Here is a 72,089-nt window from a genome sequence, read left to right as displayed (position 1 = left end):
ATCCAACATGCAGGCGCTAAGCATGGTTGGCGTTCACATTAACCCTACAGTTATTCCGACAATCTCATCATGTCCCTGTGTTATCTCATTTCATCCACAGATCTCCTCAATCAGCCAGCAAGGTAAGAAATGCTTCACATCTCAGCACTTCTTACTTCTCTTCTCTTTGGGGGTTCATCGGAGCGGTTTTCCCCTCCTGTATGATATCCTACAAACCGGGGCCTAATCTCCAAACATCAGTTGATTCATTGTTGTAATCTGTCAATCATAATTTTCTATACCACGTGTCCGGTATTAAACATGTATTTCATACATCACGTCTCTCATGATTGAAATGAAGCTTAGCGCAAGTTCAAGAAGGAAGACCATACCCCCTGGTGTTACACGTCACTGCAAGCTCTTCTCCCATTAAGTAATCAGGGGCGGTACTCCCCAGCTAGCAATCATTGCACCTGCTAAACCCTTTAAATCTGCTCTTCCCTCTCTGTCAGTTGTCATTTCAGGTGTCAACGCACAACCCGCCTCCACCCCTTCGCCTCCTGTCTCCTAATTCAGGGCCAAGCTAATCCTTCTTCCTCCAGACCAGACCGAATCATTATCACCACCACCAGTGTCTAGACCCCGGGGGGTTCATCGGAGCGGTTTTCCCCTCCTGAATGATATCCTACAAACCGGGGCCTAATCTCCAAACATCAGTTGATTCATTGTTGTAATCTGTCAATCATAATTTTCTATACCACGTGTCCGGTATTAAACATGTATTTCATACATCACGTCTCTCATGATTGAACTGGATACAGCGTGGAAGGCGGGGCCTCATTCATTCCTATGAGAGTTGCTCATTGGCGCATTGATGACAAAATGGCCCAACTTTTGAGAGAGTGAAACGTCACAGATTACCCAGCATGCCTGAGAAGTACCCGTATGTGCGCTCATAGAGCATGCGCAATTTTAACCACGCCCCCCAAAAGGCTCGTTCACATCAAGCACGTCAATCTGTGTACACGTAACAGCACCGCACGTTCTGGATTGTTATGATGGATTTGACATTAACGAATAACGAGGCGGCAGTTAGCAGTGTAGTAGTGTAACGTCCGAGCCATTAGTAATTATGCTAACATAATGTAGGCTCACAGGCTGATAAACTAGGATAATTACTAGGATAAACTAGGATAATTACTAATGGCTCGGACGTTACACTAGCTAGCCGCTAGCTGCTAACTGCCGCCTCGTTATTCGTTAATATCAAATCCATCGTAACAATCCAGAACGCGCGGTGCTGTTACGTTAATTAATACAACTGTTAGTTTGATTAGAGCTTTGACACATTATCTTTATTTATAAATGTATAAGTATGAAGACTTCCTCGGGCGATATCATATGGTAGGCCTATAGCTAATTCATCTGGGTCAAAACGTGTTGTGCCCACATGCAAAGGTTGTAAACTCTTGCTTATCCCTGTGTGGTATTATAGTAATAGCAAACAGCAACGTTCAACTCCTTTTTAATGGTATATTGCAAGTGCAATAAGAAGCTACAGGGACGTTAATATACGTCGGTAATATTAACTTTATTTAATACAAGATTTACATCATACAGCCCATGTAAGGCAAGGCAAGTTTATTTATATAGCACCTTTCAACACAAGGCAATTCAAAATGCTTTACAAAAAACGAAAGACATTAAGAAAATGGCATTTAAAATCAGTCATTAAAAAGAAAAGATAATAAAATAAACATTCAAAGAAAAAATACATGGATAAAAGTTACAGTGCAGTTTAAGATGTGAATAGTTCAATTAAAAGCAGCGGCAAAAAGAAAAGTCTTTAGTCTGGATTTAAAAGTAGTGAGAGTTGCAGCGGACCTGCAGTTTTCTGGGAGTTTGTTCCAGATATTTGGAGCATAATAACTGAATGCTGCTTTTCCATGTTAAGTTCTGACTGGGGACAGAAAACTGACCAGTCCCTGAAGACCTGAGAGATCTGGATGGTTCATAATTTAGCAGTAGGTCAGAAATGTATTTTGGGCCTAAACCATTCAATGCTTTATAAACCATTAGCAGTATTTTGAAATATATTCTTTGACACACAGGAAGCCAGAGTAAAGACTTCAGAACAGGAGTGATGTGATCCACTTTCTTAGTGTTAGTGAGGACTCGAGCAGCAGCGTTCTGAATTAGCTGCAGCTTTCTAATAGATTTTTTAGTGAGACCTGTAAAGACACCATTACAGTAGTCCAGTTTACTGAAGATAAAAGCAAGTTTTTCCAAATCCTGCTGTGACATTAGTCTTTTAATCCTGGATATATTCTTTAGGTGGTAGTAGGCTTATTTAGTAACTGTTTTAATGTGACTGTTGAAACTCAGGTCAGAGTCCATGACTACACCTAGATTTCTGGCTTTATCTGTTGTTTTGAACATTGCGGACTGAAGCTCAGCGCTAACTTTTATACGTTCTGCCTTGGCTCCAAAAACCATTACCTCAGTTTTATCTTTGTTTAATTGGAGAAAGTTCTGACACATCCAGTCATTGATTTGTTCAATGCACTTACTCAGTGTTTGAATTGGAGCATAGTCTCCTGGTGAAACTGTTATGTAAATGTGTGTGTCATCCGCATAGCTATGGTAACTTATTTTGTTGTTTTTCATTATCTGAGCCAGTGGTAGCATGTAGATGTTAAAGAGAAGAGGCCCCAAGATGGAGCCTTGAGGTACCCCACATGTCATATTTGCATTTGTAGTATAATATTTTACAAATGATGAATTACAGCAAACATGTGCAATATATCCATTATTACAGCTCCGTGGGCTGGCAGTAACGGTACGTCCACACAGCAGCTTTAAACAAATCTTCCAACGCTTCCAACGCTTCTCTGCCCATTGACTTTGAATGGGGATGACGTCACTTTGCCTCGCTTTTCGCCGAACTGCATTGTGGGGGAGCGAAGCGAAGATTTCCAGGATTTCCAGGATTTTCAGGATTCAAAAGTTGAACAATGTTCAACTTTTGAAGCTGAGCTGGAAGCGTCAGCCAATCAAATCCCGTTTATGCAAATCTGACAGTAGAAGCGCTAGCCAATCAAACCGCGTGTAAGCAGGGAGAACCAGTCCGCAGTTCATTTCCTCATATTCCAAACGAGAAATGACGGTAGCAAATCACCCGGTTCTTTACGACCGGAACTATTAACGGGATACAAACCGGAGGAACCAGGCATGGAGAGAGGTAGCAGAGACAGTGGGTGAAACTGGTAGGTTTTCACCTGTTTGGGGAGTTTATATATATATATATATATATTGCTCGCATAAAATCCCCGGGGTTTTTTGCTTTGTATGTCGGGGGCGGGAGATTCATGTGATTGGTTGTTGGTCGCGTTGCTCGCAAAAAATCCCCAAGCTTTCAGACACGCCCAGCTCCAAGATTTTCAAGATTTTTGAAAAGCTGCTGTGTGGACGTACCGTAAGGCGATATGGGTCCGTTCTTATTGTGCATCCATGGGTAAAGGTAAAACTGAAGTGTAGTACTGAACACGTAACATGAACGTGCCGGGCGGCGCGGTCCCGTGGGTTAGATGCGCGTTCATAATGCAGAAGGAAATAACTCTCAGAATAACGTTATTAGAACATTTTTACAACTTGAGGAACGAATGTTTTTAATAAGGGCTATACAAGTGTTCATACTGGGTAGTTTATTTAGTTTAAAAAAAAGTATCCAACGATTTACAGACCACTCTTTCCCAATGTAAGTCAATGGGAAAAAGTGTTTCCGGGCCTGGCAACCAAACGGAAGTGTAGTACCGCCGTATGGCCACCACGAATATTTTCATCTGAGTCAGGCGCACTTCCTGGGGGCTTGGCCCACATGCATTACGTCATCAATGTGATCTCTGTAATCAAAGATCTTGTATTCACCAAGATGTTACAATATCCATAAAGAAAAAGGAAATCTGTTTACAGTTGTTTCATATGGATGTTGAGAGGTATCCATATATCTCTTAATTTTGCTCTCAAAGTGCACCAGATTGATGCATTTAACTTCAATATTTAAAATTAAAAAATCTTCTCGGGGGAGCATGCCCCCGGATCCCAGAGGGTGTCAGGTCCACTCCCCACTTATAAAAATAGCACTTTACCACTGCACCCCCTCTAATCTCAGATGCACCCTGAGTCATTTTGTTTAAGTACAGTGAGCCTTTCTAAAATATACAGTAAAGAGACAAACCCACCAGCATTATAGGATATACTATGACTTTGAGCCAAATACTTGTTGTTGGGCTAAATAATAAATTGACTTGAAATAGTTGCTGATTTAGAGTACTGGCTCCTTTTTTATTCCAATTCAAGCACTGTATATAGACATCTAAGTTTGTTATGCCCCACCACTTTTGAACATATAAAAACGCCACTGGCCATGGAGTACACTATTGATCTGCTGTTAATTGATCAATCATGCCATACCAACATTTTAATGAAAAATACATGCATTCATTGTTTGATAACATGTTACAAACATTGATTTTTTTTTGTTCAGAATTTGTTTAATTAGCTTTAAAACTTTGTATTTGTTTTTGGATTAATTTATTTTAATTCGGTTTATTTATTACTAAATCTAGTTATTTATTTGACCATTTATGCATTATTTACACTTTGCCCTTCTGGCCCTATTTCCCCAATGTTTTTTCGTTTCTGTATCCCGTTTCTTTCATCTCCTAATGTGTTTTTAACTAACAAACTATCTAACGTATTATCATATACTTACCTTTTTATTTTATTATACCTTATTCATTTTATAATAATAAACTATATACCTCTCCCATGTCAGTGCCCTCAGCAGCAGTTAACTGTAAAGTGTAAAAAGACAATTTGCCATTTTATAGGGGGCTATGTACAGTATTTCTATGCAGCGAGCAGTAAAATGCTTCATCCTATCAAATAAATGGTCGATCAAATGACCCATTGTAAAACGGTGAAGGTTGGGTATTGTCATTGTGTTACAAGGTCAAGGAGCACTACAAAAAAAAAGAAGTTCACTCCTGTCGGTTGGGGGGGGCGCTCATCTCACAATGTCGCTTGGGGCCCCAAGTTGGCCAGGGACGGCCCTGCCTAAACGTCTCATTAACAGACTTCTGCCACAATATACTATGTTCAGCGACTCCAAATATCAGCCTGTAGTATAAGGCTATGGTTTTTATATTCAATTAATCCAGTTAAAGGGGCCCTATTATATTTCTGGGGGGTTTTCACTTTCCATATAGGTTTTTTTCCCAAACTTCCCTCCAGAGGGAGTTTTTCTCCAACACACTCCCCGTACATGCCTGAATTGAAGTCCTTTGTTTACCTTTGTAACATATGGCATCACTACATAACACTCACGCTTCTATTGGCTAATGCTCCAACACATTATACATAACAGGGACATCTCTTAGTGGTTCACCAATCACAACAGAGCTGGGCTCTGGTTTGAGACAGAGGGTGAAAGGAGTGCTGCAGCACAGGCAGAATAAGACAATTAAAACAGTTTTTAAACACTAAAGCATGGAAACATGTCACAGTAGAGACAACTGGGATCATCTTGTTTAACTGTTTGAGTTTTCTTTGATTTTGGAGCTGAATGCTGGTCATTGGAGAAATGAGAAGTGGCTTTAACCCTGCAGGAGAAGTTTGAAAGGTTTATAGATGTTGGGTTTGATGTATGATAAGGAAACACCAAAAAGTGAATAAAAGGTAAAAATGTCAATATATTTGGGACAAAATGTAAGTGTAAAATGGATATTAAAAAACGTTATAGAGTATATAGGGGAAATAAACTATATACATGTTCAGATGTGTGCAGTTAAGCTCAAATGGTTTTGTAAAATCTACAACAGGAAACTGCTGAAACCCTCACAGACTGGAGAGGGAAACCACAGTTGTCAGCCTGTTCTCTTTTCCTGTACTCTCATACGTCAATTTCTGCTCTGCCTTTGCTTTCTTCAGAATTATGTTTAATAAAAGTCTTCCCCTATGAGAGTAGTCCTTGACTGTACTCTTGCATATCAGAAATGGTGAAAGTTTAATAATCACTGTTCAAATAATGTTGAATTGATTTGCAGTGCTGATAACGCCCCACAACCTAAAAGTATAATGGATGAAAGACATGCTGTTTATTTGAAATGAAATGATTCTCAAATACTGTAAATGTATCCCCTGGGAACGTAGGATGTAATGCCTTTGCAAATACGATTCTGAGATATATGGATATGATGAATAAATGACCGATATAGTCTTTTAGATATTTTGACATGGTGTTGTAAGGAAAACAGATTCCCTAATATTTAATAGGTTCAACCCCCTAGCATACATTTGGATAGGTATTTTAGTTTTAATGTATTTATGACTGTTTCAGTTTGTTAACTCAACTTATTTCGCAGCATTAAAATTCAGCTTCAGAAGAAGTTGCTGGAGGTAGACAGAGATTTTGATGGAACTTTAACTCGTCAAAGACAGAAAACAAATTCAATCATGAGAGACGTGATGTATGAAATACATGTTTAATACCGGACACGTGGTATAGAAAATTATGATTGACAGATTACAACAATGAATCAACTGATGTTTGGAGATTAGGCCCCGGTTTGTAGGATATCATTCAGGAGGGGAAAACCGCTCCGATGAACCCCCCGGGGTCTAGACACTGGTGGTGGTGATAATGGTTCTGTCTGGTCTGGAGGAAGAAGGATTAGCTTGGCCCTGAATTAGGAGACAGGAGGCGAAGGGGTGGAGGCGGGTTGTGCGTTGACACCTGAAATGACAACTGACAGAGAGGGAAGAGCAGATTTAAAGGGTTTAGCAGGTGCAATGATTGCTAGCTGGGGAGTACCGCCCCTGATTACTTAATGGGAGAAGAGCTTGCAGTGACGTGTAACACCAGGGGGTATGGTCTTCCTTCTTGAACTTGCGCTAAGCTTCATTTCAATCATGAGAGACGTGATGTATGAAATACATGTTTAATACCGGACACGTGGTATAGAAAATTATGATTGACAGATTACAACAATGAATCAACTGATGTTTGGAGATTAGGCCCCGGTTTGTAGGATATCATTCAGGAGGGGAAAACCGCTCCGATGAACCCCCAAGAGAAGAGAAGTAAGAAGTGCTGAGATGTGAAGCATTTCTTACCTTGCTGGCTGATTGAGGAGATCTGTGGATGAAATGAGATAACACAGGGACATGATGAGATTGTCGGAATAACTGTAGGGTTAATGTGAACGCCAACCATGCTTAGCGCCTGCATGTTGGATTAGACGATGCTGACCCACTGGCCGCAACCTGCACGCGCAGGGTTAAACATGACGCTGACCCACCGGCCGCAACCTGCACGCGCAGGGTTAAACATGACGCTGACCCATAGGCCGCAACCTGCACACGCAGGGTTAAACAAATGCTGACCCATAGGCCGCAACCTGTACACACAGGGTTAAACATGACACTGACCTACTCGCCCTGCACGTGCAGGGTTTAAACATAATGCGGACCCACTGGCCGCAACCTGCGCGGCAGGATTCAATACGAGCGAACCTGAAGGTCACGACGATATGAAGTGTTTAAACATGAACACGGTGACACGTACATGTGCTGACTTGCTAAGACCACCACCAGTTGTATGTATAAATACCGTTTAGTGTTCGGACCTTGGATGGCCAGCACGCACGGATGTCCGGGCGAATGTGGGATATGAAGGCGGAGGAGGACCACCGTCCGAGTTGGCAGGGAGGAGGGAGATATGCCTTGAATGGCTGCACCTGTCTGAACGAAAGCCCTGATATGCTATTAGACGCCACCACCAGTTATATGCATATTTACCATAGGTAAACTGAAGAGATCTTGATTGGCGGCACGAGCCGATGTCCGGTGAAGAGGGAGATGTAGACGATATAATGCCCGAGAGCTGTTAGCTTGAGTACGGTGATGCATGAATATCGTAACCTGGTTTACCACGAGCCAAGTGAGCATGAACCCGAGAATATGAATGAAGTGCCGGATGCACGCAGAAAAGACGTACACTTAGTTAAATACTGAGACATGACCCATGATATAGTATATCTTAATTAGCGTTAAGTGTGCCGGGATGAGTCATAGATGCTGATGAGCTGATTGAGTGATTAAGACTGTCTTCTATCATCTGAAGTGAGGATGATGGAGGGACGCTAGTGTTAGATCCAGCAAGTGTGATAATAAATGTGTAGAAATAGTGGAAATCTGAATGATCTCATGCAGATATCCCCCCCAAAACGGAGGATGTGCAGTGCACGTCCTTAAGTCGGGGAAAACACGGTCGTCGTGAGGCCGGCGGATGCCACGTCCAGGAAACGGGAGATGATGCGTGCCGAAGAATCCGCATGCAAAGTACGGTTGCCCGGTGAGGAAGAGCAACTGTCGTTGAAGACGTTTATGTGGATGCACGCAGTTGGTTAGAGGAACGATAATACCATGAGCTTGATGTGATGGCTAGGAACTCCGGTGTGAGACTGGGCCTGTAGTTCCTCATGATTAGGAACGCTGTGCTCCTGGAGGAGTCTCTTCTGTTTCTTCTTGTTTCTTCTTCTCTTTTCCCAGTTGAGCGGAGTTGTGGTTTAGTAATGTTGTATTTGAACGCTAGATGCGTGAAGGCAACGCATTAGGAGATCTCCCTGAGCAGTGGGTGATTTGAACTGGGAGAGACGCTATTAATATTATTACCTGAATAGCCGGTGCACGCGTAGTTTCTCCTACTTGACTTAAGGCTGAAAGAGTTCCGCTGAACGATGATGGGAACGTTAAAGCGCGTCGTAATATCTGCTTTGAAGAGCCAGCCTTGGCCTGCACGCTATTAGATTACATTATCTCCGTGCGTAGAAAGGGGGGAACATTGACCTTGTCATCGAGATTGCCCTGAGCATTTACCGAATCGTATTAAATAATCTGTCGACAGGCTGTAAACAGAAAAGCTGAAATTGAAACTAATAAATATTCAGTTACCTCTAATCATTAACCCAGTTTGTATAATGTAGTTACTCTGTGTGTTGCTGCTAGCATACATAACATCTGACGTGGGAACGTTACTCGTGAATGGAGCTACGGAGCTGCTAGAAAGACAGTGGAACCCGGTGCATTCCTCCGTCTGGATGTGGAGCACTTTTGCTAAATGTTTAGACAAAGTGCTCGTGTTACGCCCTTACATGATAAACTCTTATTGCACTTTGGCAACGAGCATTCTCCACATCGAAGAGGGTGAAGTTTAACCACGCCTCGGAGCGCGTTCTCTCCGCCACCTTCGCAGTGTACTCCGCTGCATGTAGCAGCTGTGTGTGTAAACTGCCCCGCCCCATCGCGATGGGGGAGAGAGATCTCATCTGATCGAAAATACATCATAGGCGCATTTGTTTGTCCTTGCATATTAGAACGAGTTGTGACACTAGACTGCGATATAATGTTTTTGTAGCAATAAACATGACGTATATTTATAAATGTCTCCGGTACTGATAAGAAGACCAATAACGTTGGAGCTTACGCACGTAAACACACTGCTGACGTCACAATGAATCGACGACTGAATTAGTTGCAACTAATTTGGTAATCGATTTGATCGATTAGTCGATTTAGTTGTTGCACCCTTAGTCGCTGCAACTCTGACTACTTTTAAATCCAGGCTGAAGACTTTCTTTTGTCGCTGCTTTAATTGAACTATTCATATCTTAGACTGCACTGTAACTTTGATCCATGTACTTTTTCTTTTAATGTTTATTTTATTAGCTTCCTTTTAAGTGACTGATTTTAAATGCCATTTCTTAATGTCTTTCATTTTTTAAAGCAATTTGAATTGCCTTGTATTGAAAAGTGCTATATAAATAAACTTGCCTGGCTGCCCAGGAGATGTTGTTGTCGCAGATCTAGCCGTTGGTGCACCAAGAAACGGAATATTCTTAGTGGAGAAGAAAAAGAGAAAACCGATCGTTTAGTCAATAATCATTAAATTAATATTGGGAGTGAATTCCTAATTTATTTAGTATCTGGTCGTGTCATAAACAGGATAATGTGCAGCGACTTGTCCATTGAGGAAAAGAAGCCCTACGAACGCCATTCATTTCAGGAAACGCTGTGTTGAAGCTTGAACCTGCGTTTAGTTACTGAGCATTGTAATGAGTAATTACCCGACTGCATTAGTAATGCAAGTAATACGTTACTGAAACTCCATACTGTAGCACGTTACCCCCCAACACTGCCTGGAGCTCACCTTAACCCTGACTATAGGTAGGCTCCCAGACCGTAGTCGAGGAAACGGGGGGGGGGTGACTCTCTGTTGTCTCCCAGGGCAGAAGCAACACGCTTCTGGTTCAATAACTCATTTTATCGGAAAGACTGGAGAGAGGCGAGCTCTTCTTGGGAGGTCGTTGCATTATTTAGCTCTCCTGTTTCGCAAGATAGATTTCGCAAGATCGCAGACCTTCCTTTTCCTGCTGCCTCGTTTATTTCTAAAAAACATGTATCCCGCTCGCTCATACCATGCCCACGCACACATGCACACGCCACACCCCTCTCTTACGGGTAGCAATCTCACTCTGCATGACCCAAATGTCGTAACAATATACGAAACATCTCGTGAATTTGTTGCAACTGCCTTTGCCAACGTTACCCTGACGCCTGTTGAAGTGAGCGCAGGAGGAATAGTTTCAATGGGATAGCTTAAGCCCTGCCTGCCTGCCTGCAGGAGGGGTTGTAGTTGAAGCCAGAATGGGTAAAACTCCGCATGTGATGAGGACCCGTTCCGCATGAAGCCGGAAGCGCTGCATTAGGCGGCCCTGATGCCAGTGATGCCTTCTCAAGAGACTGAAGCGTACGTCAGTTGTTTGCGTGAAGTAGCCATTCCCATTAGGCCGGAGGAACTTCCATGGAGCCAGATTTCCTTGTCTTTTCCTCCCGCGTCCGGGCTTGCGGGACGACCGGCTGGGGAACGCAGCCTGTAGCTTAATCCGCGATACTGCGGAGCTGATGAATAAATGCCTGGAGCTGGAACGAAGCCCTCAGCTGGGCCAAAGCCCTGCTGCTGCTTGGCTTAACCATGAATACCGTGACGCATACACTTGTGCGTTGACACCTGAAATGACAACTGACAGAGAGGGAAGAGCAGATTTAAAGGGTTTAGCAGGTGCAATGATTGCTAGCTGGGGAGTACCGCCCCTGATTACTTAATGGGAGAAGAGCTTGCAGTGACGTGTAACACCAGGGGGTATGGTCTTCCTTCTTGAACTTGCGCTAAGCTTCATGTCCGGGCAGACTCGGGGACCGTACTGCTAAACACACGTCGTATTAGCATTTGTATAGCCAAAGCCTTCTTGTTCCTTATTGGTTGACCTAGTTGAAGGATGATTAGCACAATCCACGATTCTTTGTCGCAGACCCTCTTCCGCATATATCTACGTACATGTTACGCTTACACACACGTGTCGATTGTCATGGTCAGATTCCCTGCACTACATTGACCGACACTTGACATTGTTCGTTTTTATATGGAGCTTTAATTTTCATCCACTTCCCCATAGTATCTTTGTACCTCAATAACTTCAGAGAATGTGAAGAATTGTTTACCTGGAACAACTAAAGGTGGCCTTTTAGTTTGACCTTGACGCTCTCAATGTGAGGTGTGTTTTTTTAACCTCGACACACACATACACAGAGAGAGACCTGTATACAGACCTGTGACCAGCTTTAGCAGCAGAGCCACTACTCTCCTCTCATGAAGGTAAACACACATTCAAATAGAAACACTATTCTGACCTTGTTCACACCCTAACTCAACACTTCATTATTATACTGTATTATAGTATTTAAGTATTATACAAAATATGTATTATTCCCTTTTATTTTCTAAAACGGAGCATTCTCAAGGCAAGTTCTACTTCAACAAGTTGCACATTCTGCGAGAGACGAGATACTGTTGATAGTGTCGCATCTGCTCGTCTAAATCAGGAAACCCTGAACTTCCTGTGAACACAAGCACATACAGCTGAAACGCGGAAGTCAAAGACGAAAGTCCTGGTTTCACAGAAACAAATGATCGCAAAGAGGAGTTCTGCTGTGCAAAGTAAAAGGTAAAAGTAACAAATATCTTGATATAATGTTTACTATTAAATCTGTAAGTAGAAGCTGTGTGTCAAGAAGTGTCAGTTGTATAACCACCATACAATGTTGCGAATGTGCTGCGACGTTAAAGCATGGCTTATAGCTGTAATTTATATTTGTTAATGTAAATGATTTGAAAAGTAATCTTCGTTCTTATCAAAGTAAGCTAAATATAATTGAATCCAATAAGGGATGGTGCAACCTTATTATAAATTATTTCAGGATATTTTTAAGTTGACATACTGTGCTTCTCATTCAACCACAGCCAACATGGTTAGTCTGATACAACGGGAATCCCCATAAATCTACATTTGACTTATTTAGAACAAATGTTTTGAGTCATGGTAGAGTTGTCGACAAATGTAACATACCATGGCAACACATTATACATCCAATAACAGTAAAAGTCTGAGCCTCAGTTGTGTAATTAATTATGCTTTTTATGCTTGCTTGTACAGAAAGGATTAGATTCATAAGTAAAAAATAAACAACAAACATTGTTAACAAATAACCACAGTGGTTACATAAAAAGTCAGCAAACAACAATTCTTTAATAAACTATTGATGCAATGTATGCAAATGTAATTTTTCTGTAGAATTGTAATGTTATAATATTTCAACTGAATTTAATGAGTCTTCATGTTTTATAGCATTGTTACTTCCTGTGAGCAAAGACGATGCAACTTCAATGAACTCCTAGGAACAGGGTTTAATGAAAACTAAACAATGACTCAACTACCTGAAAAGTATAGTATAGATATATAGTATAGAAATATATTCACAAAAGCCAAAAACTATTTTTATGTATGACATTTCTCAAATGATGTGACCCTATCGAGCCTGTAATCTAGATTTGTTCCTCAGAATTACCCATGGATCTCAACGAGGAGGAGTCGGCCCCTCTGGTGATCAGAGAGCGGGGGGGCAGTCAGAGGTCCAGCTCTAGCACCAGTCCAAGTTTACAAGTGCACCTCTACTTCTTCCCAGCCACAAAGAACGCAACCATAATACATATTACAGCCGGACACATTTCTGCTGAAAATGTTTGCATCCAAGCAGGCAAAAAATGTGGTAAGATTTCACTGGATAACCATGACTTAGGGCTTCTCGTACCAAAGTGTATAGATTAAACTGTGATATTCTATGTTACAATATATAACTTCATGCTACATGACATGACATCTCTTTCTCCAGGAATCTTACCAGTTCACCAAAGTCTTTTTGCTTTGGCATCCTCCGATCTCTCATTTTGGTATCCTCCATCGCACATGTTCAACACAGAAGAAAACCTACAAGTCCACTTTAGAGTCAGGTAGGTGTCTCATTTACCTTATACATTTAACACTAGTATGTTTAAATCATTTATGGGATGGTATTTATTTCAGATTTTTTGGAAAGTCCAGGAATGAATAACGTTGTTGTTAAACTTACATAGTATATCAATGGGTACATTTTAAGAACTAGTCATAATGTCATGCTATGTGAAATTTGGATTTATTCCTGGTGAGCAGGTTTTCCTTTGAAAACTGGTTTGGACAAGGACCAAGAACATCATACCGCTTCAGTCTGACCAGAGACACAATCAGTCCAGTGCTTCACTACAGTGTCATTGACTATCTCTTTACTCAGGTAAAGTATACAACATGTATTAACTCGCTCGAAAGTCCTTTCATGGTATATTTAACTAATATTAAATAAAAAGATATACCATTAATTAATTAATCAATGAGGTTGTAGGCTATGCTAAATCTTTATCACCCACATTTTTTGAAAATGCAGTTGCATGAAATGGATATATCATGAAGACTGTGCTGTCCATTTATTTTGGGATAAAGTTGCGAAGTGACTTTATTGCTAGTGAAGCAGGAGTGTGCCCACCTCTGAGTGCCCAGGAGGAATGCCTCGGCCTGGCCGTGCTGGACTTGTGGAGAATGGCTAAGGAGCGTCATCAGAGTGTCAGAGAGCTCTGCAAAACTGTCAGGTACTTAGATTAGGATAATATTTCATTTTCCTTAAACCCGGCCTCACAGTTAAAACTTTGATAGATCCCATTTTTCTCTTTCAGAAATAATGATTATATTGATTTGTGACATATTTGTTTTAGTTCAGAGTCAATACAAGTGTTATTCTCTTCCTCTCTCAGCTACAAATCCTGCCTTCCTAAGTTACATCAACATGACATCCAGCGACGGAACCGGCTTGATCGTTTTAGAATCCGAAACACCCTCAAGCGTTTCCTGAAGAAGCTTGGTAACTGCTCCATAGATGAGAGCAGCTTGAAGCTCAAGTACCTGATCGAACTGGCCGGCATCGAGCCGTCTCTGGGAAGCGAAACCTTCCAAGTGAATTCTTCTCCCTCGCATTCGACGTCAGCTTTCTGTCTTGTGCGTGTCACTGGGGAAACTGGGATTGAAACCAGTAGAAGTTGTCACACCGAGGGTGTCCTGGTAGGAATACATTAGACTTAAGTTAGGTTTTAAATGAGGCATGGTAGTTATTCTTTTATCCCTCCCAGAAGATGACAGTGCTTCCCAGTTTCAGCACAAATCTGCTTGGCCTTGCTTCATCTTGCTCTGCATAATTAGCCCTTTTTTCATTGATTTTTAGGAATGGCAAACGTTCTGTGATTTCAAAGATATCATAGACATCAATATAAAGAGGGTTTGCCATGAGCAGGTCCCCCAAGACAGCAGGATGGTGACAATAACTCGTAAAGATGACAGATGCTTGGTAAAGGACGTATTTGATTTCCCCAATCATTATGTTTGTTTGAGATTTTGCTATTTGGATTTTATGCAAAGAATGATGTCTATTTATTATTGATTTGCACAACAGGAAGCCAACTTCCAGAGTCTCAAGGAAGCCCTTTCATTTGTGTCTCTTGTCGATGGCTACTTCAGACTGACCACAGACTCCAGCCACTACTTCTGCCAAGACATTGCTCCTCCAAGTATTCTGAAGGGGATCAAGAACCATTGCCATGGCCCAATCACGTGAGTCATTTTGATAATGCTAAATCCAAAGCCATCTTTCACACGCAGCTGTTTTACATATTTTCTTCATATCAGATCCGAGTTTGCAGTCAACAAGTTGAAAAAGTCGGGGTTTAAAGGAAGTGCGTTTCTTCTACGGCAGAGTCCAAAAGACTATGACAACTTCTTCCTTACCGTCTGTGTGCAGGTAAAGATTTTGTGCTGAAGCAACACAATACACAAAATACATTTGATTTAGATATTCATGTCCGTGCAGTGTGCACTTTTGTATGCTTATATGACCAATACAAAGATGCTCTGATGTCCTTTAACTCGATTGGCAGCCTGTTTAAGCTATTTGAAATCACAGGATTCAGTCTGTTGCATGGAAGTTTATCTCTATGCAGATTATGCAATTATTTCTGAATAAAAACAATTATATGTGGGTACTTTTCCACACTTAAATGTGTGCAAAAGTAATATTCATGTCATTTTGCCCTCACAACATTTGCACTTTTGCTGGAAGTCTACACAAGGATTTCGTTATAACAACCTCTTTAGTGTTGATAACATTGTGTGTATATTTACATTTCTGCAGACTCCACTTGGACCTGATTATAAAGACTGCCTCATTATTAAGAATGAGCACTACACTCTTCCTGGTGTCCAGAAACTGTTTTCCAGCTTGAGGGAGCTCACCAGCTATTACCAACACAACAAGCTGCTTCTGGCTGAAGTACCGGTCAAGTTGGGCCGCTGCAGTCCACCCCGACCCAAAGGTGTGTTTTCCAACTCATTGATAGTATATAACAAGACAAACAATCAATACGTATGGTTAAATATGTAGCTTTGTTAAAAGTATTACTCTTTATTTAATACCATTTTTATAATTCAGATCTATGACCAAAAAAGAAACTCAGCTCACATGCACTGCTAATACATAGCTAGGAGCATAGTGTTATTTTGAAACATGCCAGAATACTATTGCAATTGGCTTATAACTTACTAGGGTGAACAGTATTCAATATATCTCAATAACTCATGTAATAGTCATGTATCAACTTAACAACTAATTGTATTTGCTGAAATTAGATGTGTTTCTTTATGTCTGTAACCTCAATAAACATAACCATGATGTTTTCTGCTCTTTTTACAGAACTTACAAATCTGATAATCATACGCAACAACAGCTCTGTAGAAGCTCAAGGGTCTCCAACGCCTGAAAGAAACAAATTCAGTCATATCCAGTTCCACATGATCAAATGTGAAGACCTTAAATGGGTGAGTGTGTATATAGGACTCCAACTTAAAGATGCCTGTTTCTAAAGTATATCTGAATATCAAGACGAGTGTCTTCTCTTCTAATATGTGGCTCCAATTATCCTTCAATCTTTAAAACTATGATGCAAATACCACTACTGTCTAATAAGAAATGTACTTTGTGTTGATTATGATGGAGGAAACTTTGATGTTTTTTTTCTGTTAGGGTGAATGCCTCGGACAGGGATCCTTCACTCGAATTTTCAAAGGCTATAAAACCGACATTCGTGATGGAGAGAAACACGTGACAGATGTTTTCCTGAAAGAGCTCGACGTTGTTCATAAAAATTGCTGGGAGGTGGGTTTCTTCAGATTAAAAAACACTGAAATGTTTTTTAAATTATTCATAGATATAGCACATTAGTTTGGATATCATACACATTATTTGTTTTCCTTCTCTCAGTCATTCTTTGAAGCTGCCAGCTTGATGAGCCAGATTTCACACAAACATCTCCTCCTGGTATATGGTGTTAGTGTTCAAGGAGTCAAAAGTAAGTCTAAACTCAAGACCGACTTGCAATTTGCTCACACAAGCTGTGATGCCAAGTCTCCAGGAGCTCGATGACACACTCACAGGCTCACAAGCCGAAAAGAACACAAGCATCGCTGTTGCAGCTGGAAACCACACTGCAAGGTTATCCAGACGATTGCTTCATTGCTACAGATTTACTGTCAGCTTCATGAAACTAATGTGTATTATGTTTTCTATATGTGTAAACGTAGAGTAATTTACAAGTCCCTTGATGTGCAAACAACACAATTCAGCCTTCATTTTGATCTAACTTCCATATCTGTAAAATTAAGAGATTGTATCTTGCACGGTTTGTTGTTGACTATCCACAGACAGACAGGCACACAGAAATATAAAAAGCTGCCTTCGTACTAAAAACCTCTTTGGTGGAAGGTTCAAAGTAGGTTCCTTCAGGTGCAAATTTTGCTATGACGACACAGCCTCTGGAAAAAAATGTCCTCACATCAGATCCTCATCTGACCCGACTCAGTCTGTTATCTGTGGGGGAGCATTTCTGACCCTGTGTCTGGTTTGAAGTACAGCTGTAGAAACAAACCTCCTTGTGCCTCACAGACATCATGGTGCAGGAGTTTGTCAAGTACGGGGCCCTGGACCTTTACTTGAAGAGAGGGGGATCTGTGTCAGTGAGCTGGAAACTTGACGTAGCCAAGCAGCTCGCATCAGCCCTCAACTTTCTGGTAAGATAAACGTTTTAATGTAGAGCATTACTACTAGACCCAGGATTGGCAAGTTAAACTTTGTCAAAGTTGAACGATGCAGCTCACTATAATAAGTCAACATATACTGCCTAACAGGAAGAAAAGAATATTGTTCATGGAAATATCTGCGGAAAGAATCTGCTGCTGGCCAGAGAAGGTGACCCATCACAGGGCAGCTCTCCGTTCATAAAGCTGAGTGACCCGGGCATCAGTGTGGCCATGCTGGGGAAGAATGGTAAATCTTCAGGGAAGTAGAGACACCTGATGAATGATACTATAGTTATAGAACCATTTAGTAACTATATAAAAGTGAATGGACTTACTAAGTGTTTGCTGTATACACACACATACATTAATCTCAAGGTATTAAATAAAAACAAAATGACATCCAAATATGTTTAACACATTTAAAAGGTTGAAACCTAGTCCATGTGCATTATTTATTTGTGAGTGTGTGTGTGTGTGTGTGTGTGTGTGTGTGTTTGTTTAGTGATCCTAGACAGGATCCCTTGGGTGGCCCCTGAAGTGCTGGAGGCCCCAGACAACCTGACTCTGGAGTGTGATAAGTGGAGCTTTGGTGCCACTGTGTGGGAAATCTTCAACAATGGGAACACACCACTGCAGGGCTGTGACCTGGATAAGGTACTACTTTTATTTTGTACTTTATATAAACTAACTGGTAGCAGTAACAGGTTGTTGTATTACTCTGCTTAAGCTGCTTATGAGTTCAAGTGACTTAAAGAGCCGGTTCAAGAAAATAACTGGTATTGAAGGTGACGAAACCTGTGAATCAGATCTTAAATGCAACCATGCATTTTACCATCTAGCCTATGGGGATAGTACAGTGAATGATACGAGCCACTGATGTTTTCTGCAGAAGCGACAGTTTTACGGGAGCTTCCAGCAGCTGCCTCCCTCCCAGTGGACGGAGCTGGCTGATCTGGTCAGTCAGTGCATGGACTACCAGGCCGCGTTCAGACCCTCCTGTCGCAGCATCATCCGTCAACTCAACAGTCTGATCACTTCAGGTAATCATGTGTATCAATACTTTGCTCATAATGAATACAACCAATATAAACCACATATCTTATCAAAGGGTTTAGTGTGTTTCAATTCAATAACAAAATGTATCTGTGATCATTCACAAAATGTGTACTGGTTTTGGAATCAGGTGAATTGAATACATCAGGAAACAAAAAGTCAGTACTTGTGTTTTGTGTTTCATGGCAGACTATGTGATACTGCACGCCACTGAGCCCGTGGCACAGAGCCCTGTGTGGAGAGCCCTCAGCTCCGATCAAGGCGAACAGACTTTGTTTGAGGAGAGACACCTACGATACATCTCCCCTCTGGGGAAAGTAAGTCTGCAGTGCCACAATAGGACTACAATATTTAGAATTTTGGACAATCAGTGCACTTTAATGATCATGATCTTGTGTTTTGAGAAAATCGAAATGAATCTTGTCAAGATACTGTGCTAGTATTGTCTGTATGCCCGGGATGTTAAGACAACTTAAAATACACAGCCTTTTTTATATTTTTAATCAACCCTTGTCGTTTTAGACTTCCTCAGTGGTGCACAAGACCTTGTGTTTGATGGACTAACAGGTGTAAACAGGCTGTTGTGAGGGCATGGTGGTGAGGTAATTTAAAAGTTTTTGGGATGTGACTGACTGAACGAGTCAAAACCTTTCCAGGGAAACTTTGGCAGTGTTGAACTTTGCCGTTATGACCCGCTGGGGGATAACACTGGTGAGATGGTCGCTGTAAAGAAGCTGCAGCCCAACAAGCTGTCGACCCTTGAGGACTTCAAGAAGGAGGTCAAAACCCTCAGTGTTTTGGACTATGAGTACATCGTCAAATACAAAGGAGTCTGTTACAGCACAGGTAATAAAACAATTATTGCAAACATAGCACACGATGTTCTAAAATGTGGTCATCAACTTCAGTAAAATAACACATTTGTAAGACTGCTTATTTAAATGTATAATTGATTAATCATATATTCTATTTGGAAAGAGTTCGTTTTTTGTAATCACTGTTTAATAGATGTCTTTGCTCCCTTAAGTGAGAAGTACACACAAGGAAATACCATTGTGGCTTTAACTAAATGTCCTAAAAACAGTTATTTGCCAGACTTGGTGTCATTTTTTGTTATACTATACTATAATTATTATATGCATCTTCTGCATAATCCAGGATTTACATTTTAAATCACAGTGTTAGATCATGGTGCCGAGGGACTTATACAGATACAAGAGATACAATTAGAAGTGTTCTTTTTCAGGGTTTGTAATTGATTGGGTTGAATAAATTCAATGTTTGTTTGTTCACAGGTCGCCTCAGTATGAGTTTGGTGATGGAGTACCTGCCCTACGGCAGCCTTATTAACTACTTGGATAGTAACCGACTTTGCGTCAACACATGGCGTTTGCTGCTTTTTGCTTCTCAGATCTGTAAGGTAAGAGTCAGATGTATGAACTCAACTCATGCAAACAGTTAGAATTACAACATTTTAGAAGGTTCTGTTTGAATTGATAGTGATTGAATTATTGCCTGACAAAATCTTGCCACTTTTACATGGATCTTTTGAATACTAAGACCTGAGGTCTTTTCAAAAACAAGTATACGCTTTAATATTACAAAAATAGGTATCTTTTTTTTCTCCACAAATCAACTACATTTTCACAAGCTATAAGCTAGTACCAAATGATGATTGCACAGCATAAAACAAATTAGACATGGACAAAATATATTTCATTTTTTTCTGTTTTGTCATTTTCTCATTTCCAGGGGATGGAGCACCTGCAGACCTTGCGCTATGTGCACAGAGACCTCGCAGCCAGAAATATCCTAGTGGCCAGTGAGTCGCTGGTGAAAATAGCTGATTTTGGGCTGACCAAGGTTGTTCCTTTTGACAAGGAATATTACAGAGTATCGCAACCCGGAGATAGCCCCATTTTCTGGTAGCTATCCTTATTATTAAACATTCAAATGCTCTTTTATCTGAAGTGTAATTGCATTAATATGTAACTATTTGCAGTTTGTGGACCCAAAATGTCCCTAGCATTGAATGATAAATGATATACCAATGAAAAATGTTGTGAAGGGTTGTGTCGAGGCCTAATGTTCATTCAAATCAGATACGGAGATAGCTGTTTCCAGGCTTTGCACTAAGCTAACATATCAGCTGCCAACTGTAGCCTTATATTCAACCATACACTGCTCTTCTAATGCAGGTACGCCCCAGAGGCCATCAATGAGTCCAGATTCTCCCACAAGTCAGATGTCTGGAGTTTTGGAGTCGTTCTTCACGAGCTCTTCAGCTACTGCGACATCAACTCCAACCCAAAAAGAGTAAGAAGCTTACTTGTCTTTATGTATTCAAAATGTTTCAATATTTTCCCCTTTTTAAAACAATCTTTCCTTAATTTGACTGTTTTAGCTATGTATGCGGGAGATTGGAAACAATGTGCAGAGTCAGTCCATTTCAATGTATCTGGCAAATATTCTAAAGAATAACTGGAGGATGCCAGCTCCTCCAAACTGCCCAGCCAAGGTATGTTCACTCGTGGTTCAATAGTTGAAATGCAGTAGTCCTTGTGTAGGACTAGTATTAAAAAGGTATTTTATTTGTCACTTTTTCTACCTAGCTCTAACAAATATATTGCAATGTTAAGGTAATTACAATGTAAATCATCTTTGGGGTAATGATGTGGCCTCTGTTTTATACAATGCAAGTGTTGCTCAAAATGAAAAAAAACATTATGCAAATGTTTATCTTAATTCTGGAAGAAAATTACAAGAGTCTTTGCTGTGGATAAAATGTGTTGTAAACATTTTTGCCCCATCTTGTTGGACTAGTCACTACAACTCTCATACAAAACCATTTAAATAACAGTTATTCGCTTTGTTGAAGATTATATTTTTGTCATTTATGACACCAGGTGTACAGTTTGATGAGGCAGTGCTGGGCGTACGACTTCGAGGAGCGACCTTGTTTCTCTGGCCTGGGAAACCAAATTGAAGCCATCATGCAGGACGAGAGAGAGAACCCTAAAGGCTGACAATCCCTTAAATCTCTTTTAGATTAGCTTGAAAATGCATTGTCACAAAGCTAAAACTGCTATAGACATTTGGTAATATAGAATATGAGGCATCGCTGTAGATTAAACTACCCAGCAGTATATAAAGGAGTTAAAAATAGCACAATCTTACATATTCAGATAGACATTAATGCAGCAGTAACATTAATATAGAAACATCATATACAAGAGACAGAGACCATCTGACTGCACAAGGACTCATTGTACTTTTGATACCTTCTATGTACATTTAGCTGATAATACGGTCATACTTTAACACAAGTAAGGTTTTGAATGCAGTACCAATACCCAGTTTGGCAATAGTATTTTTACTTTAGTAAAGTATTAGAATACATATTCCACAAAAGGTGTATTCTCACGGCCATTTTCACATAAGATCACGTTCATTGAAGAGTTTTTAGTTGTCCATGTTTTCTTGTTAAACAGTATGATGATAAACAAACGATACAAAAAATGTTGAATGTTCATAACGCATTGTTGGCAGAAAAAATCTTTCTTTTATAAAGATATATTTAGAAAAAATATTGTGGCCATTTTATATTTTTCTTAATTCATTTATACTGTGGTAATTGTTGTACTTTTCAGTGGCTTAATTTCATGTACTACTCATGTAGTCTTTTTAAATCCCTCACGTGTTTGAAATAAAGCAATTTTGTGGAAACAGCTTTTGTAATTGTTTATTGATTGACATTTTGTAAAATTAGCTTTTTTAATATAACTGTATTTATATGAATAATTGAATACATTAAAATAGGTTAGACTGTGTCTTCAAAAGAGCAGAGCAATGATAATAAGAAGTCATACTTTCGTACACAAGTGGATACTTTAGATTAACCTGACACTCACACAAATCAGTATAATATAATGTTTACACAAGTCAAGGAATCATATTCTCAAGGTCCACATTTTAAATTCAGATCAGATAGTTTATGCCACATGAAATACATTCTAGCTGATAAGAATCTGTGTATCAGTAAGAGGTCTCTATAATAACAAGGATCATATAGATCTACGCTCTGTACTCTACTTGCTGAAGGCAAGCGCAGTCCAAGAGTCCTAAAGCCCATATGAGAAGCAGGACTTAGTCCTGCTTTGGCCAGACACATCCCCATGTAAACATCGTCAATGGGAAGAATGGTAATAGACCGAAACATCTTGTATATAACCATAGCTGTATAACCAGACAGGAGGAAGCCCCCACCACCACAGTAAGAGGGATATGAGTTTGACTCCTGCACCTGCACTGGGATATAGTATTTGCTCGAAGATGCTCTTATGGGCCCTATACGTTATAGATCAGATGACCAGCAAAGAGGTGTTTGCTTCCATCGTTGTCCTTTAGGCCTTGGAGATACTCGACCATGTTGTTTGTGTGGGCAAAGACGTCATCGTCACCATTCAGAAGGAAGTGAGCGTTTGGAGAGTTTCGTTCCATCCATTCCAGGAAGAGGATCTGCTTCAAGGTGAGGTTGAAAAATGAATCATGAAAGTCCCATTGGATTATGTCATTGTACTCACGTTGCTCCATTTCGAGAATTGTGTTAAATCTCTCTTTCTCAAAACCAGTATCCGTGGTCCCTGAGACGAAGACCCTTCGGATCCACACACCATTGTGTAGCCTCTCAAAAAATCCCCAAGCTTTCAAACACGCCCAGCTCCAAGCTTTTCAAGATTTTTGAAAAGCTGCTGTGTGGACGTACCGGCAGGCGACGCAGCAGGTTATGGAAAATGGAGGAAACTGAAACTACAGCTAAGAAGAAAAGAAGATGCACATACAACAAAGACTGGGAAGACACTTACCCGTGGGTGAAGCCAGTGCAGGGCGACTCTCAGAGGGAGTTTTTTGCAAGAGTAATTTTTCAATTTCACATGGCGGTGAATACGACGTCAAAAGACACCGAGAATGCGATTCTCACAAGAAACGTGTCGCTCAAAAAGAGACATCCCACTCTATGGAGACATTCCTACTCAAACCAAAAAATGATGGCCACTCAGACAAGGTAACAGCAGCAGAAATAACCAGTGTTACAATAGTTACTGTGGTAACAAGCTAGCGCCGACCATTTTTCCAGACTCTGAGATAGTAAAGAAAATGTCATGTGGTCGTACAAAAGCAGCATCCATAATAACAGATGTGCTTGCCCCTGCCTCTGTGGAGAGTTGTTTGACAGAGTTAAAGACACCAGTGGTTCTAGGTCAGTGCTTCTCAAACTTTTTTCAGTAATGTACCCCCTTTGAAACATTTTCTCAGCCAAGTACACCCTGACCGACCCCGAACATTTTTGATCGAAAAACCCTATACAAATAATTCCAATATAGTGATGTTCCCTCAGTGTGTGATTTATTTACTCCTTCATGCATGCATTACAACAAACTAAGGATATTTTCATTTTATGCATGAAAAATAATAACGAAAAAAAATGTAAACAGATTTTTTCAAGGAGTTTTTCAATTGAAGTTTAACAAACCAATGAACAAAATGATGCAAAACTATACAATACACACATTTGACATGTTTAGATGAGGTGGTTCTAGGAATATTTTATATAAAATTGTGTTTTCTATTTAACTTATTGTACTAATATTATGTTTGTAATCATGCATGGTATTTTTTAAATTAACTTTTTTTTTTTTTTTTTATAAATCTCACGTACCCCCTGCAGTACCCCAACGTACCCCTAGGGGTCCGCATACCCCCATTTGAGAATCACTGTTCTAGGTGACAAAATAGCCCACACACTGCGGGGGGGCCCACCTGTTGTTGCTGTGATGGACAAAACTGAAAGCTATTATTTTATGTTATGTATTATTATGTTTTTGTTCCCTCCTGGCCAGTTTTGATTTGTACTTATGGTTTTATTTTATCTATTAATTTATGTTGTGCCTACTTTCACCTTCACTCACATCTACGCTGTCATTGGAGGCAGTCGCAATTTCTACAGGCTTGCACTTACCTGTTAGCATCTGGCATCTGTTAGCATCTAGCAGCATCTAGCTCTCCTGCTTACAAACGTTTAGCCATCCCTGCTTATACAAGTAGTAGTTTTAGTTGTCTGCGAACTGTGGAAGCCTACTCCCACCTGTCGAGTGCGGCTGTACTGAGGTGTTTTTCCTCCGGAGACGTCGCGAAGAGACGGAGCGGCTCCACCTGTTGCTGCATGCGATCTGCGATTTACGGAGGCCTGCTCGTCGCGAAGAGACGGAGCGGCTCCACCTGTTTGCTGCCTGCGATCTGCAATCTACGGAGGCCTGCTCCCACCTGTAGAATACGGCTGTACTGGAGAGGTTTTTACCCCGGAGTCGTCGCGGAGAGACGGAGTGGATCCACGCTTCGGGCTTGGCCTGCTTCCACCGGGCGTGTGCTGCTCTACGGAGGAGGATTTTACCACCGCTGGGGCCTGCTTTCCACCTGTCCTGGTTCTGCTGTTGCAGAGGCCTGCTTTCACCCCGGGGATACCACGGAGGGACCGGAGCGCTTCCACGCTGCTGTTTTCGCCTGTCCTTTGCTGCTGTGCTGATTTTGCTCCAGGAACATCGCGGATACTGTGTGCTGGTCTAGGAAAATGGCCCATATCGGGATTCTGCTGTGCCTGTTAACTGTTTTGGACTATGAGAAGATCTCTAGTCATTCTGAGAAGACTACTGGATTCAGGTCTGTTCTTCCACCCGCAGTGGGCATCCCCTGCAAAGGTTCGGATGTGTTGCTCAAACAATTACCGGTTGCCTTGTCACAGTCAATCTGCTCGACAAAATATGTTTGTCTTTTTTATTTTCCTGCGATGATGGTTCTTCAGGACTGCTTCTTAAGCTCTAATCACACTCTCGCAGACTTTTCCGGTGTTTCTAAATTAGATGACAATGTATTTGTGTCGTTTAAGAGGAAAAGATGCCTGTTTTTTTTGTTATTATTACTGTCAGGAAATGTACAACCTAACCCTGGTCCGCCCAGTAGTAGTAGTCAGATCGCTACTCCTGCTGATTTTAAAGCTAGGTCTGGGTTGGGTTTCATCCACTTGAATGTGCGCAGTCTGTTAGGTAAACTAGATTTTGTCCGTATCTGGGCAAAATCGACTGACGCTGACGTCATTGTCTTATCAGAAACATGGCTAAACAAATCTATTTTGGCCTCTGACATTGCCTTAAATGGTTTTAATGTGTATCGTACCGACCAGCCTAATAAAGGTGGTGTCGTTGCCATTTATGTTAAGAATACGTTCAGTGTAACCACATTAGTTTCCAAATCGATCAGTAAGCAATTTGAATTTTTAGCCATAAATATAGAAGTGGCAAAGGGTCAACAGGTCATGGTAGTGAGTTGTTACAGACCCCCCTCAGCTGTCAAAGACTCCTTGTCTTCACTAGCAAATCTTTTATCACAACTAGACTACAAGGAAATAGTGCTACTTGGAGATTTTAACTGGGACTGGTTAACTGCAGTGTCAGAGGATTTTAAAAACCTTTGTATCTCTTTGAATGTTACTCAGATTGTTGACAGTCCTACTCGCCCAAATATTAAGTCCCCTAATAAATCCTCCCTAATTGATCTAATTGTAACTAATGTTCCCCATAAATATTCATCTGTGGGAGTATTTGCAAATGATCTGAGCGATCACTGTGTTGTAGCCACAATTAGGGACACTAAGGTCCAAAAGGTTAAACCTTGCATTATCATTAAGAGAGACAAAAAACATTTTGTTGAGCAGGGTTTTGTGCATGATCTGTTTGATTTTGATTGGGGTAAAATCGATCTGTGTGCTGATGTGGAAACCGCATGGTCTTATTTTTATCTTGGTTTTATGGAGATCATTGATAGACATGCACCGCTGCGTACATTTAGAGTAAAGGGACGAGACAATCCTTGGTTTTCTGCTGAGCTGTCTAGTCTCCTTCATGAGAGAAACAAGGCCTGGGCAAAGGCTAGGCAATCAGGCTCAGAGGTAGAGTGGCTGCGTTTTAGGCAGCTAAGGAATAGCTTCACTTCAAATGTCAAAAGTCGAAGTACTATTTGTCAGTTACCACAGAAAACCTAAATAATCCTAGGAAATTTTGGAAAGCAATAAAATCGATATCCACCGGTGAGATCCGTAATGAGCTACCTCCGTGCCTTACCACAGCATCTGGCACTATATCGGACAGGGCCACTATGTTAAATTGCTTTAATGAGCATTTTGTGTCCTGCGGTTCTATGTTTGATTCTGTTTCTAACTCTGCTTCTGTGAACACCCCAATCCGTGACTCTGAATAATGTGGTCTGGAAAACCCTTTCAGTTTTACTCCTTTTACTGTCAATGTTGTTCATGAAGCCTTATCTAAGCTAGATCCTAAGAAACCGGCTGGCCCGGACAACGTAGAACCTTTCTTTTTAAAGATAGCTGCAGATTTTATTGCTCTTCCTCTTACTACTCTTTTTAACCTCTCCCTCAGCACAAATGCAATTCCAAAAGTATGGAAGTCAGCTTATGTCTTGCCTTTGCTAAAAGGAGGGGAGGCAACTATTTTAAATAACTATAGGCCAATCTCTAAATTGTCAGTTCTGGCGAAGGTGCTCGAACGCCTAGTGAGTGAACAGGTAAAGGAGTTTTTATGTAAAAATGATATCCTGTCTAAACATCAGTCAGGCTTCAGAAAACAACATAGCACCATCACTGCCACAATGAAAGTGGTGAATGACATTACGAGTATTTTAGACAATAAGCAGAGTTGTGCAGCTCTATTTATTGACCTTTCCAAAGCGTTTGATACCGTCGATCATCGCATCTTAAAGCAGAGGCTACTCAGTATCGGCATATCCAGCCATGCAGTGGGGTGGTTTGTGAACTACCTCTCTGAAAGGTCCCAATGTGTTCACTTTGATGGGCTGTCTTCTGAGTGGTTAAACATTGCTAATGGTGTTCCTCAAGGTTCTGTTTTAGGTCCACTTTTATTCTCCATATATATCAACAGTTTAGGTGAAAATGTGGATGAAGCTACTTTACATTTTTATGCTGATGATACCGTGATGTACTGTGCAGGTCCCTCCATTAAGGAGGCTGGTGTTAAATTACAGGCTGTTTTTAACATTATTCAGACTCAGCTTGCTGAACTTAAGCTTATTTTAAATGTTGATAAAACTAAGGTAATGCTATTTTCAAAAGCTAAAAAGACACCAGAGCCTGTTTTGGATATTGTTACTATGCAAGGACAAGTACTTGAAGTGGTTACCAGTTATAAATACCTAGGTATCTGGCTTGATGATTGTCTTACTTTTAAACTTCATGTCAATAACCTGCTTAAAAAGCTGAGGGTTAGACTAGGCTTCTTTTTTAGAAACAAGTCCTGTTTCTCTTTTGAAGCCAGGAAAAGGCTAGTCACTGTGACCTTTTTACCTGTGCTGGACTATGGTGATTTGATCTATATGAATGCACCTGCCCATTGCCTGGAAAAGTTAGATGCCGCCTATCACAGTGCCCTGAGATTTGTTACTAACTGTAAAGCACTTACTCATCACTGTACCCTGTATGCCAAGGCAGGTCTGCCTTCACTAACTGTACGGAGGCTCAGTCATTGTACATGTTCATTTACAAAGCCATGTTGGGTAAACTACCTTTTTATATCTGCTCTCTGATCTCTCGACAAATTGAAAGTACATATTGCCTGAGATCTCATGATGTTGTTTTATTAAATGTGCCAAGTGCTAGGACTGTCTTAGGGAAGAAAGCTTTTAGTTGTGCAGCTCCACTAAATTGGAACAGTCTGCAAACATGTTTAAAACTGAGCACTTTGGTTCCCCTGCATCATTTTAAAACTCGGCTGGGTGACATGCTGTTTGATACTCATGGTACCTGTCTCTGTAAATAGAGTTTGTAAACTGTACATTATGTTGTTTGTCATCCTTATTGTTGTTCTGTTGTTTTTATGTTACATGTGTAACTAATGTCCTGCAGGTCACCCTTGAAAAAGAGATCTTTTGATCTCAAGGGGCTTTCACCTGGTTAAATAAAGGCTACAAACAAACTTTTACAGGTAATACACTAGTTGAATAAGGAAGATGCATTTCTAAACACTTGAAGTGAATAATGCCTGCTGCCTTGGTTAGCCTTAGTTTACTTTTCTTTATTAAGATACTAAATTGTTACTGCATTTTAACCTCACTTTCTGTCATTGGTTATTGGATGCTGTTGCATAAATCAAATGAAACAGTATAGAAATAGAGATTTTTTTCCCGGGGGGGGGGGGTGGTGGTGCTGTTGAGAGGGTGTCCCACATTGTCCCACACACACATACTCCTTGTCCCACATTTGGTTTGTTGGGACCTGGTCACCCTACGTGGAAGAGCAGCCAACACTGCAGCGGTCGGTAAATGCCGCAGAAACACATTAATAAACAATGAACCACGGCACTCACACTGGAGAAAAGCATAAGGTTGGAGAAGTCGTTATTTAATTTAATCTGGCTTCGTGTGATTAAAAGCAACACGATCATCGACCCGACGCAGTTGTTGTTGTTGTGAGCGCCGTAACGCCGTTGGGGAGCAAATCAGCGATGTAAACGGTGTCGTCATGACGCAGCAGCGGCAGCACCCAGTCGGGCTCTGGGCGGTGTGAACAGAGCGGGAGCAGAAAAGGGAAACCGGAGCTGAACCAGAAAAGCTCACGCTCGGAGCTAGAAAGGGAAAAGCGCTGGTGTGAAAGCCGCAATAGTGGTTCATTTTATAAACCAATATGATCTTCTTAAATGTCGCTACCTGGAATATACGTGGTGTTCAGTCTAAGGACTTTCGAGAGGAAAATTAAATATTTATTAGACACTAATTATGACTTCCTCTTTACGCAGGAATTTAGACTGAATACCACCAGTGATGTAGATTATGTGTGTAAACGGTGGCATAAAGGCAAAAGTATTATATCCATCGGAGAGAATAGAGCTGACGGAGTTGGCATTTTCTTCAAAGAAAAATACATCACTATTATTAGAAGGGACATAATCCCAGGAAGGCTGCTTATGGTGGATTGTTTTTATAAAAATGAAAAATATCGACTTATTAATATTTATACTGCCCGAGGCAAAAAATAAGTTACAATTATTCAGAAAACTTAGAGAGCTATTAACAGTGGGTTATAAAATTATATTAGATGGTGATTTTAATACAGTAACAGAAGACATAGATAATTGTAGTACAGCTGTTTTTAAACTGAGGGCGGAAGGAAAACTGTTGAAAGAAATCTGCAGCGATGCAAAACAACTAAAACCCGTATAGACAGGATTTATGTGTTGAATCACTTCTCTGTAACCAACTATAAAACAATCTTTAATAACTTTTCGGATCATCTTTTGGTCCAAACGTCATTATCCTCCGGAGCCCCTTCCACTAGAGGCTTCTGGAAACTGAACACACAGTGCCTAAAAAATACTTGTGTCTCAACGGAACTAAAACTGGAAATACAAAAAATAATACAATTGAGATGTTTAACAAACTCTGACATCAAATTATGTTAAACATTAAAAATTAGGTTAAACGTTTTTTCAAATTTAAATGTAGAGAATTAAATAAAGCAAAACATATTAAATATGAATCATTAATCAAACAATATATTCATTTAAAGCAGATTAAAGTTAAAACTAAAACGGTAGAAGACAATATATCTAAATTAAAAAGGAATCATTATATAATATTCATACAACATCTGAAATAGATCAAAGAGGCAACTTGGCTCAAGCCATTAAAACCAACCAAAAGCAAATTCAAAGTAAATTCATCAAATGTATAAAAAAAATAATCAAGAAGGTTGTATTGTGTATAATAAAAAACAGAAACGAGAAGTGATAAGAGATTTATGTTCTGAAGCATATAAAAAAAAAAATAGACATTGAAACGGACTGTGTTAAAACTCTGTTGGGAACAATCCCTCCGTACAACATCCAAGAATTTGATTTCCTTCTCGGTGAGATTAGAAAAGATGAGGTTATCCAGGCGGTGAAAGAGCTGAATGTCGGTAAGATCCCCGGTCCTGATGGCCTGCCCACTGAGTTTTATCAACTATTATCTGATGATGTTTTAAACTTACTGACCTCTATGTTTAATGAAGGTCTCAGCAGTGGTTGTATGGGGGACTCATTTTATGAAGGTGTCTTGACTCTACTATATAAAAAAACCGATGAAACTGATATAGATAATTACAGACAATTAACTACAATGAATACTGATTATAAGATACTAGCAAAAATAATAATGAATAGATTAACAGATATACTAGATAAAATAATAGATAAGGAGCAAACATGTGCTATAAATGGTCGCCTTATGTGGGACAACTTATCAATTTTAAGAGAAATCATAAATAAGCCAAAAGAAGAAAACGTTTTTTTTATTATTGGACTTGATTAAAAAAAAGCCTTCGACTATTTATCCAGAGATTACTTATTGTCGGTGATGAAGGCCTACGGATTTCCTGAAGCCTTCATAAACATGATTAAGTGTCTGTATTTTAAATCTTGTGTCTGTGTAAATGTAAACGGTGTGTTGACAAATGCATTTAATGTTGAGAGAGGGGTTAAGCAGGGGTGCCCTCTAAGCGCAGCTCTGTACGTGCTAGCCATAAGTCCATTAATTAAAATAATAAACAATGACAGGTTAATATCAGGAACACCAGTTGGCCATGCGCCCAAAATAACTGCCATCGCCTATGCAGACGATGTCACTGTTAAAATAAAAAACCAACAAGAAATGGATGTTCTAACAAACCACCTAAACCTATATGAATTGGCATCAGGAGCTAAATTAAACCACAACAAAACTGAAGGTGTTTGGATCGGCACCGACGATGCCAAATGCGACATAAACATTCAAGTGAAAAAATTAATTGAAATACTTGGAATAACTATTTGTAGCGACAACTGTGCTGAACTCAATTGGGAGAACAAACTAAGTGAAGTCAAAGAACAAGTTAAACACTGGGAGAATAAAAATACAAATTATAAATCAAGAATAAACATAATAAAATCATTCATACTTAGCAGTTATTTAAAAGTAGGGAATATGGAGGTCTGGGAGCCATAGACCTGGGCATTAAACTAAAAATTACCTTTGTAAAAAACATCTCGGCTGCAATCAATAGGAAAGCATCTTGGGTTGAGGATGGAGAAATGAGATGGAAAAAAAGAAGAGGCAGAGCTAGAAATGGACCATATTACAAATTACTTTATGGTGACTTCACAACTGAAGTTCAACATTTAGGGATTGATTGGATCGGACTACCGAATAGAGTAATTTTTTAAATGATAAACGATTTCAAATATGGAGGTGTTATAACATACAAAAACCTAACACCTGACGAAGGTAATAAAGTCTTGAAATTAGTAAAAAAGTAAACAGTTATCGGAGAGCATGAGAGACGTGAGGTGGCTGATATCAGTTAACAGACTTGCGGTCAGAGCTGTGGTCTCATGGAGCTGCCATGTTCAAACTAAAACATGTCCGATGGTTAACTGTGAGGAGGACGAGACTTTAAAGCACCTCCTCATGGACTGCTACAGAGCCCAGGAGGTGTGGTCGCTCCTACGGGGCATCGGTTTAGAGTTCAATGTAGAATATATCTCATCATGTATTGTCTTCTGGATGAGGGGATGGACAATAAACACAGGGAACTTTTTCAGCTGGTAATTTGTATCACATGTATGAAAATCTGGAAAACAAGGTGCAAAATGATACTAAATCAGACGATCATAAACAGTGGCACCATTGTGAAACAAATACTTACTGAACTAAGGAGAAGAAAAACCCTGGACAAATCCCAGACTCAGCCATGGGGCATTTTGAGTCTGTGACCGAACTGAGTCTCATTGGAATATAAACGTGCTCTCTTTATGTTATTTATATATTTATTCATTGTGTGTTATATGTATTATTAATGTAACTTTTGTATATCATGTACTGCCCAAATAATATAAAATAAAGTTTTCTAAAAAAAAAAAGAAGAGAGGGGGTTGGAAGTTGGAACCCAACAGAAGCCATGAATGGTGACATACCTGTGGCGGATTTGTACCTAAACAAAACACAAGTCTAACACCAAGCGTTTAAATCAGCATGCACTCTTAGCGATATTTTATACTTCATGCTATCTGCACAAACTATATCTTATGAAAAGCTGAGAGTCCACAGATTATATTGGTAAAAATGTCATCCCTGTGCGATCAAAACTCACTGTTCTGTATGATAAATAAAAGAACATTGTAGCCTACCTTGAAAATCAATAGCGGGTACATTTTACCCGTTGGCGGTTCTGAGTGCCTGAAACACATCAGGGGCGTTAGTTAACCCAAAAGGCATAACTAAATATTCAAAATGTCCCAGGGGCGTCTTAAACGCAGTCTTCCACTCGTCTCCCTCCTTTATCCTTACTAGGTGGTAGGCATTTCGGAGGTCCAACTTTGAGAAGATGGCGACTTGATGGAGGAAACCAAAAGCTGAGTCTATGAGCGGGAGAGGATACTTATTCTTCACCGTGATGTCATTCAAGCCCCTGAAATCAATACAGGGGCGTAGAGTCTTATCCTTCTTGTCAACAAAAAAATACCCCGCCCCCAATGGAGAGCAAGAAGGGCGAATGAGACCAGAAGCAACTGAGTCAGTGATGAGACGTGAGGTCAACAGGTATGGGGGGGGGGGGGGGGGGGGGGGGGGGGGAACAGGTTTGGAAGTAACTGTGGTGGGTATGGCAGAGTGTAAACAGTGAGAGTGGCATAAATGGTCTCGTGATGATTACCTGAGTGTAACAGTGACACTGGGGCAGTACGGTGAGTTACACGGGCTAGAAGCCTACCATCAAGAGAAACATTTTTCTTGGGCCCGGGAAGGGGTTCTGAGGGGAGATTAGACTGGAAAACAACATCAGAGTCAATACAATTTTCATCAGCCCCTGAATCAACTAAGACTTGGAGAGTAAGGCAAGGCAAGGCAAGGCAAGTTTATTTATATAGCACTTTTCAACACAAGGCAATTCAAAGTGCTTTACAAAAAATGAAAGAGATTAAGAAAATGGCATTTAAAATCAGTCATTAAAAAGAAAAGCTAATAAAATAAACATTAAAAGAAAAAATACATGGATAAAAGTTACAGTGCTGTCAATTAAACATTAAAAGAAAAAAGTACATGGATAAAAGTTACAGTGCAGTCTAAGATATGAATAGTTCAATTAAAAGCAGCGACAAAAAGAAAAGTCTTCAGCCTGGATTTAAAAGTAGTCAGAGTTGTAGCGGACCTGCAGGTTTCTGGGAGTTTGTTCCAGATATTTGGAGCATAATAACTGAACGCTGCTTTACCATGTTTAGTTCTGACTCTGGGGACAGAAAGCTGACCAGTCCCTGAAGACCTGAGAGATCTGGATTGTTCATAATTTAGCAGGAGGTCAGAAATGTATTTTGGGCCTAAACCATTCAGTGCTTTATAAACCAGCAGCAGTATTTTGAAATCTATTCTTTGACACACAGGAAGCCAGTGTAAAGACTTCAGAACTGGAGTGATGTGATCCACTTTCTTAGTGTTAGTGAGGACTCGAGCAGCAGCGTTCTGAATTAGCTGCAGCTTCCTAATAGATTTTTTAGTGAGACCTGTGAAGACACCATTGCAGTAGTCGAGTCTACTGAAGATAAAAGCATGGACAAGTTTTTCCAAATCCTGCTGTGACATTAGTCTTTTAATCCTAGATATGTTCTTTAGGTGATAGTAGGCTGATTTAGTAACAGTTTTAATGTGACTGTTGAAACTCAGGTCAGAGTCCATGACTACACCTAGATTTCTGGCTTTATCTGTTGTTTTGAACATTGCACACTGAAGCTCAGCGCTAACTTGTATACGTTCTGCCTTGGCTCCAAAAACCATTACCTCAGTTTTATCTTTGTTTAATTGGAGAAAGTTCTGACACATCCAGTCATTGACTTGTTCAATGCACTTACTCAGTGTTTGAATTGGAGCATAGTCTCCTGGTGAAATTGTTACGTAAATTTGTGTGTCATCTGCATAGCTATGGTAACTTATTTTGTTGTTCTTCATTATCTGAGCCAGTGGTAGCATGTAGATGTTAAAGAGAAGAGGCCCCAAGATGGAGCCTTGAGGAACCCCACATGTCATATTTGTCAACTCAGATGTGTATTTACCTATAGAAACAAAGTTGTTTCTGTCCTTTAAGTAGGATTCAAACCAATTTAGAACTGTTTCCGAAAGTCCCACCCAGTTTTCCAGTCGGTCTAGTAATATGCTGTGGTCAACAGTGTCAAACGCAGCACTGAGATCTAATAATACTAACACTGAAGTTCTGCCACTGTCTGTGTTTAAGTGGATGTCATTAAAGACCTTTACAAGAGCAGTCTCAGTGCTGTGGTTTGGACGAAAGCCTGACTGGAACACATCAAAACAGTTATTTAAATGCAAGAAATTACTCAACTGTTGAAAAACAACTTTTTCAATGATTTTACCTAGAAATGGCAGGTTTGATATGGGCCTGTAATTGTTCATTACTGAAGCATCTAGATTATTCTTTTTAAGAGCGGTTTAATGACTGCAGTTTTCAGGGCCTGTGGAAAAATACCTGAGTGAAGAGATTTGTTTACTATATGAAGTAGATCTGAGGCCATGCAAGGCAAAACATCTTTGAAAAATCCTGTTGGAATAATATCAAGGCAGCAGGAGGAGGATTTCAGAAGTTGAATAATGTCCTCTAGGTTTTTATCATTAATCTGATGGAATTGTGTCATGATGTCTGAATTGATGTTAAGTGGAGATCGGGACAACACATTTGCTGTTCCTGATGCAGAGGCACTGACTGCTTGTCTGATTTTCTGAATTTTGTCAGTGAAAAAGGAGGCAAAATCATTGCACGCCCTGGTGGATAGAAATTCAGAGGCTACTGACACTGGGGGGTTAGTTAGTCTGTCGACGGTAGCAAACAAGGCATGTGCGTTGTTTTTGTTTTTGGTAATGATGTCAGAGAAGAACGATTGTCGTGCGTTTTTCAATTCCAAATTATAAAGGCCAAGTCTCTCTTTATAGATTTCAAAGTGAACCTGGAGATTTGTTTTTCGCCACCTGCGTTCAGCTTTTCGACATTCTCTTTTTTCTGTTTTCACGCTCATGGCCTTTCTCCATGGAGATATTTTCTTGCCAGACACTTCCTTTACCTTAGTTGGAGCAATGGCATCTATAACATTTTTAATTTTTGAATTAAAATGATCTACTAGCTCATTTACTGAGATGTTGGCAGGGGCAAGTGTGGAAGAGAAATTCTGAGTAAACATTTCCCTAGTATTTTCAGTTAAATATCGCTTTGTGGTTACCTCTTTTTGAACATTTTTGTGAACAGAAATAGAGCTCTCAAAGAAAACACAGGAATGGTCAGAGAGTGCAACATCAGTCACCACAACCTTAGAGATATTCAAACCCTTTGAGATAATTAAGTCCAGAGTGTGCCCCTTATTGTGCGTGGGCTCCGTCACATGCTGAGTCAGTCCATAGCTATCAAGAACACAAAACAGTTCTTTAGCCCCTCTGTCCTGGGGGTTGTCAACATGGATGTTAAAATCACCAACAATGACTAGACGGTCAAAGTCAATACACACTATAGACAGCAGTTCAGTAAAGTCATCAAAAAAGCTTGCACAGTATTTGGGTGGTCTATAGATATTTAGGAACAGAGCTCGAGAGGAGCATTTCAGCCGAAGGGCCACATATTCAAAAGAATCAAAGTTTCCATACGATGTCTTCCTGCATTGAAGGGAATCATTGAACAGAATAGCAACTCCACCCCCTTTCTTATGCATTCTTTCCTGACTCATAAAACTAAAGTTGGGAGGGGTTGATTCGATAAGAACAGCTGCACTGTTATTTTGTTCAATCCAAGTTTCTGTTAAAAACATAAAATCGAGATTGTGCTCAGTGATAAAATCATTGATTAAAAATGTTTTTCCTGCCAAAGACCTGACATTTAATAAAGCTAGTTTAAGTTTGTTAAACACACTATCAGTCATGTTTTTTGTAACAAGCTGTGGCTGACATGGAATCACTGCTAAATTAGATACACTCACACGAACGTTTGAGCGCTTCCTGTTTCTATGATTCACCGCTCTTAATCTATTACCTATCAACACAGATATCGGCAAAGCTACTGGCAGGCAGGGCCCCGACATGTCCTGGAAAGAGTTGAGAGTGCCATACGCCCTTGAGCCTGGACCCATCACATATCAGTAAGAGTTTGTTGTGTTTTGTACACACACATCCTTATCAGGCTTCGGAGACTGCAGATGCCCCCTCGAAAGGAGGGGAGGTGGTCGACGTAGGCACGGTGATGGAGACGGGCTAGATGGTGCGGGGGTAGAGGACATGCTGCCAGGGGGGGGAGGTGGTTGACGTAGGCGCGGTGATGAGGACGGGGGAGATGGTGCGCGTCTCCGCGGTGATTTTGGTGGGCGTCGTTGAGGAGCGGGGGTAAAGGACATGGTGCCAGCCCTGCGTATCGCCTTCGTTTGGTATTTGAACTCCAGGAAGGAATCGGTGCCAACCCTCTGTATCTCCTTTGTGTGTTCATCGATCTCCAGGAGGGTGGGCGAGGGTGAAAGGGTGAACGGAGTATCCTCAAAGGCGTTGACAGGGGGGGGGGGCAGTGGAGACTCCTCCATGTGTCTCATATGTCTCCCATAATCAGAACATTCCTCAGGCGGGTGCAGTGATAATTCTTCAGGGTTTTCTGCGTGATGTGTTGTGTCTTTCTCGTGTTTTGATTCCTCTTGCCGCTTGTCCTTGGCAGAGGGAACAGATTGATGACGCAGGCAGTTGAATATGTTAGAGATAAACAATTTCACTCCTGACTTGTTCAGGCAAACTCCATTTGCCTTGAAAAGATGTCTGCGATCCCAGAAAAAGTTGAAATTGTCAATAAAATGAACAGAATGGTCAGTACAGGCCGTTGAAAGCCAGGTGTTCAGTGCAAACAATCTGCTGAATCTCTCCACTCCTCTTCTGACTGGCGGTAGAGGGCCACTGATGAACACCTCTGCATTTAGAGAGCTGGCAGTTTCCAACAAACATTTAAAGGGGAAACTTGTGAACTAGAAACCGTACCCTTTAACTGGAGGCGATTAGCTTGGGAAGGGGAGACAGAAGTATGGCTCACCAGCGCCTAGGGATGCATATCGTTGACTTTTTTACGATACCGATACCACTGAACGATACCGATACATATCGTGATACTTTGAAAATGTATCATCCCACAATTACTCCCATGAAGCGCTTTACGATATAGTTAACATGTCAAATGAATATTAAATTCAATTGTGGGACTTCTTGGACCTTTTAGTACTGAACAAACAATGAAAAATACATAAAAAATATGAAGAAAACCGATTATGGAATATCTTTTATAACACCCCGCCATCAGGTGTGCCGCGTGAATAGCACATCTTGTCAATGCAAACAGACCATTATAGCACCGTTATAATTAATGTTAAACCTGAGATTCGACTAGAGAACAAATACATAATAGAATAATGGTCATGGGATCTCGGCATTGCACAAACAAATCTCATCTTTAAAATCAACATTTACCTTCACTGGTGAGTGGTGAGAGAAAACAAATCCCATCACAGTTCATTTGTGGGACTTTTACCTTTCTAGTATTGAACAAACAATGAAAAATACATAAAATATGAAGAAAAACGATTATGCAATCTAATTTATAACACCCGCCATCACGGGCCACGGACTCATTTTTAAAATTAATTAAAAAAATGTTTTTCTTTTTTTTTAAGTATCGAAACCGGATCTGATTTCGATACGGTATACCGTAGCCACCAGTAACCGGTATTTCGGTAATACCGGATACCGGTATGCATCCCTACCAGCGCCCCTCCCCCGGCTGCTGAGCCTGCTCTTTTGGCCGAGCGGAACAGTTGGCTCGAATGTGGCCAGCCTGGCCACAGTATATGCAGAGTCTCTGGAGGAAGTGGCGTTCACGTTCGGCAGGTGAAAGCCTCATTCTCCCCAGCTACATAGGCTCCTCTGGGCTTAGGGATGAGGAGACTGGATGTGGGTCCCGGTAGGGGAAAGGCTCCAGGCGTTGGTTACTGTCCAGGCGGACGTGGTGACTTGGGTTGGGAAAAGGGGAGAGGGAATTTCTGCCTGTCTGTTCTCTCCCTACGCCTCTCACGGAGGCGATTATCTAAACGAATGGCCAAAGAAATTAATTCCTCAAGGGACGAAGTCTCATCTCGAGCAGCTAGCTCGTCCTTTAACTCCTCGTTTAATCCACAAAAAAAAAAATCTGTAGAGCCGTCTCGCCCCACCCGCTCTCTGCTGCGAGAATGCGGAAATCAATTGAGTATGTGGAGACTGACTCTGAACCCTGGCATAAAGAAAGGAGCTGACTATCGGCCTCCTTACCCTGAAGCGGGTGGTCAAAAACTCGAAGCATCTCGGTTTCAAACACAGGAAAGGAGTTATAGATAGCTGGATTACCCTTGGCTATGGCGACCGCCCATGCAGACGCTTTACCCGATAACAAACTCATAACGAAAGCTATCGTAGTTCTGTCAGAGGAGTAAGTTAAAGATTGCTGATCAAAAACTAGAGAGCACTGGTGAAGAAACTGATTGCATGTCCCTGAATCACCTGAATACCTCACAGGGGTGGGGATGAATGGTTCACGGGATGAATGACTGGAATATCAGGAGCTGGAGGCGGTGGCGCAGGAGCTGAAGCCGTCAGAGCATTGAGCTGGGTGAAAGACTGGTCCAAGCGGCCGCTGAGCTGAGTGACACCGGCAGTAAGGTTGTGGAGGGATTCCATGATTCCTTGCAGAGCTTGTTCGTGCTGCCCCACACGAGCTCCCTGTGTGGAAAGAGCCTGCTTAAATCTCTCAGTCTCTGCAGGGTCCATGCTTTGGCCAGATTTTCTGTTATGGCCTAGAGAATATTGGACCCCAAAGCAAAAGACTAGAGAGAGATGGTCAAAAACAAAAAGCTTTATTAAAGCAGAGGAACAGAAAAATGGTAGTGGAGGCAGGAAGCTGGCTGGCACGGAGACGTCAGGGACAGGAGGCAGAAAATCCAAGCAACAGGTCATAGGGACGAGGAGAGCAGCGAGACACACCAGAGGGTCGAAACACAAAGGAATTATCTGGCAGGGAAGTGGCATGAGGACCGGGCTTTTATATCCACAGGTGAAGAGGTGAGTGGAAACAGGTGTGCCTCGTCTGCTACTGGGAGGAGCCAGCCAACTCCCTGTCACACACCAGCCCTGCAGAGGAAAACAGAGAAGGGAGGGGGAGACAGGAAAAAACACAAAAAGAGCACACCACAAAACCAAAACTAAACAGAATCATAAGTTTATAAAAAAGACTTTGTGTTAGAATGTTTTTGGATTGTTTTAAATGCGGGTTTATGTTATTCTCTTTATTCTACTTCTATTGTAAAGAGAATCTTATTATTCATTATATTTTCTTAAAAAGGAAGTCGTTTATTTTGTAGTTTTTAAGATGCATAGATGATGCAAAAAAGTTGAATATGTATGTCCAACAAAACATTAAAAGAAAAAAAGAAGGTGCATATAGACAAACTCTATTTGCTTGACAAAATGCTATAATGCCTGTGTTTGAATAGACATCAGTATTGAAAAAGAATATTAATGTTTGACCTTTGGCCTTTTATAACCCTGCTACACTCTTAACTAGCAGACCTATGAAAGCAGGGTTATAAAAGGTCCAAGATCCAAGATCCAAGCTTATCTTTGTTGAGTTAACCAGTGCTTATGTTGACAGGATACTCTCCTACAAAGCTTCTGGTCACTTGCCAAGATAAAAAAACCTATCCTGAACTGATGAGAAACATTTGTTGAAATGAATATATCGAAAATAAATTCAGGAAAATAATGGAAATAAATAAAAGAGAATACCAAGTAATTTGATACTCAAAGAACATTCAAGGTCCCATCATATGCTTTTCTGGTTATTACCCGTCCCCTTGTGTGTTCTGTAGCTTTTTATGCATGTAAACGGTCTGCAAAGTCACAAACCCTCAAAGTACACCCTGTAGTGAGTAAAACTCTAACACAGAAAATACCTGTCTATGCTGCCCCAGAACGCCTCGTTGGAGATTTTTCTTTTTCCATTTTTTTCTTCCTGGTCAAAGTGACGTAACGCTAGACCAAATGGACCAATCCGCGGAGCTCCGCACACACACACACACACTCAGCCTTATCCTTTCTCAGTCGCAGAGCTCCACATACACACACACACACACACACACACACACACACACACACACACACACACACACACACACACACACACACACACACACACACACACACACACACTTATCTTTTCCCTGTTTTGGAACATTGAACAATGTAAATCTATTCCAGTAGACCTCAATAATGGGACCTTTAAAGAAATGTCTTAAAACTGTCCCGTGTTTCCCTTATATACAAATAGCGGCGGCGCAGTGCCGCTGTTGAAATATGCGCGCCGCTTCTAGGGCGCCAGCCAGGTACCAATAAAAAAAAAATATATATGTTTTTTTAATTAAAATAATAAGTGGTGACCCTTTTTAATTTATTATCGTTTTTTATGTGGATTTGTAGTATTTGTGTTACTGTATGTTCAATATACATGTAGGTGTATTTTGCTAAATCTTGAGACATTGCCACTGTATTTACTAGGCAGTGCCGGTTTTTGGCATAGGCGACATAGGCGGTCGCCTAGGGCGCCAGATCTGGGGGGGCTGCGCTGGTAGATCTGGGAGGGGAAAAAACATTTTTGACCGTTGGTGCTCATCCTAACTTTCGGCCTTGATGTAACAACATTCATAATTAAGTAAATGTAACACCCTTTTCACCCCGGTTACACTTTTCATTTGCCCTGTACGATGGGCACTGTAAGTGATGAAAGTGGGGGATGTTGGCTTATCTGGTGCCTGCTGCTCACAGCCAAAGTGCGTGCATGGGAGCGAGAGAGCGAGCGAGGGAGAGAGAAGGGCGTTGTTATTACTAGCATCTGGTGCTAGCTGCGCTAACAGATATAAGAAGGAGATATTTCTACAACAAGGGTGGAGGAGAGCTCTCTCCTGTCAGACTGAGAGTCTCAGTGAGGTAAAGGACTCTCAGTGTTTAGATAGCTCACTTTAGTCTGAGTTATCTCAGTGGGTCTCAAACGTTTTGGCCACAAATTATGTAAACACATATTTCCAAGGCACTCCTTGGGATAAATAAAAACAGGTTTGAAATAATTCCAATGTATACTATAGGACAGTAACCAAAAACATATTTTAAAACTGGAGAGATTAAAGAATATGCATAAATAAATAAACACATTAACTGGTAAAATAAGATATAAATAAACAACAAAAATAAAAAAAGTTAAATTTATTTGTTATTGGTTGTAGGTTATTGGTTATGTTCACATACTAATTTGATTATTAAAATGTAAACCGATCTTTTTTATATGGGTGTTTTATAGTTGATAGTTTACATCAGGTCTCTAGTTTACATCAGGTCTCTAGTAATTCTGCTCAAAGTGCACCAGATTGAAACATTTTACTTTAAAATGTTCAAACAAATCTTCCCGGGGGAGCAGACCCCCGGACCCCCCCTAGAGGATGTGACATCCACCCGCCAATTCAAACATGTTCATAATATATGGAATACATTTGAAGCCATTTTGACGTATACCTATGTCAATAAGTTTCTGTTTTTGTAGTGTATTTGTCTTTTGTAGAGATTTTTCATTTATTCTTTATATATAAAATCTCGCCTAGGGCAGCAAATTGGCTAGAACCGACCCTGGTACTAGACCTCCAGAGCCTTTCTTGTGCTGGCAGACACATAGAAACATATTGGCGGGGCGCACTTCGCACGCGCACACACTAAAAAATGCCACATGCTCCACGCTCACATTTAGCTGGGCCCGCGTGCCTTAGTACCGCGCTGTACTATCATGCAAAATTCCCTTTCTGATATCTTTTATACATACATGTGTCCCCGGTGTGTCAGGGAACTCACAAAGTGTCAGAAAATAAAACCCTCTCTCTTTTCCTCCGTAGGCCTACCCACATCTCCAGTGGTGTAGTGGGCGTTGGACGCGGGGGTACGCCGTACCCCCACTTATTTGGAGCATGATCTTTTTTTTGATAGTCTAATAAATATAAAATCATTGCCAGTCTTATCAGTTGCAAGTGTGTATTTGTTGTAATATTGACAAAAACATAATACATTTCATAGTAGGCCTAATTATAATAAAAAATAAAAACGATTTCCTTAAAAAATTATGATTCGTCATCACGCTCGTGACCCCGTGGCGAGCTGGGGGTGTGTCAGTGACACACCCACGGCCAGCTCGCCGATTTTGCGGCAGCTCTTTCCTTCAAGAACGCTCACGAAAAAGCTCTATAATGGCAGGCAAACATTTTTTGCTTGACTTCTTTTCTAAAAAGAATATAATTCACAAGAAGAAAGAGGCTAGCAGCACCGAAGCTACAAGTGAAGCTGCTACTAGTATTTCATCATCAGAAGAGCCGCCTAAAGACGTGGATAATGCTAGCACTAATGTTAACGTTAGCTGCGCTAGTATGGGCATAGATATGTCTCACAATTATTTGTGTGAACATAAACATAATTTGTGTGTAAATATGTGATTTGTAAATGTAAAACACCATTCACAAATGCATTTAAAAGATTTGCAAACTCACAAATACATTTGCAAATGTAAAACGGATCTGCAAATACGCTAAATATTTTCACAAATAAAAAAAAGATCTGTGAATATCTCTTTAACATTTACAACTTTCAATCAGGCATTTGTGAATCCATTTTGTATTTGTCAACCAAAAATGCGCTTACGGATCTCAAATCTCTGCTCGTGGATCTCACATTTCTGCTTGTGGATCGTCTTTTTACACACACGGAATACAATGACAAAACCTTTCCAAACAAAACAACTTGTAGGCTAGGTAGGTAGGTAGGTAGGTAGGTAGGCAGGCAGGCAGATAGGTATGTAGACATACAGACAGGCAGGCAGGCAGACAGACAGACAGACAGACAGACAGACAGACAGACAGACAGACAGACAGACAGATAGATAGACGGACAGATAGATAGATAGATGGATATCATATATAGATAGATACTTCATTCATCCCAAATTGTGAAATGTGTGGAAACAAGTATAAACACAATAACATTAAATACATATGAAAGCAATAGACAGGAATATATGCATATACAGTAGAAAGAACACGATGAATATTATAACATTTAATGTAGCCTTACTATGAAGGCTAACCTAAATATGGTGCTTTTCTACAGATTACTTTATTACTGCACTGGTAAGGTAAAATTAGGCCGATTAATAAAATGTGAAGTGCTTTGTAACTTCGACCCGCTTGACTGAATACACAACAAACAATGAAGAAAGAGTTGTATCTGGGCTGCTACGCTGCCAGCTGCTCCCCCCGGGACCCGAAAGTGGCGTAGGCTATAGCCTGCACTTCAACATCAACGAAAGTGCTCGACACAAACTAACTGTATCACTATAACATGATGATGATGATGATGATGATGATGATGATGATGATGATGATGATGATGATGATGATGATGATGATGATGATGATGATGATGATGATGATGATGATGATGATGATGATGATGATGATGATGATGATGATGATGATGATGATGATGATAAAGAATGCATCTAACGTTCCGCTGTTCATTATAATATAAAAACAGAGCATTAAACAAACCATCATGCTCTTACTTTGAAATCATGCGGAAATGTGGTCATCAGTGGGCCATCACGTGGTTTCCGAAAATAACCGAGTGACACGAGTAGATTTTAGCCGAGACCGGCGGAAAATATGTCTCAAAATTCCGTGTGTGTAAAAAGACGATCCACAAGAAGAAATGTGAGATCCACGAGCAGAGATTTGAGATTCGTAAGCGCATTTTTAGTCGACAAATACAAAATGGATTCACAAATGCCGGATCGAAAGTTGTAAATGTTAAAGAGATATTCACAGATCTTTTTTTATTTGTGAAAAATATATAGCGTATTTGCAGATCCGTTTTACATTTGCACATTTATTTGTGAGTTTGCAAATTTTTTAAATACATTTGTGGATGGTGTTTTACATTTACAATTCACATATTTACACACAAATTATTTTTATGTTCACACAAATAATTATGAGACATATCTATGCCCATAGAAAGCCTTCAGCTCAAATGCAGAGCAGCATGGTAGCTTGCAGCTGAATCCAGAACAGACCCTTTTGTATCTAATCAAATGTCACTTGCAGTCAGACGCCCAGCAGAGATTTAACACGCTATGCACACCAAACAGTAAAACAACAGTGATGCGTGGTGATATTTATTTACCTTGTTTGAAGGGTTGATTGTCGTAGGTTGATGATGATGATCCAATCAGATCTAGGGTAACACAACTTGAAACTAATAAAGAGCTTAATACAACTGTTCTGGCGTCTGTCACATATGCATACAATGGCCCTTTCTCATTTCTCTAACTCCCCTCTTCGACTCCTATCCTCGAGACTTAGTCCCGCCCACAGGAGATGCGAACGGAGGAGTCGAGGAGGGGAGCCGAGGAGAGAGGAGGGGAAGCAGCAGGCGGTTAGAGAAATGAGAACTCCTCTCCTCCGAGCGGTCATTTTAAAGAGACGTCCATTAATGATGACAGGAGGCACAGCAGCCTGTCAGAGGTCTGATGGACAGATGTGTTCATGACGACTTATATATTTACTTTTAATTCATTCACAGTGCGGTATAATGAGACAATAACAGGCTACAGATGCGGACACACACATAAACACACACACACACACGTATATAAATATATACCATTTCAGAATCAAACAGAGCACTCTCATAATAATGTAACACTATCAGAGACTGGATATATACCCCCCCCCCCCCCCCCCCCCCCCCCCCCCCCCCCCCCCCCCCCCCCCCCCCCTCTCTGGTCGCTACAATGAGGGAAATAAATTACGGGCCAAAAGTTTTATTTACAAGTATTAAAAGTAAGCAGAGGACACCAAACCAACTGAGACCTGTCTGTCCGCTGCATCTGTAACGGGGTTAAAAATGTGTAGACATAATGATTAGTTATAAATTACGATTTATAATAGGTTGTGAATTTTATTTTTATGAGATTGTTTCCTTTTGATATTTTTGAGTTATGTTTCTGGTGGGAACACTTTCCCGTTGCACATCTTTTCCCATTTCCTGTATGTCATTTCCACTTCCCCCTGACATTGAAGTGATCACTGCTGAGGATGTGCAACACGGATGTAAAGAGAATATTATTTTTGTTCTCAGAATAAATGCCAGAAAAGACACCCAGATGCTTCGCTGTCGTTTCCTGATCGATAACAGGTCGCTTACGGTTGTGACCCGTTACACTGGTGCCGTGACCCTTCGGATCGTCAGATCAGCTTGATGCTCATCGCCGCGGATGCTGTGCAGATATCCTGATCTTCACTCAAGTTTACTGTGTGGTTAGTTTGTGAAGGAATGTGGTTGTAGGGTTCATGTTTTACATTGCCTGTCCTTAGTGTATTACTCAGTGTCTTTCCATGGATGCTTCATTCAGTTTATTTAAAAGTTAAACACAATGCTAGTACATTTTATGATCAACAGTCTCAACAGTGAACATGGAAAATTCATTTTCAAGTCCTATTTTGCCAAAAGGAAGAGGTGCTTGGCTTAGTAACCTTGCTAGTAGTAGGGAAGTGGGACATTCAACAGCTAAACCGGATGGTTATGCTGACACTGGGTTGGGTCAGAGCCCTGGTTATACCCCCGCTAGAGTGTCTGTGAGGGAGGGTCCATATACTTCCACCCCTGGTAGTGATGTAGAAGCCATTCATCATCTAACAGACATGGTAGGACAGTTAGGAGCACAAATCGGTGAATCTATTGTGGCAAAGCTGATGTCAGCTGGTGTTGTAAACATGAATACTGATTGTAATGCTGCTTCTGTGAATAACAATACACAATGTGAGACTACCAGACATGACATCCCACATGTGACAGTACATGTTAAACCTGACAGAAAGTTACAGAAATTCAGAGGTGACAGTACTGACAAACTTTCAGTCCACGACTGGATTGATGTTATTAAGATTTACATCAGAAAACAAGGTGTTCCGGTGCAATAACAGTCGGAGGAAATAGTTAGTCATCTGACGGGCAAGGCCAGAGACATTGTGAAGATTGCCCTGCACAGCAATACATTGCTTGATGTAAAGAATAGACCAGAACTGATATGACATTCTTCTCCAGTATTTCAGTGCTTCCTCATGCCTTCCCCTTGCAGACTTTTATGCCACATTGCCTGAGCACAGAGAGAGCCCAGTAGATTACTGGATAAGAGTGAACAGAGCCGCTGACCTAGCCATTGAGGGCCTGCGCAGACAAGGAAAGCAGACCGAGGACATGAACAATGAGGTGGCTCTCATGTTTGTTAAGTATTGCCCTGATCCAGAACTTGCCTGTGTTTTTAAAGTGCAAACCAATCCACGAATGGACTTCGCGTGATGTACAGCTGAGGATTGATGATTATTAGAGGGGGATAAGAGCTAACGGCAGGACTGCTAATGTCGGTCAGTTACAAAGTCATACTGCCACTGTCACCTCCGAGCAGCTCAGTTCACTAATGGAAAAGCCAGCAATACCTGAGCAATGCCAATTTCCGAGCCCTATGTCCTTCTCTCCCCAATCTCAGCCGCATATGTTCCACTCCCCGTCCCCTTCCTCATCTACCATACCAGCTGTGTCCGAGCCCCGCTCTGCTGCATGTTATGCTCCTGTGCCAGCTCTGGCACAACATTTCCAACAGTCAGAGGAGATGTTGCTCTCTAGGATGGTGGACATTTTTCAGGGAATGATGGACAAAGTACAGCAGCGTGATACAGCTCGTCCGACCCAAGGTGGGAGGTTTCACCCCAGCTCAAGTGGCAAACGTTCCAGAGAGCCTGCCTGCAAGGTCTGTAATAATGCTAGCCACACAACCACTTCACATTGTATGTCTGAAAGACTATGCTTTGGCTGTTTTGCTCCTGGCCACAAGAGGCTCCCGGTCTCAGGGAAACTAGCGGACCTGTATTCTGAGGGAGGAAGTACAGGTCATGTCACTAGCTCCCACACTGATGATATGTCAGATGCTGAGACTGTTTACAATTCAGTAAAAGACTCTTGTGATGGCTCTGTTGTTGTCTATCAGAATATCCACAGGGTTGGTAATAGTGACAGTCTTTTCTACACACCTGTTATGATGAATGATACTGTGATTGGTGGCATGTTGGATAGTGGTTCGATGGCCTGCAGCATTAGTGAAAATGCTGAAGTGAGACTGAGAGAAGCTGGAGTAATAACTGACCAAAGACGCATTGATGTAGATGTGGTTCTCATTGGATGTGGCGGACTACGTGTCAAGCCTAAATGTGTGTTTGATGTGGAAATGGAAGTGTATGGCTGTAAGATTCTGGTCCCCACACTTGTAGTCCCAGGGCAGCACGATGAGTTGATATTGGGAACAAATGTCATAAAACACGTTCTGCGTCAATCTAAGCTGTGTGAGTCCTATTGGAAGACTGTGTCTGGTCCTTGTCCAACCGTTGACCCAGAGATTGAACGTTTCCTGTCCATGCTGTCAGGCTTGGACCCCTGGAAAGGAGAGGAGGTTCCCTTCAAGGTTGGGACAGTCAGATGTAACTCAGCTACTTGTCTTGAACCTGGTCGTGAGTATCTCATATGGGGTAAACTACCCAAAAACACAGTCATTTCACCTGGCAGTACTGTCATGACAGAACCAACATTGTCCCGCTCTATTCCCAGAGGCATCATGGTTGCAAGGCTTGTTACCGCGCTTTGGGGAGATAGATGGGTTCCACTGAGGCTTGTCAACACAACAACCAAGTCTATTCTGCTGAGGCGTAATGCTAAGTTGGCTGATTTATTCTCCTGTGTTGCACTTGAAGACATGGATGTTGCTGAGAGCTCGGATATTCATCTGTCCTGTCACACGCAGAAAAGTATGCCTGCTGCTGATACAGATTCAGCCAAAGATCGACTCATGTCAATTGGGCTCAGTAATGTTGACATTGACTCGTGTGAAGTGTCGGCGGATTGTGTTGGAAAGATGGCTGACCTTGTTCTACAGCAGGGGTGGCCAACCCGCGGCTCTCGAGCCGCATGCGGCTCTTTGCCTAGTTTCATGCGGCTCTTCAGTTCATATAGAATTTTATGTGTGAGTTTGGGGGAGAGACACTGACTCCTGACTAGTGTTGCACGGTGTACCGATACTTGAAAGGTACCGCGATACCCTGCCGTTAAAAACGTTACGATTCCTCCGTTTCATTAGTATCGGTACTTTAAGAATGACGGGGAAAAGTACTCCGGTGAGAAAGCGCCGTTTTAATAAGAGCCGTGTGTGTTCAGCGCTCTGCTTCCACTCCCTGCACTGCAGCCGTGCCTGCAGTCCCGCCCCTCTCAAGCACGCTCTAAGTGCCTCCCCTCTCTCGTGCACGCGCTAGCTGCCAGAGCATGTGAGAAAACGAGAAGCATGGCTGCAAGTGGGAGTGCAACTGCCGCTGCGCCTCGGCTTGTTGACAAAAGACGCCAGAAGCGAAATTTGGAAGTATTTTAGCTATATCTCTGACAGTGAGGGCAAGCCTACGGACACCACGAGGCCTGTCTGTAAGACATTTATTAATTGTATTTAATACGAATTGTTGTCATTTATTTTATTTATTGTTCCCATTGTTTAAAAGTTTGTGTTATGGTTCTGGTGTGAAATAAAGCACAATAATTACATTTAAGACCGTTTCCCTTTTTTTAAGAAAATATCGAAAAATAATCGGAATCGCAATTCTTGACTTGGTATCGAAACCAAAATGTTGGTATCGTGACAACACTAGCTACTCCTGACAGTTAAACCTGATATTTAGTAGGTCTGTTAAGTATTGAATGCTGATAATTCTGACGTAATTTGGCCGGTCAAAGTTGTTTGGGCTCGGATAAAATCGCTCCGTTACTTTCGTCCCGTGTTATGTATGTTGTGTGTCAGTATGAGAGTATGAGAGGATGACAGCGCGTATAATTTTGATGTGGCCCAAGAGCCAATCACAATAATACCTGCGATGCAGTGAACCAATCACCTTTGAGGGGGGGGGGGGGGGGAAACCTATCGTTGATTAAACATTATCCAGTGTTTCCCCTACCATTGTCTTGGAGGGGCGCTGCGCCCCGCCAACGGAGCCCCGCGCCCCCCCTGAAATTCAAGGTGTTTAAAAAAAAAATATATATATAATTTTTTTTAAAAATATATATATAACACCAAATTGCAAATAATCTATAACTACTGTCACTTTTCACATTGAACATGTGCTCTTTTATTAAATAAACTAAACGCTTTCATTTTAAGTTGTGAGTTTAGTGTTTTTGACCCTATAAGAAACACTGATGCATTAATCAATAACAATAATCCACAGCTCCTCTCTCTGCTCCAGAGGATTTAAAAAATATATATCCCAATGCCACAAAAATGCATCAGTGACGTGGTTGAAATCTTGTCTCCAGAAAACAAAAAACTGAAACAAGCGATATCAGTGACTGTGTGTTTGATGTGGCTCTTTGAAGTAACATAGAAAAAATGTGGCTCTTAACCTCTGACTGGTTGGCCACCCCTGTTCTACAGTATGAGGACATATTTTCCCGTCATAATCTGGACTGTGGTGAGGCGAAGGCTTTCGTTCACCGCATTCACTTGTCAGACAACAGACCATTCAGGCTCCCATACAGGAGAGTGCCCCCTGGTCAGTACCAAAAACTACGCCAAGTGCTGAATGAGATGGAGGAGAAAGAGATAATCCGGAAATCAACCAGTGAATATGCTTCCCCTTTGGTGTTAGTTTGGAAGAAAAATGGGGATCTCCGCATCTGCACAGATTTTCGGTGGTTGAACAAGAGGACTGGTCTTCAGGGACTGGTCAGCTTTCTGTCCCCAGAGTCAGAACTAAACATGGTAAAGCAGCGTTCAGTTATTATGCTCCAAATATCTGGAACAAACTCCCAGAAACCTGCAGGTCCGCTACAACTCTGACTACTTTTAAATCTAGGCTGAAGACTTTTCTTTTTGTCGCTGCTTTTAATTGAACTATTCATATCTTAGACTGCACTGTAACTTTTATCCATGTACTTTTTTCTTTTAATGTTTAATTGCACTGTAACTTTTATCCATGTATTTTTTCTTTTAATGTTTATTTTATTAGCTTTTCTTTTTAATGACTGATTTTAAATGCCATTTTCTTAATCTCTTTCATTTTTTGTAAAGCACTTTGAATTGCCTTGTGTTGAAAAGTGCTATATAAATAAACTTGCCTTGCCTTGCCTTGCCTTGCCTTGCCTTGCTGAAGGATGCCCACCCTCTTCCCCACCAAGGGGATTGTTTGGCAGCATTGGGAGGCAACTGTCTGTTCAGTATGATGGATTTGACCTCGGGTTTTTACAACATGCCCCTTCACGAGGATGACAAGAAGTACTCAGCCTTTACAACGCCAATGGGCCTGTTCGAGTACAACCGGTTGCCGCAAGGTCTATGCAACAGCCCTGGCAGCTTCATGCGCATGATGACCAGTATCTTTGGTGACCAGAATTATTTGAGCTTGCTGTGCTACTTGGATGATTTGCTGGTGTTTGCACCTGATGAGGAGACAGCTCTACATCGCCTGGAGATGGTGTTTAGCAGGCTACGCGGTCACAACTTGAAGCTATCCCCCAAGAAGTGCTTCTTCCTGCGGAGAACAGTGAAGTTTCTCGGCCATATCGTTGGTGAGAATGGTGTTTCAACTGATCCATCTAAGGTGGAGAGCATCGGGAACATGACGAGTGCAGACCTCATGGAGCTGGATGGCAAGACACCGTCTCAGAAGAGGATAAGATCTTTCCTTGGGATGGTCAATTATTATCAGCATTTCGTGCCAAGGTTCTCTGCTGTTGCCAAGCCGCTGTTTGACCTGTTGAAAGGTGTGAAAAGAAAGAGTAAACGGCCTAACGTCAAAGTGTCGAGCAGGAGGTTGTGTGAGTCTGATTGGACTCATGAGCAGGAGCAGTCTTTTGGTGACCTAAAGGCTTCACTAATCTGCAGTGCTGTCCTGGCTCACCCTGACTTCACCCGTCCATTCTTGTCGTCAACTGATGCATCCCTGGATGGATTAGGGGCTGTTCTGTCTCAAGTCCAGGAGGGTGATACACGTGCCAGACCCATTGCTTTCACCAGCAAATCACTCTCTCAGTCACAGAAGAACTATCCAGCGCACCGGTTGGGGTTTCTGGCTCTGAAGTGGTCCGTGTGTGACAAGTTTAGTCATTGGCTAAAGGGCCACAAGTTCACGGTTTGGACGGACAATAACCCGCTGACTCATATCCTGACAAAGGCAAAACTGGACTGTTGTGAGCAACGCTGGGTGGTATATTCCCGGTCCGCAAAATGTTGTAGCTGATGCTCTTAGCCGTGTGCCCTTTGTCAGAGAGAGTGTTGGTCACAGACTACTTGTGGATGCTTACGATGGTCTTCTCAATGAAGTTTATAAAGTATCATGTGGTTTGGTCCGAGATGCATTCAAGTCATCTTGTGGTCACGATTCACACCGTCAAGGGTGCTGCAGTCCTCAGTCCACATGCACACCAGTTCAGGTGCAGGCTCAGTCTGTTGTGATGGAAGATGTTGCAGCTGTGTTGCAGTCACATATTGAATGGGATTCTGGTCCGAGAGTCCGTGCTGTTGAGGTGTTTGCAACACTTACCTCAGTTGGTTCCACCTTGCTCAGGTACCCTGCCATCCTATACAGAGAAAGACCTTTGAGACAAGCAACTCAATGATAGAATCCTCTCTCGTGTCTTGTTCTATGTGGAGAGGCGTCGGAGACCTTCAAGGAGAGAGAAGTTCAGAGAGCCTGTTACTGTCACGAAGTGCCTCAAACACTGGGACAAATTAGTTGTCAATGATGGTGTTTTGTACAGAGTTTCGAGAGACCACAAGACGAAAGCCAAACGTTTCCAGTATGCTGTTCCTGATTCACTCAAAACAATTGTTTTGCAAGGAGTCCATGACCGAGCCGGACACCAAGCCCAGTCCAGAACTCTTAGTTTAACACGACAGAGGTTCTTTTGGCCAAGTTTGGACAGAGACGTGAGAGATTATGTGCGTCATTGTCAGAGATGCATAGTGAGTAAGACAGCTGAGCCTGATGGGAGAGCCTCCCCCCTGGAGAGTATAACATCTACAAGGCCGCTGGAACTAGTCTGTATAGACGTTTGGTCAGCTGAAGACTCCAAGAACAAGTCCATCGATGTTCAAGTAATAACAGACAATTTCACAAAGATGGCTCAGGCATTTCCCTGTAGGGACCAAACAGCTAAGCAAGTCGCGAAAGTGCTGTGGGATCGGTACTTCTGTGTGTATGGATTTCCTGAGAGAATCCATAGTGATCAAGGTGCTAACTTTGAGAGTCATCTCATAAGTGAGCTTCTCAGAGTGTCTGGCATCAGAAAGTCACACACAACCCCCTACCACCCCATGGGAAATGGGAGTGTGGAACGTTTCAACCGCACCCTAGGTGGTATGATTCGTGCATTGCCGCCTGAGGAGAAAAGTGACTGGCCAAGACGGTTACAGACCCTAACATTCATGTACAACTGTACAGCCCACGAGACAACGGGATATGCGCCTTTCTACCTCATGTTTGGCCGTGTCCCTCGCCTACCTGTTGATGTGCTTTTTAGTACAGTCTTCCATGACTCTGCTGTGATGAGTTACGACAAATATGTAGCCTGTCTTGCTGTTGACCTGAAAGAAGCAATGGAGGTCACTCAGGCTCATGCTGGAAAGGAGCAGCGCAGACATGCACAGTTGTACAACAGGAAAGTGAAAGGCTCTACCATTGACGTTGGTGACAGGGTGTTAATGGCCAACAGGAGAGATAGAGGCAAGAAGAAGCTTGCTGACAGATGGGACTCTACTATCTACACTGTCATGGACATGAACAAAGGGACACATACATTCAGGATCCGTGACACAGTCAGTGGTCAGGAGAAAGTTATCCACAGGAACCTGTTGATGCTGGTTAGTTTTCTCCCTGTTGGAGACGGATCAGACGTTAGTGAAACATCTGAACTTGCTTCATCCGAGCCTGTTACAGATTCGTCGACTTCAGAGGCTGTCCCCGTGAGGGTGAATGAAGAGTCCGAATCTCAGGGTGGTGGAGTGTCTCCTAGTACAGCCGGTGGGAGTCTTGATGTTGAATGTGACATGAACTCATCTGTGCCTGATGGCGAAAGTCAGAGCCCGTTGACTGGTCCGAACTCTGTGGATTCTGAAAGGAGAACCATAGCATGGATCACAGAACTGTCCACACCAGGTCCATCAGAAGTTGATGTTTCTGACCTGCAGAGTACGTCCTCTATCCCCCGAGGCATCTCGGTTTTGCCGGATGACGCTGTATCCTGTGCTTCTGGGCTTGTGACTGCTGTGGACTCTCGATCGCAAGTGGGACTGTCGGACTCTGTGGGGGTGTGTGTAACGGAGTTAAAAATGTGTAGACATAATTCTTAGTTATAAATTACGATTTATAATAGGTTGTGAATTGTATTTGTATGAGATTGTTTCCTTTTGATATTTTTGAGTTATGTTTCTGGTGGGAACACTTTCCCGTTGCACATCTTTTCCCATTTTCTGTATGTCATTTCCGCTTTCCCCTCACATTGAAGTGATCACTGCTGAGGGTAAGCTGTGCTAGGAATTGTGTTATAGTTCATTACAATTTTGTGTGGTAAACCGGCTATTTAAATTTATGAAAGTGGCGTATGTTGTTAAGTGTCAATTTGGGTATATTATTAACCCGTTTTTGTTAAGTTTCCCCCGTAAGAAATTGTATTTTTGAGTGATATCATTAGCCCGCATGGTTTTTCATACCACTGCTACGCTGACGACACCCAATTAATTCTGTCCTTTCCCCGCTCAGAGACCCAGGTCGTCGCACGCATCTCTGCTTGTCTAGCTGACATCTCTCAGTGGATGTCTGCTCATCACCTCAAGCTCAACAAGACTGAACTGCTTTTCCTTCCAGGAAAAGATTGTCCCACTCTTGACCTGACAATCAACATCGGCACCTCTGTTGTTTCCCCGACTCAGACTGCAAGGAATCTGGGTGTGACCCTAGATAACAACCTGTCCTTCACTGCAAACATCGCTGCTACAACCCGCTGCTGCAGATACACGCTTTACAACATCAGGAAGATACGTCCCCAGCTGACCCAGAAAGCGACGCAGGTTCTGGTCCAGGCTCTCGTCATCTCACGCCTAGACTACTGCAACTCCCTCCTGGCTGGTCTACCTGCATGTGCCATCCGACCTCTGCAGCTCATCCAGAATGCAGCGGCTCGTCTGGTCTTCAACCTTCCTAAATTCTCCCACATCACGCCGCTCCTCCGCTCCCTCCACTGGCTTCCGGTAACTGCTAGAATCCACTTCAAAATAATGGTACTTGCGTACCATGCTGCGAATGGATCTGGCCCTTCCTACATCCAGGACATGGTTAAACCGTACACCCCAGCACGTGCACTCCGCTCTGCATCAACCAAACGGCTCGCTGCACCCTCATTGCGAAGGGGACCCAAGTTCCCATCAGCAAAAACACGTGGGTTTGCTATCCTGGCTCCAAAATGGTGGAATAAGCTCCCCATTGACATCAGGACAGCAGATAGCTTACACACCTTCCGGCGCAGACTGAAAACTCATCTCTTTCGACTCCACTTCAAGCAATATAACTATTAACAAAGCACTTATATACCAATAAATGACTGGCTTACCTAAAGCCAGTTGAGTAGCACTTGAAATGTTTTTGCTCTATGAAACCTGATGTACTTAGATGATTCTGTTTTCTTCAAGTTTGTCGAACGCACTTATTGTAAGTCGCTTTGGATAAAAGCGTCAGCTAAATGTAATGTAATGTACTGTAATGATATTTACGGTGTGGTTTTGGCGGGTGGTTTTTACATGTCAACACTTTCTGAGTTTTCTTTCTTTTCTTTTGTAAAGATGTGCAACGCGGATGTAAAGAGAATATTATTTTTGTTCTCAGGTATGTTTGTATTTTGCATTATTACTTAAAAATAAGATTTTCTTGGTAATTTAATAATTTCTCAATGTATAAATAAATACTAGAAGACATTGAAGTGATCACTGCATCCCAACAACTGTTGTGCAATGAAATATTGGGCTACTAGTCATCTCGAACCGTCAGTTTAAAAAAGAAGATGCAATACCGTTCCGATAAATATCAATAATTTCGAAAATCGCGGGGAAATTCCTTCGACTCATTTTGAAGTTTTGTGGGAAGCCGGAAGTGACGTCAATGCGGGAACGCTTCACTGTGCGGTGAGAGCATGGGCGAGAGAGCCAAACACGGACAAAGTGTGTTGTCATGCGTAGAAATGGTGAATTACTGAGTTGAGGCACGTTAATAACGTTTTAATGAAGTTGACTACAGTATATTCATATTTGTCAGTGCTTTCATGTCAATTCGGCGAACATAAACATAAATGATCGTGGTGAAGATGATGATTAAATTAGGATTAAAAATCGTAGTGAGAGCTGCTGAATTTCCTCCTGTAGGATGTGATATAAAAACAAATCGATTATTTTTGTAGTTGTAAACTGTTATGGAAATCTAAAAACCCCAATACTGTAGAGTACAAGTCAAAGTGATCAAATCAAATAAATTGTGAATCAGACAGTTGTCTTTCTGGTGATGTTTATTCGATGACTCAAACAAACATCAGATACAATAAAATATATATATATATATAGACACAGGTCTCACAGAGTATAAAATATGTCTGCGCGAGTGTGAGCAGTTCAATATAGTAGCAAAGCTTATATTGAGGAAAGGGTGGGAAGGTAAGAAATCTGTCTTCACACGGTCACATTGTTATTAGACACCTGGCCTTGAGCTGTAGAAGTTCTCGTGTGACTTTGTGTGAGTCTCAACCCAGTAGCCAAAACAGCTCTGTGGCCTTGAAGTAGGATAGATAGAGGAAAACAGCACATCTAACCAAATGAGAAGCATTTGGTTAAAACATATCAGGATATAATAAAATGTCCACTACATTCCCCCCTTTTGATCATACTTGATCAATAAAACAAAAACAAATGACAGGATAGACTGATATAACACATCAATGAATACACTCCATCACTGGTTTAAGTAAACACATCACAAATATATCATAGAAAACTGGCTGTTTTTGTGGAGGACAGACTCCAATATAATGTAAGCATAAGAGGAGAGTACACTCGATTCACATGATTATATTGATTATATTGTAGTGTCGGAATCAGACTCTTCTGATTCTAGCTGGTCTATCTCACTGTGGCGCAAAGGATTGTCGTGTAATGGAATAGCAGTATACTGAACGAAAGCTAAGGATACCAGGCTGGAAAAGCCTTTCTTCAGTATTGGGATAATCAAACAGGTACAACTGATTAATAGGCTGAAAATGATTATCAGGGGTGTAACTATCCTAGCCAGCCTTGCCACCCCCCCCCCCCCCCCCCCCGATGTAAACCAGGACCACCAGTCCCAGCCGCCTGCGTTGGATATGTCATCCACTTTCATGTCGGCTAACAAGTTGTTAAGATGCAGCACGGTGTCAGTGATGTTCTTGGTGGCGTCGGGAATGTAAGTGCAACAGGAGTCACCGATCACATGACACAGGCCACCCTTTGAGGCGAACAAAAGGTCAAGAGCAAATTGGTGCTGCATGAGCATATTCCTAGAGGCTATTATAAATGGGGGCAATGCCTGGAAGCCTCGCGTCGTCTCGTAAGTGAGGTTCTCTAGTCGAACATCTAAGGTATCTATGTTATGGGCATTGTTTACTGTACCCCACCATGGAAACAAGCCACCAAAGAATTTAGCTCCAGTGGACGTCAGCTCTCTTTTACCTTGTGGTGGTCGGGGTGTTGGAACTCTGGGTAATGATGTGTCGTGTGCATTAAGGACGTGAGGACAGTGACTGCTGGATTCAAATCCACTAGAGTGCATGTACCTATCCAGAGGGGAGCCAGAACTTGATAGAGCAGGGAATGCTACGTTAGAAAGGATTCTTCCAGGGGCACCGAATATGCAATACGAGATATTGTAAACATCGTAACTGCACTGTGCTATCTTCCCCATCCCTTAGAGTAATGTTACCAATCCCTGTCTTGACCAGCCCCTCTGCCCGTGTGTTCACCCTGCTCTCCCCATGTACCTCTTAGATATCTCGATTTCGGCTGACATGCTGTGTGCTGACCATGGATACATAAAATATAGGACTAGTCCTAACACAACTATCATGGCAAATATGCAGAGGAACCATTTTATGATTGTCCAGGCTCTCCAGTAGTATCCACATTGCTCACGGTTGCGTCGTTTTCCCAGGCGAGCCGTCGTCACGAGGTGGGAATGCTCCATGGGGTGTGTGTGTGTATTCCCTCGGTCGATTTTGTGACACGGACCGCACACCGGTAACACAAACGAGGAACCAGAGAGCATATGAAACCGCTCAGCTGGCACTCGCTTGTGACACCTTGTGTGTAGTGTGTTTTGGTGTATGTAGTGCAAGTGTGGTGCAAGTTGGTGATTAGGACACATCACTTGTTGTCATCTACTTCTGTTGGTGATTAGGACACATCACTTGTTGTCATCCACTTCTGTTGGTGATTAGGACACATCACTTGTTGTCATCCACTTTTGTTGGTGACTAGGACACGTCACTTGTTGTCTTCTGCTTCTACCGTTTCTCCTTTCCTGTGACTATGACCTTGCAGTGGCTGGCGTGGACCCACGTAGCTCTCTCTCGGCGACCTTGACCGCTGTCTGGTTGACCAGACGCAGGTAGGGGCCAACGATTGGATTTCCAGCTCTTTCTCCGGAAATCCTTGACCAGCACGAAGTCGCCGGGTTGGAGATGGTTAAGTGGACCAGTGGCAGTCGCTAAAGTGGATGACAGGTTAACATACTGTACAACATAGCAGCATAGCATCCTCACACAAAGTTGTGGAGGGAAGAGGACATCCTGGAGCCTTGAGTCCAATCTGTGGAGGAGCCCCAAAAAGGATTTCAAATGGCTGAGTTGGCTCCGTGTTCGTTCCCACATCCGCATGTACATCAGCACAATGGGCAGAGCTTGTGTCCATGACAGACCTGTGTCTGCACAGCATTTTGCTAGTTTGTTTTTGATTGTGCCGTTCCCTCTTTAGCAAAATGTGAACCGTTGTTCTAATTTAAGATGTTCTGATGGGCTAAGCTCAATGAAATCCAGCATGAGGTGCTCAAATGAATTTTGCATAATGCAAATTACCCCCCTTCACCCCCCTTGTGAACCACTCCTGATTTATAGCCTCTAACATCTGATTTATAGCCTCTAACATCCCCCCTTTTGACACATTGTCCAACCCATGTGTCAAAAACAGCCCCAACAGCCTTCCACCGAGCCTTCTCAACTGGTGTAGCTAGCTGCTGAAGTGACGACATGTTGTCAGTGAAGGAGGAGACAGGGATTCTAACAAATTAGTGTAAGGTGCGTGAGGTGCGAGAGGAATCAGACTCTTTCTTTGCGGCTGAGTCAGCAGCTAAATTAGCAGACCCAATTTCTTAGGGAAAACTGGGTCTGTACTGCTTGCAGAAATTGTCTACACTTCCAAATAGCCACAAAATCGTGCACTACCCCAAAAGCATAGCGTGAGTCAGTGTAAATAGTCACGGTTTTGGCTTCTGCAAACGTGCAGGCTTCAGTTAGTGCGATGAGCTCTGCTGCTTGTTATGAGAGGTGACATGGGATTGGTCCGGAACGGAAAACAGCAGAATCTGAAACAACAGGAAAAACCCCACCCGATTAGTGCCCCCTTGGTCGCGAGAGGCAGACCCATCAACATACAAAATGAGGTCAGCGTTGGTCAGAGGAACATCTTTTAAGTCCGGTCTAGGTGTGCACACAGTCGTGTTCGTCACCTTCAGGCAAAGGTCAATAAGAGGGTTCTTACACCTTTTCCAAAATCAAATTCAAGCACTTTTCAAGCATTTTCAAGGTGCACTTTTCAAGCTTTTTCAAGGTGCACTTTTCAAGCTTTTCAAGCATCTTACAGCTGTTGTAAATTACATATTTATATGCACATACTCAAATGATTATTTCCCTACCTCACATTAACTCAGATGTTCTTTATGCTATAAACAACCAAATGTGTGTTTCGTGATAGCATTTTACACGAGGATGAAAAATTGAAAAAAAGAAAACTAAGTTTAATATTAATATCAAAATGAGTGATCTGTACATCTAAAAACCCAATTCAAGCGACCTTTCACCTCCACTTAATTAAATGCACTGGTGGCAAGATAAAAAATGTGAGTTAATTGATTTTAGATAAACAGTTTAAGTTGCAACATTAATTTATAAGTTGTGTTGATGTAATAATGTTGGTAATTACATCAACTTAATTGTGTCATTTGAACTCTGATTTCTGCGTTAATTGACTTCACCCTAAATTCAAGTTGAGGTATTGTAATGCAATTGGCTTGATAACTTCATTGTTCTACACCTTGAGTTAAGGATGTCAAATCCACTCCCACTTAAGATGCCTGGACAAGTTCCCACAGTTAAAACAACTAGAAATATACAAAGGACATTTTAAGGTGAGTGTCATCTTTTGTCATTCAAATACAACTCGAAATTCAAACTCTCCTGATTGAAACATCATGTGTTGAAATAACAAACTGCAGTTCAAAAATAAAAAGTGAATTGCCTAATATTTTTGTTGTGGAATCAATTAATTTCTTTCTTTAAAGGAAAAAACATGAATAAGCTAAGAGAAAAACCCTATTGAATACAATATTATTTGGAGCAACTTAATTTACAAATGGCTGTCAACTTAAAAACATCTGTCCATGTTCAACATGTGGTAATTAAGTATACACACTTAAGATTACATTTAAATCATACGGTAAAACAAGTTGGAACTTTTGGAGTAAACAACTTAAAAACTTGTGTTTATGCTACCAATTTATTAAGTAAGTGGTAATTGAAAACACCTGATTGTAGAGGAAACGCCTTCTCCCCTAACTCAAATAACTTTGTTGCTTTAACAAAATGTCATTAGAAGTTGTCTTAACTCAATAACCATCGATGCAACCTATTGCCTTGATTCTCTTTGTTAAGCCAAGCATTTGTTTTTAGAGTGTTCGTAGACTGGGTTCGTAGACTGGGCCTCCCATATAACCTGGCTGAGCCGATATAAAAACAATCAGCCAAATAACTTTTCAATACATTATTGATTACTATTCTTTTAGGTACTTTTAGGTTGGCAGTGAACATAAGTCAGAGGTACATGGTGTACTTTTCCTTCACTACATGTATTTAATACCTTTAGTTACTTCATAGATGTGGATGAATGATGTGAAATCTAATCAAGTGTTGAATCAGACTTTAGTTCCACCTGGAGTAAATCCACCAGCTACCCTGCAGTATACAAAGTCATTCAAACTAGCTGCACCTTTACCAGCTTTGAGAACACTTTCATGATCAATCATTATAAAACATATCATATATATTATTCTGAAATGGACCAATCTGCACAATGAATACTTTTACCGTATTATATTTTGATAATACTTTTCTACTTCTTCTTGAGGAACATTTTGAATGCAGGACTTTTACTGTACCACTCTGGTACTTCTACTTTTACTCAAGTAAAAGATCTGAGTACTTATTTGTTAGAGTTTATTGAAGGATAAAAATGTGTTTTCATAATGTATTCTCATTTGCTGTGTTACAAAATGTGTTGATGGAGGAACAAAGCATAGTCTGTTTAAAATGACACACACACACACACACACACACACACAGATTCACATGACTGAGAGTCACAAGATTCACACTAAGAAATAAGGCGTTGGCCAACACCACATGATTGTCTCATGTTACTGTTTGTTGAAATAAAAAGACTGCACTGAGAGAGTTGGTGAAAGTTGGCTCTCCTAGCTGAGAGTTGGCTCTCCTAGCTGAGAGTTGGTGCTCCTAGCTGAGAGTTGGTGCTCCTAGCTGAGAGTTGATTCTCCTAGCTGAGAGTTGGCTCTCCTAGCTGGGAGTTGGTTAAGGAGTGGACATGACATGTCACTCGCTGATTCTCCTTGCAGCAAGTAAACTTGAAACTCGAGTACCGTTATCTCTGTTCACTGGGTTTTGGTATATTTGAACCGAGCTGGGGTTTACTCTTACAAAGTAATATAGAAATACCCCACATTAATTGGTCCTTCGAGCCGGAATCCAATACATCGTGACGGGAAGGAGGAGGGAAAAGACACGCCGCAAGTCTGTCGACAGCCGGGATCATCAGCCGACCCCGAGAAAGACCCGGGACGCAGAATTCGTGGCCGGGCCGGTGCTTATATGTCCAACCTCCCTCATCCTCGGCACGATTGACGGAATCCAACCGGACCAGTGACCACAGATAACGGGTAAGATAAAAAGTTGATATACATGGTTTCTCCACCATTTAAGGAGGTTGAGAAAGGTTTCTCCGCCGTTAAGGAGGTTGATAAAACGTTGATTGAGAAAGGTTTCTCCGCCGTTAAGGAGGTTGATAAAACGTTGATAGAGAAAGGCTACTCCGCCGTTAAGGAGGTTGATAACACGTTGATAGAGAAAGGCTACTCCGCCTAGGAGGAGAATCGACGTGCCTTTGGGTACACTTATGAGTGATTGAGTGAAAGCAGTGTGTAAAAGTGTCACCAAGTGGAATCAGCGCACAGAGTGGAAACCTAACGGTGATAACACAAACTCTGTGGTCTGTTGAAGTACACGTAGTGGTGAATTAGGAATTAGGTTCTGACCGGCACGTTGTCCAGTAGGAACACCAAGCTAGAATCATGGGGTCCAATGGGAGTAAGCCTGCCGCTACAGGGGACATGAGATATATGGAAATATATAGTCATGGCAGCACCAGTTATTGTAGCAAATGGTATAAACTGTACGGCTTCCGAGGAAAGTTGGAGAAAACAGCAGTAAGAGAATTAAGCGACAAATTGAGAGCAGCAACAGCTGGAACAACACAAGGCAAGAAAAGAAAGAAGTTAGAAGCTCAACTGCTAGTTGCAGCTTTATGGGCTGAACAAGCCCATAAAAGGACAGGTGGTGCAGAAGAAGGTATGATAGCAGCGGCTGTTTCAGTGAAAGCAGACGAGGAGACAGGGCGTTCAGGGTCAGTTGACGCTGTACGCCGCGAGAAAGAGAGAGCGATAGTGGAAGAACACAAAGCGCAGGAACAAAGAATAAAAAGAAAGCAAGAGAAAGAGAGAAAAGACAGGGAAAGAGAGACACAAAAACGCATCGACATAGAAATGGCAGATGCATTAAGCCCACTGCACACCAGAAAAAATAAGGGGGAAACCAAGTTATATCCTGTTGAAGAATTAAGAGAAGCAGAACAATCCTTCGATGGAACAGCATATCAGGGTGATGCTTATCCATTAGTACAAGTGGCCAACCCGCACTATGGAGTTGACGGTGACCTAGAAAGAATGTTAAAAGTGTTCCGCCCATGGACAATGGATGAGTGTAAAAAGGCTTGTGAGGGACTGACTCCATACAAACAGGACCCGGCGCAGTTTGTCCTTGACCATACTGCATTAATAGCGTCATATGGTTTAAATGGACATGAAGTTTTAAGAACCCTTATGACAATTTTTGGCCACGAATGGGCCAGAGTAAAGGGAGATTTCACCGGGTCCTCGCCCAATGGAAACCCCCTGGAACCAGGTCAGCAGGACCTCATAAATGCACTCGCTCCCGTAAATATTTCAATCGAGAGGGTTTTTGCACTGAGACGAGACTTTACTAAAGTCTCAGGGTGTAAACAGGGAGAAAAAGAGTCAGTACAAGATTTCAGAATCAGAATGGAAGATTGTTTCCGTATCCATAGCGGAATTCCACCCAACAATGCTGTTGACTCCCCATATGTGCAGCAGCTGAAACAAAGCCTGATGAATGGGTTCCACCCAGGTATTGCTGACTTTATCCGCAAGCATAATGTTAACCATAGGACATGCGACTTACAAGAGTGCCTAAATTATGCAGAACATGCAGCAACCCAGATCAAAGAAAAAAGACATAAGAAAGCGTCAGCATCAGCTTTCTTCATAGGAGAAGATGGGGAAGAAAATCAGATTTTCTTTGTGGGACCAGGACAGGGGAGAGGCGGGTTTAACAGAGGACGAGGGAATGATAGAGGAACAGGCAGAGGCAGAGGAGGAGGCAGAAACGCAGAAGGCAAATTTCTCTGCTACAGGTGCGGAAAGGAGGGGCACATGGCGAGAGACTGTGAGGAACAGAGACCACAGAACAAAGAAGGGGGACAAAAGGGACAGTACAAAGACGAAAGACATGGCCCCCCCCCCTTCACATAACCTACATAGTTATGACAACTGACTAGACGTAGAAAAGGAAGAAGAGGACGTCCACACACATCACATTGACCTTTCTGAAGTATTACTGAATCTGTCAGACAACAGTATTAAACCTACCAGAACAATCGAAATCAATGGGGAAAAATTAGAATTCTTATGTGACAGCGGTGCAGACTCATCAGTAGTGAACAAAGAGGTCCAAAGAATGTGGCCACCAACTGGCACTATGTTTGTAAAATCAGCAAATGGACACATAAATCAGAGGTCGATTTCAAAGCCACTTTTTATGGAAGATAGAAGGTCAGGCCTCCAGGCATCCCTCAAATTTGTGTTCATCTCAAACTGCCCTGTCAATTTGCTAGGGAGAGACGGCATGGAAATGTTAAAAATCAGTGTAGTACCAGTCAAAGGGGGAATGCGAGCAGTAGGGCCCGGAGAAAAGGTGGAAGATCAGGTCTTCCTTCAAAAATCCATAAACACCCCCAACTACTACTGGTCACTAGACATGCCACAACCTGACGTGACAAACACAGGTGAACACCTGTTAACACTATTCACCCCACAACATGGCCAAGAAGTAATGAAACCTGACGCATTGCACGTTACACTAAAGTACAAGAACACCCCTGGCCCAGACAAAGACTATGATGTGCTCGTGCATCGACTGACACCACAGAGGGTAGTGTTCCACTCGATGTATGCAAACCAACACGGGGATGTTGTAATTGACGCTAGGGTCCCATCAACCACTGCCTTGATAATGGAACCAGGTTCCACGCCACACATATCAGTAGCTAGGGGCCCAGGGACTTCATGGAGAGACTTAGGTTTATTAGTGGCTAGAGGTAACAGGATAACAAAATGGACAGATGACAAAAACGGTTGGCAAACTGGAGGCGGGTTAAAGCGCAAAACTCTAGGGTTTACTCTAGTGATGACACCACGCGCCCACCTAGACGACCCTGAACAACAATGATGTATGCTAAGTGAAGAGGCCTTAGAGGTCCTGAAAACGGTGCCGCCATGCGTATGGTCACAAGGAAAATGTGATGTAGGTCGCATGGTGAACGCAAAACCTGTACACGTTAGACCAAAAACTAACTACAGACCTAACATAAGACAATACCCCTTAAAAGAGGATGCAAAAGTTGGCATCAAACCTGTAATTGAAGAAATGCTAAAAGCAGGGATCCTGCGTGAGTGCCCTGATGCATCATGCAATACCCCCATCTTCCCAGTAAAAAAGGCTGATGGGCAGTCATGGAGAATGATTCAAGACTTAAGAGCAGTAAATGATGCTGTACAAAGCACAGCCCCAACAGTACCAGATCCACACACGTTAATGAACGGCCTTAAGCCAAATATGGCATGGTTCTCAGTGATAGACTTGAGCAATGCCTTTTTCTCCATTCCTGTAGAAAAAGACTCACAAGGATGGTTTGGGTTCACACATGAAGGAACAAAATACACATACACCAGATTACCTCAGGGGTATGTGGATAGCCCAACAATCTTTTCATGAGAAATAGCAAATTGTTTGGCTACATTACAGATACCTGACACATCGCAGATTTTGGTATATGTAGATTATATTCTTGTTGCGTCACCCACACAGGAAGAAAGCACAAAAGTCACACTACAAGTATTGACACATTTGGCCAAAACAGGAAACAAGGTTTCAAGACAGAAACTTCAGTTTGTGAAAGAGGAAGTGATCTTTTTAGGCCACAATTTAAACCGAGAAGGGAGACGCATACACTCAGAGAGGAAACAGACGGTGTTAAACGCACCAAAGCCAACAACAAAAAAACAAATGATGCAATTCCTTCGGCTGACTAACTATTGCAGAGCATGGATTCCAGACTACGCAGGAATGACTCAGCCCCTACTAGATTGCATATACTCAGACAATGACATGAAAATGTCCGGCAAGATAGAATGGACACAAGAGGCAGAAGCTGCATTTGAAAGGACTAAACAGTGTCTCGTAGGGTCATCAGTGTTAGCATTACCAGACTATGAAAAACCATTTGTACAAACAGTTGACTGCAAAAAAGGGTTTATGACATCAGTATTGGCACAAAAACACGGCACAAAACTAAGGCCTGTCGCTTACTACTCTAAAAGGTTAGACCCAGTAGCACAAGCATTACCAGTATGCGTACAAGCAGTATGTGCGGCAGCAATGGCGGTACATTGTACAGCAGAAATAGTTTTGTTCCACCCACTCACACTGATGGTTCCACACGCAGTCACCATGTTGTTACATGACACGAAAATGGCTTTCTTATCACCTGCACATTATTTGGCACTGACAGCTACACTAATGTCACAACCACACATTGTGATAAAAAGATGTAATATCTTAAATCCAGCCACATTAATACCTACAGCAGAAGATGGAGAACCACACTGTTGTAAAGAAGAGACTGACAGAACATGCAAACCAAGACCAGATTTGAAAGACATACAACTACTCAGTGGCGAAACATGGTTTGTGGATGGGTCCTGTTCTAAATCTATAACAGGCCAAAATCAAACAGGGTTTGCAGTTGTATCACACTCACAGGTCATAAAAGCAGGCCGACTCCCCCACACATATTCTGCACAAGCAGCGGAATTAGTAGCTCTTACAGAAGCATGCAAAGCGGGGGTTGGAAAAGATGTGACTATGTGGACAGACAGCCAATATGCGCACTCAACAGTACATATATTTGCAGCCCAATGGGCCCGCAGGGGCATGAAAACGTCAACAGGAAAACCAGTCACCCATGCACAGCTGCTGACTGATCTTTTAAAAGCGGTGTTGTTGCCGAAAAGCATTGCTATATGCAAAAGTGCTGCGCACACCAGTGGGAAGGATGCAGTAACACTTGGCAATGCACACGCGGATAAGGTAGCGAAGCTAGCAGCTATGGGCGAATATGGGGTTCATATCCTCTTACAGAAGGGGGAAAGTGTTTCACAACCGATACCTCTTGTGATATTAAGGGATATGCAGAACAGCGCACCCGACAGAGAAAAGAAGAAATGGTTGACAGATGGAGCAACCACAGACCCTGAGGGAACATTCAGAATAAACAACAAGATAGTACTCCCTGTTAGTCTCTACAAAACAGCAGCTCATTTGAGTCATGGGCCGTGCCATGTCTCAACAGGAGGGATGGTGACAATAATAAATGAACACTTCCATACATACAACTACATTACATTTTCTAAAAACTTTTGTAGAGCCTGTGTAGTATGTTGCAGACACAATGCTCAAGGCAATGAGCGACCACAGAGAGGAAAGTAGAAACATGCATGAGAATCACACCCACGGCAAAAGGGTTGTCTCCCTTTGAGATCATAACAGGAAGGCAATTCAGATTACCAATCACAGACGAGGTGAGGGAGGAGGATGATGCTGAGGCAGAGACTACATTAGCTGAATGGATGAGCAGACTCTTCAGAAGTAATGAGATAGCTCGAACAAATAACCTGCCAGACATTTCTACTACCTTGCAGGACACTCGAGTGCAGACTGGTGACCAGGTCCTCGTGAAGGTGATTAAGAGGAAGCATTGGCACTGTCCACGGTGGGACGGTCCCTACACGGTACTGCTGACAACACCGACTGCAGTAAAAATCGCCGAAAGAACTACGTGGATACATCAGAGCCACTGCAAAAAGATAATACCTCTCCAACTTAACGACGGATAAGTGGTGGAAGTCCGGCTACAAAGGGCGGTGTTTCATTAGGAAATACTGGTCTCAACCCCGGTGAAGAAAACAACAGAACCACTATCACAACTAGACTTTGTTGGGAAAGGTGTTGTGTGTAGTGACCCTGCTGGGTCTGACGCTAATGACTATAAAGACACTGTAACCAGCTAGTAATTATGAAAAACAGGAGGGAATGTTAGAGTTTATTGAAGGATAAAAATGTGTTTTCATAATGTATTCTCATTTGCTGTGTTACAAAATGTGTTGATGGAGGAACAAAGCATAGTCTGTTTAAAATGACACACACACACACACACACACAGATTCACATGACTGAGAGTCACAAGATTCACACTAAGAAATAAGGCGTTGGCCAACACCACATGATTGTCATGTTACTATATTGTTGAAATAAAAAGAATGCACTAGGAGAAGGCGAGCAGAGTTGGCTCTCCTAGCTGGGAGTTGGTTAAGGAGTGGACATGGCATATGTCGCTCGCCGATTATCCTAGCTGGGAGTTGGTTAAGGAGTTGACATGACATGTCACTCGCTGATTCTCCTTGCAGCAAGTAAACTGGAAACATGAGTCCTGTTATCTTTGTTCACTGGGTTTTGGTATATTTGAACCGAGCTGGGGTTTACTCTTACAAAGTAATATAGAAATACCCCACATTATTCCACCTCTGGTAGTGCATTAGTCTGAATTCTAGCTACAAAATCACGCAGAGCTGCGTAAATATAGCCTCACAATGGTAACAAGTGGAAAATAATATTTACCAATGTGTACAATGATTTTAGGTAATTTTGACTACTCAGAACACCTGACTTATACAAAGGAAGACTGTGTTCATTCTACAATTACATGGGATTAAAGCAACATGTAGTTTTACTTGTATAATACTTCCATTTTGTATAAAAGACTGTTTGTTTTCATCTGTTTTAGAACAAACCAAGTATTGGTCTTCAGAATACCAAACTTGTTTCGGCAAATTCAGATGATAAATACAACTTTGAAACTTGTAACGGCATAATTACAAGCAGAGAACGGACTAATGTAACATCACAGCAAGCATAACAACAGCCGTGTGTTATGCACACATACGCAAGAATGACATCATCTGTCGCTTAGTGAGTTATCTGAAAGCGTTTACCCCTCTCCTGAAATGACATGACCCAAAAATGTAACTGTTCTTTGTACATATTGGAGTTTAGACAAACTAGCCTTCTGGCTTTCGGCTGCGAGGTATTTTAACAAGGAAATGGTATCAGCTCCACACTGTTCTGGAGAGAGACCAACCTTGTACACAATGCCTGGTTGTACACAGTAGCCTTGACACAAACGTGTGAATCTGTAAGGTTTACCCTTATATTCAAATGTGAACAAAATTGACTGTCTTTGTGTACAGGAACACTGAAAAATGCATTTGAGAGATCTTATTACAGTAAAAAAATGCTGCAGAGGCTGGAACTTAGGAAAGAATCAGATAAGGACTTGGGACGAGCGGGCATAGCTGCATAGCATTTACAGCTGTAAATCCTGGACAAATCTCCACTCGTCAGGAGGTTTTGTCTCTGATCTTTTTGACAGGAAACACTGGAGTACGTACCGGAATCGTTACACGGAATAATGACCCCTTGTTTAAACAGAGAGGTGGCCGAATGCCATCAACAACTTCACGTTTCAATGGGTACGGGGGTTGATTTGAACGGAACGTTGACATCAAACATACATCATATCTGTGAGCTGCCCAGAGTGAGTATGGCACATCTGAAAGTGCGGCAGGAAGCTCAGAGATATGAGAATTACCTCATCATCCTCAACCAACAGCAATGTGCGCAGAACGGCTACGTTTGTGCACATTTTCATCTTATACATGTCACCTGACATATAGTACATAACATATTCTGTGTGTGTAGATGTCCAATCAGTGACTGACTCCAAATCTTTAACGATTAGACCCAAATCCCTCTATCTCTCAGTGGGCCCCCTGGCTAGTGAAATGTGTGGACCGCCCCTGGGATTTGACACAGTTTGTGTTGTGTGGGTGTGCAACAGGAACCAGCTGCGCAGCCAACTTCAAGCTTAGTTTTAAGCATGAGCTCCTCATTCACACATTCTAACAGAAAAACTCATCATAGCATTTACACGGATTAACAACATTAACAACGTTAGCACGTATAACGCAAATGAAAAGCCTCCATGAACACAGCAGGTGGAAAAACACGTTGATCAGTCAAACGCAACAACGCCTGAGAATCAGGATATGTCAGCAGCCATTTAATACACATTCACACAGTTCTTTATCATCAAATGCCAGTTTTTGAACCATCGTAGGAGATGGCTGCCGGACTTTAAAACCCTCATTTGTTGAAAAATTAGGTCTAAGCCGAACCGGAGTTTCAGATCTCTGCCCAGTAAATTTATTAGGCAGACGGAGGATAAAATAAACTGTTTTTTTACTGATGTGGGAAATGGATTGACTATCATCACCGTTATCTCCACTCTGAAGTGATACAAAAACTTCTCCTTTACAGTCACCCCAGCTGCTCCTATTGAGTGCATAATCTACCACTACATTTGCAATCAGGCAAATCTGCCCTTTTTACTATAGAATGTGTAGTCCCAGAATCAACCAAAAAAATGGAACATCAACACCCATGACAGCCAAAGTCAGTGTGGGACATTTCTCAAATGCTGTTTCACTGTCATATTTCAAATATGTACCCTCTTCAACCACAGGCATGTCTTCTACATTTTCCAATTTTCAAAAGCATGATGTGTGTGTATGTATTCACTTCCCTGGTTCGATGATGCTGGCAGTGGTTCTCTCTCTCCCGACCGAATTCCTTCCTTTCCCCACTCCCTCCTTCGACTACTGTCAGTTTGAAGTATTGTCTTTGTTACAGTCCGATTTATCCGATCGAAAGTTCTTTTTCTGCTTCTCGTGTGGGCATTCAGCGAACCGATGACCCATCTCTCCGCAGTTAAAACATCTGCTATTGCGGTCTCTATTGCGGTCTCTTCCTCCTCTTCGGTTCCCTCTTGTTGTGAGTTTTCATAGTATGTTTAATACTTAAAAACGAAAGTTAGTTATAATCAAATATAATCAATTATATTCTTGTATAACCCACAATGAAAATGCTTCATATTTTAGGTTTTCTATAGTTACAGTATAAACAAAACCAAGTGGGTTGTTTAGGTTGAGTTTTCTTCCTCTCCTCTGGCAGCAGTCCAGAGAGAGGGGGGGGGGGGGGGCTTCACACTAAGGGGAGAAACATTAAGAGGCCAAAGAGAGTTCATGTCCTTTTTACCTCATATGAAAGGGTGTCTTATCCCATAACAGCTGTGGAACATGTTGGGACATGTTCAGCCTTGTACATTATGCGCATGCGCGGTTTTCAACTGAATTGGGTGTAAGAGGAGGAGTTTGTTTTTTGGGGTTTAGGATCCAGTTTTTTTAGCATAAAGAGACTGGTTTTTTGAGAGAGAGCGCGAGAGAGGGGGGGTGACCCCTGGTAGACTCTCTCCGGGTAGGCTGTGTGCTTCAGAGCTGGGTTAATAGCTCTCGGTAAGGTCCTTCTAGACGGGGTAAATATCTCTCGAATTTATTGGTTGTTGGCTGAGTGGAATGATTTGATGAGAGAAAGTGTTTGAAAATTATAAATACCGCGACCTGTAAGGACCTTCCTTCGAATTTTGCGGATAGGAATGTGTTTTTGAAAGGTTAATCCGCCGTCTGTGTCGGAAAAAGTGTTTGAAAATTATAAATACCGCGACCTGTAAGGACCTTCCTTCGAATTTTGCGGACAGGAATGGGTTTTTGAGTGTTAATCCGCCGTCTGTGTCGGAAAAAGTGTATGAAAACTGATGTGAATAAATGGGTGAATGAAAAGTTGAATGCGCTTTTTATTGTCACCGGTCTTTTTACGAGGAAATACCTCTAAATTCTATCGGGAGAATTTTAAAATGTCACAACTGAAATGGGCAGTTGAAATTAAAACATTTTGGTAATAAATGTAAGACTGTGAATTAAAGTTTCATTTGAACATGATCACAGCACGGTGTTTTTGTTAGTATGATTA

The 72,089-nt window shown here is 41.8% G+C and overlaps 2 protein-coding genes and 1 long non-coding RNA gene across 3 annotated transcripts; 2 read left to right on the top strand and 1 right to left on the bottom strand.

Moving 5' to 3' along the window:
- The first annotated feature begins 12,006 nt into the window (after nucleotides 1-12,006).
- jak3 (Janus kinase 3 (a protein tyrosine kinase, leukocyte)) lies at nucleotides 12,007-22,427 on the top strand. The gene is made up of 24 exons (XM_034213175.1): nucleotides 12,007-12,104; nucleotides 13,000-13,206; nucleotides 13,330-13,447; nucleotides 13,647-13,764; nucleotides 13,971-14,116; nucleotides 14,279-14,582; nucleotides 14,743-14,865; nucleotides 14,971-15,128; nucleotides 15,204-15,315; nucleotides 15,706-15,886; nucleotides 16,264-16,388; nucleotides 16,594-16,725; nucleotides 16,831-16,918; nucleotides 17,512-17,636; nucleotides 17,754-17,892; nucleotides 18,148-18,299; nucleotides 18,535-18,685; nucleotides 18,888-19,015; nucleotides 19,355-19,544; nucleotides 19,994-20,118; nucleotides 20,451-20,623; nucleotides 20,897-21,014; nucleotides 21,103-21,216; nucleotides 21,605-22,427. Exons 2-24 carry the CDS (start codon nucleotides 13,008-13,010, stop codon nucleotides 21,722-21,724), a joined length of 3,339 nt encoding a protein of 1,112 aa, XP_034069066.1. The 5' UTR covers nucleotides 12,007-12,104; nucleotides 13,000-13,007; the 3' UTR covers nucleotides 21,725-22,427.
- Nucleotides 22,428-22,656: 229 nt separating this feature from the next.
- Nucleotides 22,657-39,662, bottom strand: LOC117544235 (N-acetyllactosaminide beta-1,3-N-acetylglucosaminyltransferase 3-like). Its single transcript, XM_034213116.1, is given in 3 exon segments — nucleotides 22,657-23,046; nucleotides 23,049-23,382; nucleotides 39,409-39,662. Coding segments are annotated over 3 exon segments (978 nt in total).
- Nucleotides 39,663-62,007: 22,345 nt separating this feature from the next.
- LOC117544248 lies at nucleotides 62,008-68,432 on the top strand. Its single transcript, XR_004568660.1, has 2 exons — nucleotides 62,008-62,353; nucleotides 67,808-68,432. It is a non-coding gene; the product is annotated as an uncharacterized LOC117544248 (long non-coding RNA).
- The last annotated feature ends 3,657 nt before the right edge of the window (nucleotides 68,433-72,089 follow it).

This window comes from Gymnodraco acuticeps, unplaced genomic scaffold (genome assembly GCF_902827175.1).
Source record: "Gymnodraco acuticeps unplaced genomic scaffold, fGymAcu1.1, whole genome shotgun sequence".
Classification (NCBI taxonomy): Eukaryota; Metazoa; Chordata; class Actinopteri; order Perciformes; family Bathydraconidae; genus Gymnodraco; species Gymnodraco acuticeps.
Note: the sequence above shows the minus strand (reverse complement) of the source record. Positions and strands in the feature narration are given on the sequence as shown.

Coding starts and splice junctions, on each gene's coding strand:
- jak3 (XM_034213175.1), top strand. CDS start 13,008: ATGGATCTCAACGAGGAGGAGTCGGCCCCTCTGGTGATCAGAGAGCGG. Junction 16,389..16,593: donor AATGTGAAGACCTTAAATGG/GTGAGTGTGTAT, acceptor TTTTTCTGTTAG/GGTGAATGCCTCGGACAGGG. Junction 17,637..17,753: donor CATCAGCCCTCAACTTTCTG/GTAAGATAAACG, acceptor ACTGCCTAACAG/GAAGAAAAGAATATTGTTCA.